This window comes from Corvus hawaiiensis, chromosome 1 (genome assembly GCF_020740725.1).
Source record: "Corvus hawaiiensis isolate bCorHaw1 chromosome 1, bCorHaw1.pri.cur, whole genome shotgun sequence".
Taxonomy (NCBI): domain Eukaryota; kingdom Metazoa; phylum Chordata; class Aves; order Passeriformes; family Corvidae; genus Corvus; species Corvus hawaiiensis.
The window spans coordinates 48,623,069-48,695,157 of record NC_063213.1 but is presented as its reverse complement, the minus strand read 5'-3'; the positions used below and the strand labels follow the sequence as shown (position 1 = coordinate 48,695,157).

The 72,089-nt window shown below is 39.4% G+C and overlaps 1 protein-coding gene across 1 annotated transcript; it reads left to right on the top strand.

The window, feature by feature from the left end:
* Positions 1-38,175: 38,175 nt before the first annotated feature.
* Positions 38,176-69,889, top strand: SP4 (Sp4 transcription factor). Its single transcript, XM_048303693.1, has 6 exons — positions 38,176-38,531; positions 39,206-39,306; positions 39,788-41,336; positions 59,926-60,154; positions 60,386-60,585; positions 61,655-69,889. Exons 1-6 carry the CDS (start codon positions 38,525-38,527, stop codon positions 61,900-61,902), a joined length of 2,334 nt encoding a protein of 777 aa, XP_048159650.1. The 5' UTR covers positions 38,176-38,524; the 3' UTR covers positions 61,903-69,889.
* The last annotated feature ends 2,200 nt before the right edge of the window (positions 69,890-72,089 follow it).

Genomic DNA, 72,089 nt, shown 5'->3' with positions numbered 1-72,089 from the left:
GGAAATAGTGATGTCTTCTGTAAGATGACTTTTTTTAACATGAATTACCAGTTTCACCACCATGAAGAACTTCAGGAGGTTTAGCTCATTACCTGCATTTCAAGGGTAGCAAAAGTCTTAGGAGGACATGTAAAAGAGAGGCTTCTGCTTTATAAGGAAGATGTGGAGGCTGTGAAGATGTGTGTTGCAGATGTGACTGTGCTCCCTTTGATACATAAATCAAAGGTAAGTCTTTTACTCAGATCTTTCAGAAAATCCCCTCTTTGCTTGCAGGCAAGGAAATACTGGTGGAAGAGAGAGCAGGGGAAGGAGGAATATGAGTAAAGGCTGGTAATGACCAGCCAAAGTCCCTCTTTTCTCATAGGCTCTGTATAGGGCACTTGGGTGTATCATTAGAGGAGAAGCAAAGCCCTACAAAGGGTTGTTTTCAGTGAAAGGAGGACAACCTTACCTTTCCATCACCACGTATGTAGCTGTATAAGCAGAGAATGATGATGGGAAACAGCTGACAATAGGGTTTATACTTCTTCAGATGGCTGCCTCCTGGATGTCACCTAGTGCCTCACTACCACTGCTGAGAAAGTACGTCTCAGTCAATATTTGAATTAATTTTATTTTTTTAAATTATTTTAATTCATCTTGCTTAAGACCTGTCTCATGGCAAGGTTAAGAAGAAACCTGCAGGGCTTGGTTTTTCAGCTGGAATTTATAGTCTACTTATAGCAACCCTCATTTGTCTTTGATATTATTTTTTTCACGGTATTAAAACCATATTTCTTGGAACTAGGTCGTGCTGAACTTTAAAATATCAGTAAGGTTATATCAAACTTTTATCAAATGCAAGACACAAACCCTCACTGATCAGTCTCTAAACTGACCCAAAATCAGATGACTGTGGTGAAGTAGTGTCAAATCAAAATGAATACAGCATGTTGCTCTGCTCCATGCAGGGGTACAATTGCAGGATGTTGCATTTGGACTCTGCATGTTGTGAATTAAGTCCCATAATCAGTCTCATTATTAAAAGTTATCTGAAGTTTATTAGTGGCAGTTGGATTAGATGATCATTGAAGGTCCCTCCCAACTGAAACATTCTATTCTATTCTATTCTATTCTATTCTATTCTATTCTATTCTATTCTTTGTCTCAGTAGATTACCAAGACATACAACACACAACATATTCCTCTCTAGATCAATCATTTCAAAGATAGGGAGCTTCTTCAGAAGAACTGTTAACTCTCCAACTATATAAAACCATGGAAAAGCATTACATTTCCAGAAACTGATGATGAAAATTCAAGTGCACAGTAGAACTAACAACTAAATGAACTGCAGTTCTTAATAAGGAAAATGCATTTCACTGAAATATCTGTCGACATTTTTTACATTATTTAAAACATATGTTCAGTACCTTGTATGAAAGGTTAAGCATGATGGATTCTTAGGTCTTCTAAGTTCTTGCTTTCTGGAGAGTAATAGATTCAAAATATCTGGAGGTGAGAAATACGCAGGAGGCAAAACGTGAACTAATGACAAAACCCGACACAGAGAAAAATTTGCCATCCAGATGTTGAAAACAAAAGATACATTATTTCTCATCCTGAAAATTGAAACATTAACTCATTAACCACTTATTCGAAATACAAATAAAGAGTTCTGAGTCTTTAACTGTCTAGCATCAACCTCTTCAGCTCATACTTTTCTCCCTTTAAGTTTAGCTCACATGTTTCAGCCTCAATAAACAGATTCATATAAAAGTCACTTACACGACCAGTATTGTTCATGATATTTGCTGTCAAGAATGTGAAAAACTCCTGCTTGAGCAACTGCTCTCCTTCTATGACAAGGAGATCCCCTTAGTGGATGAGGGGAAGGTTGTAGATGTGCCTACCTGGATTTTAGTAAGACCTTTGCCACTATTTCCCACGTTAGTCTGCTGGAGAAACTACTGCTCATGGCTTGGGCAGGTAAAAAAAATATGCTTCAGGTCCAGGGTGGTGGTGATTGGAGTTACATCCAGCTGGTGGCCGGCCACAAGCGGTGTTCACCAGGGCTCAGTATTGAGACCAGTCCTGTTTAACATCTTTATCAATGATGTGGACGAGGGGAACCAGTGCCCCCTCTGTCATTTTGCAAACAGCACTGGGTTGGGCAGGAGTGTTGAACTGATGGCGGGTAAGAATGGTCCGCAGAGGGATCTGGAGAGGCTGGATCAATGGCATGAGGTCAACTGTATGAGGCTCAAGAAGGCCAAGTGACAGGTCACAACAACCCTACAGGCTGAGGGCAGAGTGGCTGGGAATCTGCCTGGTGGAAAAAGACCTGGGGGTGCTGGTTGACAGCAGCTGAACATGAGCCAGGAGTGAGCCCAGGTGGCCAAGAAGGCCAGGGGTATTCTGTCTTGGATCAAGGATAGTGTGGCCAGCAGGACCAGGGCAGTGATTGTCCCTCTGTACTGGGCACTGGTGAGGTCACACCTCGAATCCTGTGTCCAGTTTTGGGCCTCTCACTGCAAGAAAGACCTTGAGGTGCTGGAGCGTGTCCAGGGAAGGGCACCAGAGCTGGGAAAGGGTCTGGAGCACATGGGGAACAACTTATGGGGAATGGCTGAGGGAGCTGGGGCTGTTTAACCTGAAGAAAAGGAGGTTCAGAAGGGCCCTTCTTGTAGGTGCGACCCTTAGGCTCACAGACTTGTCAGTGCTGGGTTAACAGTTGGACTCCATGGTCTTAGAGGTCTTCTTCAATCTTAAAAATTCATTGCAAAGTCAACAAAATTTCAACTTTTTCCCTTTCCTTTACAGAATGACTTTTTGGTAGACAGTGATATCAGATACTGTATGTACATAGACATTTATTTAAATTATCATATATCTAACACGGTAATTCTTATTCCTAATTTTCATATTTTTATCTCTTTACATAGTAAGGGGTGACATAATTTTTATATGGCTTGAACCAACTATGCTTGAATGAAAATTAGATTTCATTTTAAAATGACCCAAAACAGAACCTGAGATAGTTAAATGAAGGTATGTATATGCAAGAGGAGAGGAGCAAAAGCTTGGCACAACATACCATGTTGTTCTCTGATTTACCAAATCAAGCATCATGTAACTGAGAAGTCCCTTTTTCAATGTGTCCTTCAGGATTTCAATATTAGTACATTCTCTTCTTTTAACTTCTGTAGGTAGAAAGAGGAAAATGACATTATTACTGCTTGCTCTGTCAGATTTTCAGCTTTGCATGAACTAGTTATTAAATCAATCCAGTATAACATTCCCTCTGTTTCCCTGGGAGAGACTCTGTGGCTGTCTAAAGCCCCTTTGGTGTCTCAGCAAAGGTGCAGGTCCGTGTGCTCACCCAGGACCTCTGAGAGGAGATGTTGTCATAAAACTCCAGGCCCTTGCTGCCAGCTATGAAACAAATGACCTGAGAGACAAACAGAGCTGTCACATATGTGCTACACTTCCCCATTAGTAAAGATTTTCCAGGAGCACAAATGTACATTACCTTTCAGCTGCTTCTGCAATACTACCTCAAAGTGGCTTACAGCCAGATCTTCCCAGTAAATCCAAAAGGGATCCCAAAAATCAGTTTCAGGCCGGGAACAGACTAAATACAAAGAATTCCAGGGGACACAAATGAGATTTTACAATTTTAAAATCTCCCATAGCTTTATTTCTAGAGTCAAAGATTTGCATTGCAATCTGTACAAGACATAAAATACTTAATACATGCTCTGTTCTTTTTTTTATTATTTTTTTTAAGGCAGCTCGTAAATTTATTGCAGTCTTATGGCATACCATTCAGATTGATTTATGGGGCACAGCTCAGATTTCTTATAGCTGAATTACGAAGTACAAACCAGGTACACCATCCCATTAAAAATGAATTTACTACGGGAACTGCACACTGAAAGTTAAATAATGGCTTGATTTTCAAGCTGAAACTGAAATATTTGCTTTTCTGCCAACTACTCCAAAACAGCTTATGAATAATTGCATTACCTTTGCTTTCAAAATGTTGTTTATTTTCACTGAAGGTCATAGTCTTTGGGGAAAAATTTCAGAATAATGAGCATTACTTTACATACTCTGACCTGTACTGTCACCACTGTCACACCTTTGCACTGAAAGGTATGTTTATCTTGGCAAAGAACTTACTTATGCTTAGGGGTTTTTTTACAGATATGTTCATTTTATTTTAAGGGAAATTTTAAATATGTATACATACACATGAATAGCTGCAATTCATATGAACTGCAAAATCAGGAATGAGTTCCAGATCAACAAAATCTAGAAGAAAAAAAATTCTTAATCCTAGAAAGTATATTATTACAGGTTATGTTTAACTCACATTTCATAGGAAGTAATATATAAGCTAATGTCCTGAAGAGTAAGGAAAAAAAAGAAGTGTGAGATTCTCCTTTTTATATTCTTTCTTCCACCAGTCTGATCTTAACAGAATGTATGATGTTAGAAGAATGATCCAGTGTAGATATTTCTCAGTGTTTCCATTCTGCGGTCTATAAGGATAACAGTGAAAATACAGGGTCCCAGCCTGAGCTGCAGACACAGTTCTCATTTTAATTTCTAAAATGTTCTGAATGTTAACTTTATGATGTTCTCAGGACTGAAGAGAAGAGTCATTTTGGAAAGAAGTCTTCTGTAGAATCTTTCATCAGATAGTCTGGAAACATTGCCTAGCATATCAGAAGTGATGAAATAAGAAACCGTCAGATTTTGATGTATAATATGTCCTGAAATAAATTAAAATTAAAAAAAAATAAATAAAAAAGAAAAAAAGAAAAAGAGAGAGAGAGTAGAGGTAAATAATGTCCTCTCCTTGCCATTTGCAGTTTTATTTACTTGGGGTGCCATTTGAACTTGTAAGCAAGTTATGACAATAACTGAGCATTTGAACTGCTGTCCATACTGCTAGGTGAGGTGAGCAGTTTACTCAGGGTTAAATCTTGCCCAACATACTTATTCATAATTTCTGGTGAGCTGAAAAAGTCTTCCCAGTCTCCATCTAGAACCTCACTTTGTGGTCATGAAGGCTTGGGTGACCAGAGGAATTCATTATGTGGTTATACTTAAACCCACAGGTAGTCCACGTTTAATTTTGGGTTTCCCTGGTAGACTGCCTCATCTATTCCATTTCTTAAGCACAGAGGTTCATTTATCTGCATGTGACTGGTAGTCTTCTCCCTTATCCTCCTCCCTACACCATTGTCAAGCACGCAGGGTCCACTGGCAGTACACAAAGTGGAGCAGGTGCTGACTGAATGCAAAAAAAGAAGTTGCCTTCCCAGTTGGGTGCAATAGGGCTGAACTAAAACAGTGCAGCACCCATAACCAGGTGAGTGGCATCCTTACTCTTGCTGTGTACTGCTGGCCTTTGGAGGAAGTGCTTGTGTGTCACAGAAGTACTGGTTTGATCCCACTTCTTCCCTACCTGCCACACATCCATGCAAGATTTAAGTCAACCACTTGGTTAAAGAATACAGTAAGCAGCATGTTACATGCAGAAAGAACAATTAATTTATGTGGGGTTTGCCTCATTTGTACGAATCATAGCAAAAAAAAGAAGAATCAGCCTTGCCTGATCAAGATATGGCTCCTTATCCAGGTTTTCCTCGCTGTTGGTGTGGAGCGGTCCCTTTCAGCTGTGCATTTGGAAAGCATTCTGGTTTGCTCCATGTCTATGGCAAATGCTCTGCAGTCCCATTGCCAGGCACTGTATTGCCAGAAAGGAATTCACTCCAAACTTCCTAATGCAGGGCATGGAATGTAATTTGTGTTAGGCAACCTACATATTGTGTTGAAAGGACACCATGAGAACGAGGGCCAAAAGCTGAGAGATTTTTGTGATAAAAGACTAGGACCAGGGGAGCTACCAGAAAATGAACTGAATAAAGAGGCACATCTGTATTTATCTACAAATTTTACAGTGTACAAAAGAACATTTATAAAATGTGCAAGTGTGATGTGCATACAGAGTACTGAGTATTCCTAACACATTGATTTATTATACCATTTGACAATAGTTTCCCAGTAATGGATCCTAAGTGTTAGTGATGATTTTAGAATTCAATTGGAATGAAAACAGGACTTCTTCTCTTTATTCTCTTATGTGTTACATGCTGTGTTAGAAGAGATCACTTGTGTTGTGGTGTACTGGGATTGGCCAGTGGCACAGCACATTCTGTACAAAGAACGCACAGACCAAAGTTATTTCATACTTTCCAGCTTTCCAGCTATATTCGCAAGTCCTACATTTATATGCACATATTTTTTTTAGAGGTACAAATTGCTTGATTTTTTTTTTTCCTGGGTAATTAACGCCATGAGTTAAACACAAAAAACGCTTTATACAACACATTTATAATTAATGAGGCTTTAGGTAAATTTAAAAATATTGCCCCACATTTTCTCTAGCTAAAAACCACTTCACACAGACAGAAATTGCAAATGAGTCTTTCATAATGCTTAACAGGCATCTGAATCATTTACTCAGTGAACATGGTGCAGTTCCTAGGAAATTTGGGGCTCTCAGACTCAGGTGTACTGAAGAGACTGTCGGTCATTGGCCTCAAGCAAGTGATGTCAGATAATCAGAGACAAAGGTCAGGAACCAATCGCTGCACAAACAGAGGTTAGTTCTATTTCCTCAACATCTATTTCCAAGTCTTGCACGAATGCTGAGGAGGAAATCATAGAATCATAGACTCGTTAGGGTTGGAAAAGACCTTTAAAATCATTAAGTCTAGCCATTAACCCAGCACTGCCAAGCCTGACACTAAATTATACCCCATATACACATATACTAAATTATACCTCATATACACATTTTTTAAATACCTTCAGGGACAGTCACTTTACCACTTTCCTGGGCAGTCCATTCCACTGCTTGACAGCCCTTTCAGCGAAGAAATTTTTCCTGATACCCAGTCTAAACCTCCCCTGGTGCAACTCCTCTCAGCTGGTCTCTTGTTACATGGGAGAACACACCAACCCCCACCTGGCTACAACCTCCTCCCACGTAGATGTAGAGAGTGATAAGGTCTCCCCTGAGTGTCCTTTACTCCAGGTTAAAAACTCCCAGCTCCCTCAGCTGCTCCTCATAAGACTTTTTCTCCAGACACACCCCCCCCCCCCCCCCCCCCCCGAGCTCCATTGCCCTTCTCTGGACATGCTCCAGCACCTCAATGCCTTTTTTGAACTGAGGGGCCCAAAAGTGAACGCAGGATTCAAGGTGTGCCCTCACCAGTGCCCAGTACAGCGGAAGACAATCACTGTCCTGGTCCTGCTGGCCACACTATTGCTGATACAATGCCAGGCTGGCATTGGCCTTCTCAATCATAAATTCATATTCCTCAAAGAACCACTGGAGGGAGAAAAGAGAGGATAATGTTTTGGGGAAAACTAGCTCCCAAGTTCAAAGTTCCTTGGAATGGCTTTTTTTTTTTTTTTGTATTTCCAATGCTAGAAAGGGTTTTCAGGCATTTAATTTTGTCTTTCTACCATTGTTGTCACAAACACTAGCCTAGAAGAAGCTGGAGAATTCACATAGTATACTCAAAAAAGGTATTAAGGTCAAAAAAGGTAGTTATATAGGTAAATATTCACCCCAAAACTCAGTTTCAACTTCTACTTTCCATCCTCAACCTATAACATTCATACTTTTTAAATATTCCTCACCATGAAAACAAAGATCAACTTCAGCAAAGTTGATGGCAGCAGGGATCAACAGAAGAGGAGATAGGGCACAGTACACTGCACGCAGAATTTTTATTCAGAAAATGAGAAAAGATACTACCTTTGGGAACTAACATGACACACAACCAAACTGCAAAAGAAAGAGAGAATCTCATCCACTCATTTTTTTCTTTCCTGCTGTCATTTTGGTAGCTATTTTCTTAAATAAGTCCTACTCTTTTTCTGCAGGTTTCGGCTCATGTTCAGAGCAGAAGCTAATGATTTCTATGCAACTCAATTTTACATCCACACTCACCACTCACGTGAGAAAGAGCTCATCTGCCTTGGAATATGACAAGTATTAGTACTTCTGGTTATATTATTTTGTTGAATAAGGAAGAAATACAGTGACAGTCTCCCATATGGTGTGCAGGGGCGAACATCAGTACGTTACGCCCGAATCTCTGCTCACTTCCTCAATCAGAGAGGGTGACCTTCTTTTCTTTGTTAAATTGTCCAATTGTAGTTTGAACTCCCATTTCACACATTTGCAGAGCAGATCCACTGCTTTGTCTGTTCTCATTTGTTCCAGTCTCTTTGACTAGTTTTCCTTTTGTGCAATTCATATCTCATAAAGCATTTTTTTGGGGCAGAGAACCTGTTCCCAAGTGCTAATGTACAATTGATTAGAAATGAGCCATATGCTCCCCTAAATTACTAATTCTGCTTACTAATGAGAAAAGCAGAAACGGTATTGAGGACTCTGGGTGAAAGCCTCTTACTTTCTTCTAGCCTCTATTTCGAAGTTAGAGCAACGATCTTGTTCCAGGATCCTGAGCCCGTCAGCAGCGCGGCAGGAGCCCTCTGTCCAGGACCCTGGAGAGTGCCTCCCCCGCCCCGCGGGACCGACCGCTGCTCCCAGCGCTCGGGGAAGAGATTTCAAGAAAATCCGTCTTTTCAGAAGAGGGGAAAAGTGTATGGGTTCGGCTACCCATCCTGTTAAGCGGGAGACAAAGCAGATATGTCTGCTGGTGATTTATGGGAGAAATTTCCCTCAGGGATTGTTTTACTTTACATTCCACACTTCCTGCCCTGTTCTTTGGCTGCAATGGGAAAATAGTTTGTCTAACGAGATTTTTTTATAGACAGTCCTTGAATTTTATTTTTTTTTAAAGTTGTATCCTGAATTAGGACTTTTAAATCTTTTGATAGCATAGAAATATCTCTGAGTCCTTCCTTCCTCCCATTAAGAACTGCATAGAGACACTCTACCTGTGTCTGCATTGTTTACACCCCTCAGCCACAGTCACACAACTTTCTTGCGACAACAATAACAACTGCACACATGGGCAGAGTTTTACAGAAAGTACAATGTGTTTTTACCTGGCAGCTACGCTGGAGTATGCTCCTCTCCAAGGGTTGTTTGCAACACTCCACAGATCACAGGGTGAAAACTTGTACGTAACAGTGAGTACAATTGTCTCTGAAGATGGACTCTAGAGCCTATTCTGGTTTTGGAGATTCTTTCCTCAAACAATTTTCCTGATAGGGATTTTACCAAAAATCTCATCATTGGAATGACTTGATGGAATCCTAAAAATAGGTCAGTGAGTGGATGTTAGCATACATGTTTGGAAATGTGTATTCAGTTTTAAATTGAAAAGTATAATTCAGATCACTTTTCATCTCACAGTTTCATTGTGATGATCAGCTGGGAGAACTGAAGTGTCTCCTGATTTTTAATGACTTAAGAGAATAAACTACGCAGAGACAAGAATGCACAATGGGATTCCTTTTAATACTTAATCAGAAAACAAACCCACACTATTCCTTATCAGAGGTGTTATTTCTCACTAACACAAAGCACAGAAATTGCTTTAGGCATTCTCATAAAAGCAATTTCAGTTATAAAGAGAAACACAACGTTAGGAGGAAATGTTCAAGAGCTGATGTTTTCTCTTTTTTAACTGACAGGTTTCTTGAACACTTGGCAGGCTTTTTATTTCATATCTGTCAGACAATTTCTATTCCAGCAGGTAAGATTCCTGAAGAAAAAGAACTCTGAGCAGAATGTAATTGTTTATTAATTAGGTGCCAAACGGCTAACTACTTATTCTTGCATGTAGATAACATACACCAACACAGTGCATATGAAAACATACATATTATACATATCAATAAGCATGTGGGTGGAGGATCAGATGATGATTTTACATCAGTTCCAACATTCCTTTTTGGTGACTCTGTCTGTGAGAGTGCACACATCCATGCATAAAACTTCCTTGTCGATGAAGGATAGGACATGACAGGCATTTAGTTACAGGTTATTAGTGATTTGAAAGAGTAGGTGTAAAATGGGGCTCTAAGTGCAGCTGCAGAAAAGATTTTTTATTTTTGTAGAGAAAAAAGAGAATGCTTCATACTACTAGAAAACAACAGATTTGAAAAAGTTCCAAAAGAATATCTGAAATTCCAGATCCTTTTCTAAGACCTTGAGCAAAAACCTTTTTGTGGTTGCCGGCATTAAAGAAATGCTATACAGCTTGAGTAAACCTAATGCTTCTATTCAAGACTGTCTCAAAGGAATGAAGCCAACCAAAAGATTAGATGGAATCTGAGTTTTAGACCAGAGATTCATTTGTAACAGGATCCCCTTTAATAGCAAATGCTATTTAATATTATTGATGTGGGCGTTACGGTCCCCAGAAACATGTCATCTCCTTGAAGAGCTCTATAATTCCTTTGGTAAGATGACTGTACAGAAGTCCCCTTCCCTTTTGATAACTGACCCAGAGGGCATTTACTGAGTTCAAAAAGAAGGCATATTTTTTTTTCCCTTGCAAAGGCAATCTATATAGAAGAGAGAGCACAAAGAATCTCACTTTTTTCCCCTCCTATAGACACTTTATTTAATATGTATATTAATAAATGTTTCTTTTTCTAAACTGTTGACTCATCTTTACTGAGGTGCACATTATCATACAGCATTCTGAACAAATGATAGCACAACCTTATATGTTATATAGGCTTATCCCAAACCACATTCTTTTTGAGTCCCTTGCCAAAAAGAACAAAAATAATTACCTAATAAAAGATGCAGAAGATATTGGTGCTGACTTGCAGGGGTAAAAATAACTGTACAAGTTAATAAAGCAATGCATGGAACTCAGTACAGCCATTTTTTGTGATTCTGTGATTTTAGCCCCAAGAAAAACACAGGACTAAACCCTTGAAAAATCAGAATGAATCTGATTTTTTTTTCTTTTCTTGATTCCTGAATATTGGTTAAGTCTGTGACATGTTCAGATATCCTGCTTTCCACAGAAATAAAGTTTATTTTCTTCCTAATACAGTGCTATGTTTAGGATTTAGCACAAGAATGTTGATAACACACTGATATTTAGCTGTTTCTCAGCAGTGCTCATGCTTTTTCAAGGACTTTTCAGTTTCCAGTTCTCTGTCTGAGAGGAGGTGCAAAAGAAGGTGGGAGGGAACATAGCCAGGACAGCTGGTCCAAACTGGCCAAAGGGATATTCCACACCATGCCCAGGATATAAACTGGGTGAGCTGGGCTGGGGGGTCTAATGAATGCTTAGGGCTGGGTTGGGCATCAGTCAGAAAGTGGTGAGCAATTGTATTGTGCACCACTTCACTTCCTTGAGTTTTATTCCTGCCTCTCTTTTTGTTGTCTTTTTTTTGTTATAATAATTATTAGTATTATATTTTACTTTATTTCAAATATTACACTGTTTATTTAAATTTATTTAATTCGAAATTTAAATTTAAAATTAAATAAAAGTATATTGTGAATATTTATTTTTAAAGGGAAATCTAAACTTTATCCCTTAGTTAGAATCCCCCTATATCTAAAGTTTTACAGCAAAACTAACATTGTGTGGCAAGAACTGCAGCATGTGTTAATCCGTTTATTTTTTCTTAATTATGTCCTGTGGCACATTCATAATTTTTTCAAGCAGAATTTGAATGAAATCAATTATATTTGAAGATACAAAATTTCTACTTACAATTCAAGAGCAGTACTCAATTTCAGGTTATTAATCTTATATTTCAGGCTTTCATGTTGAAATTCCCATAGATCTCATTCCAGATTTATGCCAGAGATTAATTGCAAAAAGGCAGCATAAGGAATTTTCAGTTATTTATTAAGGTCTCTTGTTTCTTATCCCCATCATAAATACTATATTCAACATATGTAACTCATGAAGGTACACAGCCAGTAAATTTTCCTGTGACAAAGTGCATTAAAACTCTTTCTGTACACCTTTCTTTTACAGACAAATTAATAAGACTTTTTACTACTAGACTGTCAAATAGTGCCACAAGGGCTACAGCCACTTCAGGAAAGAAGGCGTTATTTCAAAAGGTCATATTGCCATTTTGCTAAATAGTACAGATTTTATGAACATTATGTTACAACTTACCAGTTATCTACTTTAAGAGGGACAATTCTCAACTGAGTGATCTCAACTGCCACTGTGGTTGTGTCGGATTCAGTGGGGACTGGTGGTGTTCATCACCATCCTGGGGCAAGATTTGAAGAGAACAAAACACAAGTCACTGCTTTCCACCATAAACTCTTGTAACCTGCCTGGGTTTTGAATCAGATCCCACATAATTTAAGGCACAAAAATCTCTCAATTACCTTTACAAAGTAGATTCTAAAGAAACAAGCGAGCGAAAAGGCCACAGTAGTCTCAGTTGCTAAAAGGACTCTGATGCCCCGTTCCTGTTATGTGCTTAAGCACCTCTAGAAATGAATCCAGCACGTTCCTAGTGTAGAATTTCCTGGAGTAGAATAATCACTTTCTAGAGGTGTTAAATTAGTCTGTGCAGGTCTATAGCTGCACTTCCCCTAGTGCATGCAGAGACATCAAGCACCAGAGTGTTGAAGACCAGATAGCTATACAGTTAACACAGTTACTTATCACCTGTCTATCCGTAGGTGGAGACATAGATCTTCCAGGCATCTCTGTGACTTTGGTGCTCTGACTTGTTTTTTCTAAAGCAGAGGTAACATATACACTCAGTAAAGCTCATCTTCTCCCCTGCTGCTCCTTTCCCTGTAGCAATGACAGATCAGGTAAAACGGGTAGCATTGACCAACTCCCTGCTTCTTCACAGAATTCACTGCACAGACTGCTAAGGAAAGTGCCAGTGCTCAGACATGTCTATCACTATCCTGGTCCTGTTTCCCATCCACTCTGAATTTTCTAGAAAAGTAAAAGGTAATAGATTTTTATCATACCCATTTCATATCTTCTTCATCTTTGCAATCCTTTCTATGGTTTTCCCAGCCTTAATTCATGCTCCTACCCCTTTTCTGCTGTCCCACAGAGTCAGGGGTTCACAGGTCACCTTGATATCAGTGGACTATTTTCAGCAAGATGATGATATTTACATCAATATTGGAAGGAAATGCTTTAATAACAAATAAAGCAGTAAGAGCAAAGTTAAAGATGCATGCTGAAGACCCAGGAAAATTCAGATGACTAAACTGAAGCTAATGCATGTGGGCTATTAATCAGTGATATCATACTCTAAGACTATGAGGGACAGTTGCTGGAAAGAGCTCTCATTCTGTCCTGCTACAGCCTGAAGGAAGCCAGTTCATTCATTTGCCTTCAGAGCTTGATAATGACTGATAGGTTGCAGAAAAAGCAAAGAGTTTGGGATCCAATGAGGAAACCAATAGTATATATTTGCTTTCTACAGCCTGGAATGCTTAATTCAATATCCATGTACTAACATCCCGCTATTACCAATCCTTCATGCACAGTTGAACTGCTTCATGATCTCACTACATTAATTCTCACTAACTGATTACTTTGCTTAACACAGTATCCGAAAAGTATCACCAAAATTTGAGAAGGTAAATGGTTAAAAAGTATTCACACCCTCACCACAGATCCAACAATAATTGCACATACTTGTAGCTCCTAAACTACAATAGTAATTCAAACACAGAGAACCAGAGAATAAGCAAATGTAAACGACAATTGAGGAATTTTGTCTATGACTAAGAAGTATCCTTCTGCTACTTTTGCTGGAATGGTGGTCTGCTGTGACTACCTTGGTGGAATGTCAGCTGGTGGGTATATGTCAGAGCAAGCAAAATCTATTTCTAGAGTCAGGGTTAGGAGATAAATAGAGAGGCCATAAATTATGGTTACTGCTCATTCTCTTCTACAGAGTCATTGCTGCAGATGTGCTAGAAAAGGATTTCTAGACACTGCAATATCATCTTTTTGCAGAACTGCCTTCCTTTCTCCCTACATTTCCCTCTCCAGACTGACTCACTTTCCTCTCTTAGTGTCTGTACACAGAAGATATTTTCACTCTAGCTTTGGCTGGTCTCCATTTTTGCAATTTTTTGCCAGGAGCTATTTTTGCCAGAAGTCACGTGTATGTGGGGTTCTGCCACAAAACCAACCTATTTAAAACCACTAGTACTAATAATAAACACCAAAATTAAAATGAGGAGGAGGACTGGGTCTAAAAATGTGGTCTATTTTAGGCAATGGATCGATTTTTCTCTTTTGAAGCAAATTATCTTCCAAATGAGATTCTGTTTGTCAGCAAAAGAACATAATTGAACATTGCTAGATTATTTTACAGCAAAGGAAAGGATACACATGTGAGTTTTGGTGATTGCCTTTCCCCAATTTCACAGTCAAATGTAGACTCTTTGATCTAGGCTACTAGAAGATAGTAACTCTTTGAAGAAGACATTAGAAATTTATAAGTATCTCAGAGATTTGATGTCGAATAACAGATAACATTTATGCAGCAACTTTAAAACAAATAATCCTTCATTTTCTCACAAGCTTCCTATAGAAATTAACCCCATTGATACTAAGTTTTTAAAGCACATTTGAGTAGCTTGCGCACCTCCTTTTATATCTATCTTTTCACATGTAAGTCAAATGAAATATTTAGGATAAATATTTATCACATAGTAAATGCTAGCAAAAAAAAGGCCCAAGTAACCTTTTTGTTTTATATATCTTGTTTCTTATCCTTATCATAAATACTATATGCAACCTTTTAGTTCTATATAGAGTTGTGCTGTTCTAAGGTTAGCACAGACATGAGGCTTATAAAAACCACCATCTTTATAATTAATTTTAGCCAAGTTTGCTCTATTAGGATGAATATAATGATGGTAACTGTTAAAAAAGAAAACTGTTAAAAGAAAAACCATTATTTCTCTAACTTGAATAAATGGAAATATTTTTTTGCATAGAAGGGTAAAAATTGAGATAAAACCTAGTGGAATTTATGCAGAAGCATCTGTGGCAGACTGTCAGGTGTAAGACAGTATGCAAAACAAGGCATTTAATAATTCTAATAATTTTAGAATAAAATTCTTGCAATGTTTATGTTGCTAACACACATGAAAAATACAGAAAATGACAAGATTGTCCCTGCAGAAGCAACAAATATTTGCAGTAATGTTATTCATCATCTTTCATATACACATCACCTCTTCGTGACACATAGTTTTCCAGGTTGCACCCATGTTAAAATATACATTTATGAAGACCAAATGTTTTGTGTTTTGCTATGAGTTCTTTACCTCCTTTTTCAGCTGAGACAATGTTGTTGCAAAATTTGATTGGAAAGCAGTCGTTTTCATCATGGCCTCATAGTGCCTGTGACCATGGAAATTCCAAGGAGTTTCTGATATTCTATGCTACCAAATGGTTAAAGAAGAATAATGTATTGTTTATCTGTGTTCAATACCTTTTCTTCATCTGCCTGGAATTTCCTGCAGAAGACATCTGCAGAGTTTCCTCTCTGAAATGGATGGGAATGTTAGGGCACATCCTTCCAAGGGGATGCTGTCCTGGTTCTAGGTAGTTAAAGTGGTAGGTTTTCTTTCACAGAAACACAGAATCACATAATGGGAAAGGTTGGAAGAGTCATCCTAGAGCACACTGCACAGAACTGCATCCAGACAGCTCTTGAATGTCTCCAGTGAGGGAGACTCCACAACCTCTCTGAGCAACCTGTACCAGTGTGGGGTCAGTCACACAGTAAAGAAGTTCTTCCTCATGTTCAGGTGGAATTTCCTGTGCAGCAGTTTCTGCCCATTGCCTCTTGTCCTGTTGCTTGGCACCAGTGAGAACAGCCTGGCTCCATCCTCTTGGCTCCCTCCCTTCAGATACTGATAGGCACTGATGAGGTCCCCTCTCAGTCTCTCAAGGCTGAACAGGCCCAGCTCCCTCAGCCTTTCCTTGTAAGAGAGATGCTCCAGTCCCTTAATCATCTTTGTAGCCCTCTGCTGGACTTGCTCCACAAGCTCCGTGTGCCTCTTGTGCTGAGGAGCCCAGAACTGGACACAGCACTGCAGATGCAGCCTCGCCAGGGCTGAGAAGAAGGGCAGAATCACCTCCCTTGACCTGCTGGCAATCCTCTTCCTAATGCACCCCAGGATTCCTTTGGCCTTTTGGGCCACAAGGGCACACTGCTGTCCTTACAGTGGCAACAAATGCAGAGCTGTGGCTAAGGAAAGGCTGGACAGACCACCTTCTGGGGGAAAGCTGAAGAGCCCAAGGGCAGGCTGTGGTTACTAAGAGTCCTATGATGCATTTGCATCAATGGGAGTTTTGCAGGGCCATATCACTACATGCCTCATTCTCTCCTGACCACTTCCTCGTCTTTCAGCTTCTGCCACCTCCATCTCCTCACTCAAGACTACAATTACAACAAATGACTACAACTTCTGTTGCTGCTTTGCATTTGGCCTGACCAGTATAAACATGTTACAAAAGGAAGCTACAAGAAAGCTGTACACGCCTACTGTCTCTGAACAGGTTTTTACTTATGCAGCAAACCAGAGCCTATCCCAAAATCCAGGTTGTGATCAGAGCTAGTTTAAGCCCAGGCTACTCTGGAGAGTATGTCCTAGCTTGAATAAAGCAGGTGTAAGAGACAGTCCGAAGATCCCTCATCTGCCTCACGATCATTGCCAAGGACAGAGACTGAACACAGGAGTCCTGGCCTGGCTGAGGTGGGATGTCTGCCAAGTGTTGCCTGCAGGTGTGCCCACTGGGAACTGGTACGCATTCCTGAGGAAAATTAGCGCAGGTCACAATGGACTGCGCCGTTCTTGTTGCCAAAGCAGGAAGGACTGCGCTGAAGCAAAAAGGAATGACCTGTCCTGTACGACCTGTCCTGTACCTGTTTCCCAAAGCAATGGGCCCCATAACAATGGCTGTAGATTTCCCCCACCTCTTGGCCAGTTGCCCCTCGCTTCTGAAAAGGACTATAAAGGGACTTTCTGAAATAACTGAGATTGAGATCTTCCCATGGAAAGAAGACGAATCTATTGGCAGAAGACCACGAGGACTTCGTCTCATTCGTTGGTAGCTATTCCCCCCTCTTTCTTCCTCTCTACTCTTTTACTTTGTTTTTCTTTATCTCTCTCTCTCTTTCTCTCGCATTATTGTGTTGTGGGCACTTAATAAAGGTGCACTGTTCCAATTAAAACTGAAATCCCTTGTGTCATTTTACACTCTGAGATTGATAAACGAACCATCACAACCCCCACTTGTATTAACGGATCGTGACAGCAGGGAAGCACTAAAAAATTAAGAATTATTCTATGTCAAGCAAAAATTCTTCATATTTGCCTTATGCAAATAGTACAATCTGAAACTAAACACAGCTAAGGAATTGGGGCTTGTGGTTTTTTAACATGGTTAGCTTAACCTCTCTGTGATTAGGTGTTGCTTTTATAGCCACTGAAGAAGTAACTGAAAGTGTTTTTGATATTCTCTGGAAGCATCTGCCACATAAAATTAAAACATAATATTTCCAGAAAACATTGGTATATTGGCTTTGCTATCTGTCATTAGAGAATAATCTTTTGTGTTATTTGTAATCTGATATACTTGTAACTTACCTCTTCTTCATAATAGTTGTTCTTTTTTCCACCTGAGTAAGCTAATAGAAGGATCTCAGGTTTGAGCTTGTCATTCTCTCTTCATTCACTCTTCCTTTCAACCAGGCACACAGAAAAATAGCTCTTGTTCAATGCCAAAGTATTGGATCCTATCTTTTCAGTGCTGAAAAGAAAAACCACTGACTTTTTTCTTTTAAAAAGCCACACTTGTCATTCTTCCCGTTCGAGCCTAATCAGAGATCTTTAAGGTGTCTGACAGCCACAAGTGACATTGCTTACAGTCTCTTGAAACATGCACTTCTTGTTAGCTTTAATATCCTTTCACATAACTGTTACTTGTTACTTTAATTTAAAAGAGAAAACTGCTCATTCTTCAACAGTATTTCATTAATGCAAAATAATCTTTTTGGATCTGGACAAGATATCTATTTATAAACCTAGCCCCTTCTTGTGCCTTCTGTGCAGTTGGCAGGGAAGCTAGCTGGAAGGGGCCAAGGGGCTGACCAGAGCAGGTCACCTTTACACAGCCTATAGTGCAAGGACCCAGACAGATGAGACTCAGATGATCAGCTGTTCTAAACTGGTGCTTTGTTTCATTTTTTTCTCCTTCGGTTGGAACGGACCTACAATGATCATTCAGTCCAACTGCCTGATCACTTCAGGGCTGGCCAAAACTTAGAGTATATCATTAAGGGCATTACTGAAATGCCTCCTAAACACTGACAGGGATGGGTGATATGGGTGATCTACCACCTCCCTGGGAGGGAATAGAATAGAATAGAATAGAATAGAATAGAATAGAATAGAATAGGTTTGTGTTGGAAAAGACCTAAAAGATCATCTAATTCCAACCACCCTGCCATAGGCAGAACACCTTTCACCAGACCAGATTGCTCAGAGTTCCATCCAACCTGGCCTTAAACACTTCCAAAGACAGGGCCTCCTCAACTTTTCTGGGCAACATGTTCCTGTGTCTTATTGCCCTTGCAGGAAACAATTTTTTTTTTCATATCTAATCTAAACCTACTCTCTTTCAGTTTGAATCCATTCCCCCTTGTCCTGTCACTACAGTTCTTGTAAATAGTCCCTTTCCATCTCTCTTGTAAGTTCCCTTCAGGTACTAGGAGGCCAAAATTAGGTCACTGCGAAACCTTCTCTTTTCCAGTCTGAACGAAGCAGAACTTTGGCCCTGTTTTAGCTTGTTTTCATGCCTTCACTGATGTATACCTGACATTTATCACTGCCTGAAGTTATGAACACCTTCATCCTGAGCAGTGATGAGAGGCTAGTTTGGAAGGAGATGAAGGAGCTGCAGTTTCCAGCACATGGGGTGGAAGGAGTAAGCCATGTCATTCTATGTGGAATGGAAGCTAAAGCCACTGAAAAATATCTCTGCCTCCTTGCAATTTCAATTTCCCAGTTGCTCTGAACACCAGCTATGTAATTAGCTCAGTATTATCCAGGGACTAGGGATACAGCCTGGTAGGTTCTCACTATGTTTTGAACCATACTCTAAGTGAGACTGCTGGGAGAAGACTTGCTTAGTCTTCAACACTTTGTTAGGCTGCTGTGAAAAGCTGATGCTGTTAGTATGTACATTGACAGAATCTCAGCTAAAAATCACTTCTGTTAGGAAATGTTGAACAGCCTCATTAAAAAAAAAAGAAAAAAAGACATTGCTTGTTGTAAAACATTCTTCATTAAAATATCTCCAGCTAGATAATTTCAGGATAAAGCTAATCAAACAGTTCCTGAAATTTCTTATTGGCTAATTCAGTACCATATTAAATGCCATATCAACATAGTAGCTTTGTGATTGTTTAATCATGGTTGTTATTCTGCTGGGAGTCACTCAGAGGCTACAGTCCCTCTAGGGGTTTCCCTATCTGTCTTCACAGTAATTGACCTAGCAGAAAAAAACCCTTTCCTTTTTCACTAAATGAAGTTACATTAAGCAGAGTGAGCTGATGAAACCATTCCTGACCACGGAAAAGGGAAAACACTCCCTGTGTCTCCCCTCCTCTCTGTCCCCTAGCACCTGCTCCCACCATGTAGGTAGCACTGGGGACCTCTGTGTGACCTGTTCAGCTCAGTGACACAGCACACAAGCACAGGAAAAGAGAACATTCTCTGTTTGAGCAGTGAGCTCAGCTGGCTTGGGGAGGGGGCTGATGAGTATTAGAGCAAGGAGAGAAGGAGAAAGGACTCTGTGGGAGCCAACAGGGCTTGCAATGAGGCCCTGTGGGCACAGGAGGAGGAAGACTTCCCCTTCTCAAGGGACAGCAAGATGTTAGAAAAGCGGATTATGGAAATACATCCCAGAAAAATTTACCCTCTGTTTCTTTTTCAAATGTGTCAGTGTTTACCTGTGCAAGTCTTATCAGGAATACTGCTCAGGGAAAGGAAGAGAGATGAAATGCAGTGTAAACAGATCGTTTTTTGTAAAATCACTGAAACAGTATTAACCAGGACAATATAAGAATAAAAACCCACTGTATAAGTACAACATGTTTTCTTTTTAAAAAATATATTGCTGCTTTCTGACGATTTTCATGTATTTAATATTTTTGTTGTTTCAATATTACCCATTAATATCTGTCTTCAATTCTGGCATTTAAAAATAGTTTCCAGATATTAAATCAAATATTCTGAACATCCTGAAAATAATAATTTATTATTATAGCACATATAAACAGTACATTTATATAGACTATAGAGGAAAATATTGTGAACAGAAAATACATTACCCATAGAACTGGTAAAATAACAACACTTGAATACTCATTTTTCTATATACAATGCATTGCATAACATCAGTTCTGTTAATAAAATGTCACAATAAAAATTAAAACAAAATTAAAAGTCAAATATTACATTATGAAAATATAAACAGTTATTTGAGTGAAACTATATTCTGGAAAGTAAGACTAGTAAGACTATTTTGTTCATCTATAACAACCTTTGCACTTAGATAAAAATAATAACAAAAGATTTACAGGACCTTGAAGATCCACAGAGCAGCCACTTACAAACCAGTCTGAAAGTGGCTTCCTAGAGGCTTCGAGTATGGTGTTCTTCACCTCTTTGTACCTTGCTGGGCATGGAGCTGCTTCGTGCAAAGCCTGGTGACTTCTGTAGGCTACCAATGGACAGCACTTCTGAGCATCCTGAGATGGACCCTGAGGCCAACTTCGGACTACTCTCTAGAAACAATGTCAGCATTTCCATGTGAGTATCTGCGTGCCAGGCGCAGGCCCGGGGCAGGTCATGCACAGATCTAAAGTCCTGTTCTGTTACCAATGATACTTAAAACTCCCAGAACAGGGCATATCAGAACAAAGCATATTCTGTCTATGCCACCTGTTAGGAATTCACCTTTTTTATTCCTTTAGGCTGGTCTCCTACAGCAAGCATAGGAGATTAGAGGTCCCACCAAGAATTTCTTTCATGTGAGGGCAAATTCCTTTGGAAAATGTTTGTTCCTCATTTTATGCACTTCAATTTAAAATTTGCTTTCTTAGCCATAAAAATTGCATGCAGGTCCACTATAAATATCTCAACCAAACTGACTTCATATAAAATAGAAGTACAAAATTTAGAGCCATTATTATATTCATAAATGATCTGAAACACTGAGAAATACACCATCAATACACCAAAGCAAGCCCGCAACAAATATAACAGCATCCTATTTCTTCACATTTTAGACATAACCTTAAAACAGATTCTTTTATAATTTTTTTCCATGTTACACATTCTGAATAGGTGCACAGACTGTCAGCACACTGGCTTTCTAAGTAACAACAACTTGCTCTAGAGCAATCCCAAGTTAATCTGTGGAGTACCTCTATTTTTCCAGTGGAATGACTATTCTTTACTCTCTTCAGTCCCTTAGGGCTTCAGTATAACCCAGTGTTCCTTAATTTAAGCTTGTTTTTCATGTCATGGATAATACTTTTTTTCCAAAACATTACAGCTTTCATTTTCCTTGCCCACAAAAGCCATCATGTACATCAGCAGCTATTCTGTGTCCTTTCTGCCCTCCTGTGACCTATATTCAAAACTTCCCTTACATGAAAATCTTTCTTCCCACTCAACAAAGTACTCTAAACCCAGCTTTAAAAGAACTCTCTATTGCAATCTTAGTGAGACAGCAAAGTCCAGTAGTAAGGAAGATCCTCTTGGATTTGGCAGATGAAAGTTCAGTGCTCATTCCACAAAAGCTTTTCTTAGCACTCTAAGCATGTCAGCTAGTGGGATCCATGATCTTAAATAACCTTTTTGAATACAGACTTTAACATCTCTGTGCTTTGATATCCCAGCTGAAGCAGGAGAAACAAAATTCCCTGGTTTTACCTGAGTGTTGTAAACATAAGAATGTAAAAATTAGAGGGCTCTCACACATCCTGGAATAAACATTTAATGATAAGGTCCTCTTTATGAGTCTTGCAGGGATCTCATATATTACAGACTCCAGCAAGTTTTCAGAATGTATGTATGCAGGAATGTACTAATTTTTTACAAGCAACAGGAAGATCTTTATTAAATTCTTGTGCAAAATGGGAACTACACAAAAAAAAAGTGCTACACAAAAATATACTCTTGCATTATTAATTAAGAAATAGAAGTAATAATTAAATTAAATAGAAAAATGAATACTACTACAATCAGTGCACTTTGTACTATAAAATTATTAAATACTATAAATAGCTCAAGCTTTCCTTAGTGCTCTAATTAAGTTTCAACTGCGTATAACTCTATTATCAGTGGTATACCTGCAGCAGAGGCAGGCTTCAAGAGCATTACCTTCCAGTTTTTGCCTTCATTAGTAATTGTAGCAACACTGTTAACCAGAGTTTATAGAACCTTATTGATCAGTATTTTCACTGTCATTGGTTGCCAGACAGACTTTTCATCTTCGAGGGATGGTTCTGCAGCTCTTGGCAGCTGACTCAACACCCCTCCACAGCTGATACACACACTGCTCCCTGCCCTTCCCACCCTTCCTTTCTGCCTCAGCACTGACCACTCACTCCTGATGCTTGCACCACACCAGCTCCACAGCTAAGGAGGTATTTTTGGGAACCAGTTTTAGTCAGCAGTGGGTCATGTCAATTTACAACAAAGCCTGTTATAACTGGAACAAGGAAGGATGGGTGCTTGAGGAGACAAGAACATGTGGATGATGAAGAAAGGGAGGAAGAGCATGGGGAGCAAGGCTTTCTTGGCCACTGAGATAATTTACAGTCACTGCTGACTCTTGCCTTTGATGTGTTCCTTCACTAACAGTAAGTATAGGCTAAAAAGACCAGTACACAGTGTAGGTTCATTCATACTAAAGTGAAAGTTTAAGTGCTTCTTTTCTGGAGTGCATTTGGTATCTGCTGAAGAGTCACATCCCAGGCACATTCTTCAGATTTCTGGGTCTTCTTCTGATGAATTAGAAGATCAGATGCTTGGGCTAACACCAACAGATTCTTCCCAAACTATTGCACAGCAACACAGCTATTGGCATAAGCATCCTCTCCCCAGAAGCCAAATAACAGAATTGGAAACAGTTGTTAACTTGTGTGTGTGACTGGGAGATATGAGACCGGTCAAGAACCATTTTTGGTTTTTTGAAAACAAGTAAAAAATGCCTGCAATAAAGAATGATTTAAAAAAAAAAAAAAAAAAGAAAGAAAAAAAAAAAAGCTGACGTGCTTTAGACCTGAAATTCTTTAGCAATATGAAATGTCCAGCCAAGGAGTTTCTCCAAATTATAGAGTATTGTGAGATTTGTAAACCCAGTGAAATGGTAGTGCCTGATCACTCAGTTCAGCTTTTGGCATAAGAGAAATGGCTAGGAGCAAGGCCAAAGAGGATACTACACCAACATGTCTCACATGCCACAGTAGCTCTCCAGGGAGAGGTACTGTACTGCACCAGTTAAAGCAGCATTAGCCTCTCTTTGTAAATATCTGCATCGGCAGCATGATAGACAGGGGATCAACTTTCACAAATGCTTTGAGAACAGTAACTGTTTCATCCTTCCTGCTTATTTTTAGGCTCATCCACGTGTTCTATGAAACTTTGATTATATGCTTTAAAATCACTATGAGGCCACCACATGTCCTGATGCTGCTTGTATACAATGTCTCATGCTGAGTCCTTGTGAGACATTCCTCATTCTGGGCTTATTTGTTCACGAGGTATAACTTAAACTAATTCCGCCCCATTTGTCCTAAGGTCAAACTAATTTCTCCTGTTTGCATTTCCTGCTTAGGTTTTCCCTCCTAGTACATCAGTCAACTCTCTGTACACAGGTTGAAGCTGAAAACCAGTGTGGATGATTGTGGAGTCTGGGCTTGAAACCTGAGCTGAAGCAACAGCTATAAGGTACTCATGTGGGTCATGCTGCCAGCAAAGGCAGCTCAGGAATCCAAACACTTTCTTTCCAGCTATGATATAAGCACAGTCTCACAGCGTGCCTGAGCCTCTTACAAAGGAGAGAAGGAAGAGGCATCATGAAAGCAAAGAGAATAGGTGTAGAGGTGTTCTGCTAACCCCACAGTGAAGGAATGGTGTCACACCTCTTGTAGCTGATCTCCACTGCTGAAAGTTGCAATTCTAATCTGTGCCTGGCCACATCTTCTCACCTTCTCTTTGTGCTGGGGCTGTGCTGCTTCATTACCCCAGGCAGCTGAGACAGCTTAGCTGAGAAAACACCTTTTGTGTGACTGTTTTTTCCAGTTGGGTTAAGTGAGTTTCTGAGTTGCTGCATGGCCACACTGGTACAACCACAAGGGAGTCAATGGTGATGCACACCTGGGCAAGAAGAATCACTGTTTTTGGAAGAGTACCTTCTCAAATTTGCTAAAGACAGTTGTGAAGCCACACAGCTGCATATGAACCTGGCACAGGTAAGTACTTTGCTGTGAATCAGCACATAAAACTAAACGCCAAACCCAGAAGGCTTTAATTAGTAGTGTAGCACTGAATTTGCTAATGACTAGTGCTGCAATGACCAGTGAGATCAGTATAGACTACTGTGATCTGAAAGATCATGGCTTTTCTGAGACGAGCATTGTCAAGAACAAGCAAACTGAGAGAAAGTTTAGATGTTAAACGTTTCTGAAGTCTTTCTGTTACTAAAAATGGGAGATTACAAATTCTGTCAAAACAAGAATAACTTTTAAAGTAGAAAATAAGGAATCCACATTATGTCCTCTGATACAGAATGGCAGAAGGGATCAAACTGGCATAAGATCCAGTGTGCCAGTTCTCTGCTTCTAGAGCTGGTACCTGCTTTGCTGTGCCAGCTATCTCAGCTTTACACAGAGACTGCAGGAACTTTGCACAAAGTATATGCTGATCACATGAAACAGAAGGTGTCAGGTTTGACTTTGGTCGTCCCTGTTGTTCCCCTTCTCACCCTCTGTTTGAACTAGGAAAAACAGCTAGTGTCAGCATAGGGATGTGGACTAGGGAATCCTACTTAGAATAAAATCTGTTCCTAAACTGACAAAATAGTTTAGCTGCTCATAGGCAAATATTTCACCTGCATCACTGTGTGGTTTCAGCAGCCTCTGTCTGGCAGTTTTCTGCTCCTTCCTCTCCCTAGCGATTGAATCTATACATACCCAAAGAGGGAGACTTAATGGTACCCAAAGAGTTTGGCACTCCATTCATGCTCTTTAGTCATCTCAGCTAAGCAGCAGAGCAGAGCTTACTCCAGAGCTGTGAGGTGCCCTTGTGAAGCTTCAGGACAGATGTCACTTCAGTGAGAATATCTTCAATTTTTTAATATGTAAAATATACACATTAAACCAGAAATCTTCCCTCTCTCTCTCTTAATAATGTTTTAATTATTATTTTTTCAGGTAGGTAAAGAGAGAAACAATTTCTATATTATATTTTATGTTGACCTTAGTCATTTGTTTGGCAAGTTTAATGTTTCATTGTAGGAAAAAAAAAACCAAAACCCAAAAGATATCTTTCACTATCTAGCAGCTGAATTTAGCACTGCTTATACATTTGTCATTGCAAGTATGTATTTCATCAGGAAACCACAAGAGATGAATTAGATTTCCTGTTCAGCTTAGAGAGCAGCAGAAGGCATCTAGCCAGTGCAGTTACCCACTGTTACAAGAGACACAACTCTGACATTAAAACTCTTTAGTATTTCTTCATCTGAAGACTAACATGAATGGGCTGCATGATGTCAGATTGGTTTTGTCCACTTCTGTGAGCTGCTTATTGCAATGTACAATAAATTCAAGAGCAAAGTACAATAAATTTGCTGCCTAGGAAAGCTGCCTTTGATGCCAGGCAACTGTGTCTGTGCTCTAAAATATAAATTTAAACATACAGGTATAAATTAAGGTGTTTCTCTGAGGCAGATGGAGAGCTGTTCATGGCCATATCCTTCTGCTAAGAAGAAAAACTTGAACTTTGCAATTTCTTAGCAACAGTTTCTTTGAGCACGACGTAATTCCAATGAGTATGCAAAAGCAACTTCCTTTTTTTTTCTCACATAATAACTAAAACTTGATGAAAAGAGAAGAATTTTGTTATGATTTAGAATGTGACTTTTAAGTCTTTAGAGCTGTCTTGGCAATCTACATGAAGTTCTTTACAAAAAAGAAATCACTCCTTATATTTCCATCATAATTTAACTCAAAAACAAGGTATAAAGGAAACCACTAAAGAAACCATAAAAGTATGACCAATGTAAAATGGCATATTTTCTTCACTGTTTTTCTGATACTCTTTCCTTAAAAGAGAAGAAGGAACAGATTCCAGTAATCACCTCCCACAACCCATAGCATCAAACACCTGTATTTACAAAGCCAACAGCAAATGGGTGCTTTCCTCCAGGGAGGTTTAAATTTCACAAAAAAAAATCAGTTACAATTGAAAGGTTACAACTATTTGGTGGAGGAGGGGTGGTTTGGGTTTTTTTGCTTTTTTTTTTTGTTTTTTGGTTTGTTGGGGTTTTTTTGTTATTTTTATCTGGAGTGCCATCTGTGGCAGAAGAGCTATTCAGTTGTGTGATAAAGCTCACCTGCACACTCACAAAGATGCTCAGAGAGACAGTGGAAAGATGGGGAACCCAAATTTATACTCTGTCGGGCTACCCTCAGACCCATCACAGAAGCCATCAGCCCACTGAAGACCCATCTCCACAAGCCCAGAGGAGTACAGGGAAGGCAGAGTGGCAAGCAGGAACCTAGAATCATGCAATCAAAGAACCATTTCCATTGGAAAAGACCTGTAAAATCATTGAGTCCAACTGTTAACCCAGCACTGACAAGTCCACCACTAAACTATGACCTTAAGTGCCACATCTACACATCTTCTAAATCCCTCCACAGATAGTGATCCACCACTTCCTTGGGCAGCCTGTTTTAAGGCTTGTCAACCCTTTCAGCAACGAAATTTTTCTTCATATCCAATCTAAACCTCCCCTGGTGCAACTTGAAGCCTTTTCCTCATGTCCTATCCCATGTTAGCTGGGAAAAGAGGTGATTTGGGGAGGAGCAAGAGTGGGAAAATTGAGGGGCAAGGGGATAAAAAGGGCCAGTTGTGTGTAAATACTGTATATTTCAATATTTCTATATCTCACTACCTCTAGGGTTTTTTTTTTCATGTTTTAATTCTTTTTGCCACTGACTTCTTTCAAAGAAGCAATTTGGCAACCAGTAATGTATTATAATGTAGTTTGGATAGAGAAAATGAATAAGCATCTAACTAACTTCTTCTAATAAGCTTCAGCAATATTTAGAAGGAAAAGTCTCTTAAAGAATACTAATAAACTAGTTATACAACTTTCCTTCTGAAAAGTTATTTTACTTCATTATTTTCTGTCTTGCAAATTTTGTCTTTAAAAGTGTTTACCTAATTTTCCCCTTTTGAAGCAAGTGTCAAATATTAATATTGAGAACAGAGACACAATTTTATGTTCACAGAGTACCTAAATATTTACCTCAGATATTGTCTGTGGAGTGGTTCTAGAATTAAAACATTTATGACACTGCATTGCCATCACTGTTTTCAAGAATTCTTGAACAATGGGTAGTCTGAATAGAGGAGAATAAAATATCGTCTTCAGAAAAGAAAAATCGGCAGTCAACATTATTTCAACATCAAGAACAATACTCTAATAAATTACTAAATTGACACTTTTAAAGCACCTGGAGGATCAGTGAAAAAGAAACAGGCAGGAAAGATTTGTTGCAAAAAAAAATGTTTTATATACTGCTGTTTTCTTTCTTTAACAGATTATCTGGCTCATAGCAAAAAAGGTAGTAGAAGTGACGTGTATAGGCTTACAGGAATCTTTGGGCACTATCTTACTTGACATTCTCATTAACAGGGTACAGAAGCAATTTGTTCTGGGCTAACTTGCTGCACACAATAGCTGCATAATTGCTTGCAGAAAATACTCCTAGACTTATCTATATTTTGTTTTCAAACAAAAAGGATATGCAATATAGAATTCTGCTAGGGTCTGGCCAAAATCTGATCCAATGCAAAATTTTCACTTATCACTTGGTTGATGGAATGGAGAGCACACTCAAAAAGATGCCAAAGAAAAGGGGTGCAAGGAAGCTGAAGGATTAGAATTCAAAATTACTTTGATAAATGGGAGAAGTGGTCTGTAATCAATAAGATGAAATTCAATAAATACAAAGACCAAGTACTACACTGAGGCTAGAAGAAAATCAAATGCATAAATACAAAATCGAGAATACTAAGAGCACTGTAGAAAGAGACCTGGCTGTTAAAATAAAACACATATTGAAAATTAATCAATGACACCACGCTGATGGAAAAACAGAAAAACTCATCCTGGGACATTTTTATAGATATGTCATATGTAAGGCAGGATTAGTAATTGCTTTTCTTAACTCACCTTTCAGAAGTCTCAGTGTGGGGTAGTTTAATACAACAGTACATAAAGAAGAGTACTTTTAAAAAATGGTTTAAAATATGGAGAATGACTGAAAAAGGGAGAGGTAATATTTGCTCTAAAAAATAAAGGCTGATGGCAGGTGTGGAGGTGATACAACCTTCCAATATGTAGAAAATTCTGAAAAGCAGGGATCCTACTTCATGATTGTGCTTCATGGCACTGAGGGCATGACAAAACCTTGTTGGCTTTAATTGTGGCTGGAAAGGTTTAGGATGAAACAGGAAGACCTTCTGTCTCTAAGGATAGCTACAGATAGAAATAGGTCACCAAAATCTGAGGTATAATCTCCACCATTCAGGTTTCTAAGAAGAGGTTAGAAAAATACTCATCAGAGTTCCTTCACTCCTTTGAGGAAGAGGCAAACGGTGGATCCTGCTGGATTTTCATTCTTGCCACTTTTGTTACAGTCTCAAAGAAACAGAAAGTTGTAACTTAAATTAGCTAACTTTTTTTTAGTACTAAATATTTTTATGACAGTTTCTGACAGTGACTTGCCTTTCAGAAATTCATGCCCTGGTGATCTGCTCATTTTAAACAGTAACATCTGCAGAGGTTAGATCTCTTGCTGACTTTGATCCGCTCTCTCAAGACAGCTTAATGCATCTCTTGATGCCTGCAGGTCTTTGATTCCAAATATTTATCTTCTTTCAGATTTATTTCTGACCACTTGAATTTTACATTTCCTTGCGGACCCCCTCTGACACATTCATCAACTACAGAATTCAGATGACACTGTCCTTGATGCATCCCCCTGGCATCCTGGGGGCTGCTTTTAACTCTTTACAGGCTTACTTATTACTCAAATGAACTATCTAATGCAATATGTTTGTTATTTTAATCAATATACTATGGTGTGCTTAAATATTTACCAGGTTGATTTAGAGGATTTTCTTTTCTAAAATACTTTGCCTTTGATTTCATGGTTTTATGCCTCTGGACATCCATTCTGCAGTTAAGATCACTACACTAATCTTCACTATCTTGCAGCTACCGTGACAGAGAGTCAGCTGTAATTACATCTTAAAACAGATCTCATTTGTTACTTAGAACTAAATCTCTTGTGCACCAGCAAAGCCACCTACTGCTTAAAGCAGTCCCTTGTGGTAACAAGAATTTGCTACTCTTAGCTACATGCTTCAGTGGTATTTGAGCCATTAATACTGGGTACTTGAAATGATTTGTTACTACAAATTAATTTCTATCTGGACCCTTGTTTGTGCACTTCTTTTGCAAGGGTCATTCTACAATAAATGCACTGAAACTTGGAGCTAGACTATGGCTCAGATTCTTGGTCCCCTCTCCTCAGAAATTTCATGAAAGTAAAACTATCATACTGAAGAGTCAAGATTAGAAAATCTATTTGAGACTATGGAATGTGCTTGTTTCATCAGTTTTCTTTTCTATTAGAGTTCAAGGAGGAAAAAATCTACCTCCCATTCTCCCCTCCATCTGCTGTACCTGTAGACTTGGATTTCCAGGTACACTCGATTTTCTCAAACAAGAACCAACACTGTAATTGACATCTCCTTCATGCAGATTTCTCCTACATTTATTAATACAAGACCTGTGCAGAACCGAGTCACTGGCACAATGTACAAAATTTGGATCACAAATTGCAAGTAACACAGAGCATAGGGTATCCTTTTTATGCCTATATGTATTACAGGCATGTTAACTAGTATCCTAGTTGAACTTCATCCCGCTTAACCATTCTCTGGTACTTTGTAAACTGCAAGGAATAGGTGAGAGAGATCATGAGTCCACAAGTTGGACTCGATGACCCTGATGGGTCCTTTCTAACTCAGCATATTCTACGATTCTGTCTTTGAACCCTTTAAGTTGAAAAACTTCAAAAAAATCGTATAAAATGCCCTGGACCTATCACCACACCTCTCATCAGAGTGTCTCCATTTTTGCAAAATGAACTGAGCAAAAAGTATGTATGTGGGCAGGGCAGCAGTGCTTTCAGTAGCAGCACAGATGCAGACAGACTTCCTGAGCTAGAAGCGTTTCCTGCACACAATGGGCCACATAAAATGAGATTGCAAAGCTGGTTACATCAGACATGACTTTCTGTGTAGTCATATATTGTCAATGATGACAAAGACAGGATCCTTTTGAGCATCACGTCTGGCTCTGTGAGAAGAGTTCTGCAAATGCAGGTGGGGCAGTTCAGCAGCAAAAAGAGATTTCTAGAATGGGAAGTAAAATATTAATGGTAATAAGTTCAGCCCTTTTCTTGGTGAGAAGACTGGTGTGTAAGCATGTTGTTGAGTAGAGGAGAATAACTAGTCATGCAGAGACCGAAAGCATAATTCCCCTATGCAACATGCCCTGGCAGCATGTTGAGACTGGAAAATCAACAGTAACCAAGATTATTTAGGAAATTAAAAAAACAATTCCATTTTGATAGGAAGTGGTAGTAGACTTGGATACATCCTCAGCTGTATCAAGGTCACTGATGGGGAAAAAATTCTCTCCACTATCCTGGCTGCTGCTGAGATAATTTTTTTCCTAGTAGCTGGTACAGTACTGTGGGGTTTGAATTTAGTATGAGAATAATGTTGATAACACACTGATGTTTTAGTTGCTGCTGAGAAAATACTTACTTTAAATCAAGGACTTTACAGTTTCCCAAGCTTTGCTAATGAAGAGATACACAAGAAGCCAGAAGGGAGCATAGCCAGGACAGCTGACCCAAAATAGCCAAAGGGATATTCCATATCACAGCATGTCATGCCCAGTACATAAACTGGGTGGAGTTGACAGGAGGGGACAATTGCTGCTCAGGGTTGAACTGAATGCTACTCAACAGGTGTTGAGCAATTTTATTGTGTATCATTTGTCTTTCCTGGATTTTATTTTTTTTTCTCTCTCTCCTTGTTGCCAACCTTTTCATCATCATCATTATTATTATTACTATTATTGTTATTATTATTATTACTATTATTATTTTATGTTTAGTGTTTTATGTTTTATTTTAATTATTAAACTGTTCTTATGTAAACCCACAAGTTTCTCCTCCCCATCTCACCGGGGCTGGGGGACAGTGAGTGTGTTACTTAGTTGCTGGCTGGGGTTAAATCACTACATCCACGAATTCAGTTCTCCATGCTCTAGATCAAAAGCAAGGACTAATTTTGTTGCAAGATATTGTAACTAACCACAGAAGACAACGCTAGTGTTAGGTGATACAGCGAGGCACATGATGTCTGGGTGTCCCACAGCTCTCTGACAGCCATGCTGACACAAGCAAACTACGACCCCTCAAGTTCCCAGCACAGTGAGATCAACAGACTGACCCATCAAGAGCCACTGGGGACTGTGCCTGCACCCTTGCAGTCAAGCTCATGAGCTCATCCACTAAGACCTTTTCAGTTACTGCTTTAATTACTTTCAAGACGTGGCTAGATGCGTGTACTTGTCCACCTCAAAGAAAAATCTCTGATTTTCTGCCATACTTTATTCTACTCATAGCTTTCCTACGTTTTTTAAACATATTTAAGAGTATCTATCTCCTAATCACGAGGAACTACATCTCAAAGGTTTTCCTTCCCTACTTAATCTAGCACTGATGATGGTAGGGTATGTCACATACGTAGCAACGGGGGCTCTCTGGCTTGGGAGAAAGGAGAAGGCAAGATGTCTGCAAAGACTTACACCTGACAGAAGCTTGGGACAGGAGGAGAGAAGCCAAAAATACTTCATAACAATGACAAGTAGAATCTCAAGTAACTCCTTGAGTTCAAACATACTTCAGGCAAGACTTGATTTTAGTTTTCAAACTTGCGATAGATCAGGCATCAAAAAGTGTACAGAAGAGAACTGTCACTCCCTTAATGTATGCAGGTCACCTTTATGCTGGGTGACGTGATTCTGGGTGCTGGAAAAACACATTTTTGACCTAGCAGGGGAAGCTCATCAGTGAATGTCCTGAAGTCAATTTCCACACAGTGTCTTTGGATATGCTGAAGTCCTAGATTGCAGCTGTGACCTGTTACTATGACAAGGAATAAAGTCTGACATCTTGAGTAACGTCAGGTAGATGTCGCTTTCCCTTTCTAAGCTGAAAGCTCACTTTTACAATGTCTGATACAATGTTGTTCAATAGTCAGAGCTGAGATGGTAATGGGGTCCAGAATGCATAGGCCCTGTCTAGAGTCACATAAATTCTGTTCAGAATAAGTGTTTGATACAGTGCCTGAGACATCCCTGCTTTCTCATGGTAACTATAACACAGTAATGACATGCAAAAATCCTAGAACATCAGGTGAATGAGAAGTAGGTGCAATGCATATAGATGCAGTACAAGGAAAGGGAGCTTTGTGTTTCAAGCCTGGAGAAGTTAGGGCCATGGCAATCAGAATCAAAGCATTCATTTTCACCACTGATCTTCCTGAAGGCAGGATCCTTAATCCAGTGCTGTGCTGTCTGAGGTTCCCCAGGCTGATGCATTTGCAAAGAGAGGATACTACAGAAGAAATCATTGCTCAAGTTCCCATGGTGTTGTCAATAGATGTTTTCCACAGAACCCAAGTAGGTCAAATACCTCTTACTTGGTTCACTTAGGATCATGTGGAACAATGCCGAAAGGGCTTGCTTGCCAAGTACACGATTTCCACTGTGGCTCCGGTCCAGGCTCTGTCTGATCAGTAACGCTACGCCATCACCAAATTCTTCAAAGTTGCTGTTGATGGAGTTGAGACAGTTTACAACAAAACCACCAGGAGTATAAGAGTAAATATGCACCCAAACCTCCATCTATTTCTTGGGAAACATTTGAGTTCCATGGCAAAGTAGCACCAAGAGCACAAAGGGAGCATGAAAAAACTCGCAAATGAGCCTTTGGGCTGGCAAATAAGCTTCATTCAGAAATATGGTTATCTGATACTTAATTCTGACGGACAAAAATTACTCCTTCGTATGTTTATATAAATATTCTCACCACCACCCCCAGCTTCAGTCAAACAGTGTGGTCTTATAGTTCAGCACCTTGTGTCTAAGGGTTGGAGCATTTTTGATCTAATACAAGCTACCCCACAACTGGACTTACAGTTTTGTGATGCCACCATGTCATTACTGTCTCTGCTGTTTGCAGCTGCCGGCCTCTCGTCTCTCTCTGTCCAAACGCAACCTATGTAAGTGCTGGCAGAGAGCAGAGAGGGGAACCAATGAAACTGGAGCACGCAGACAGCTGTCTTTCCCTCCCCCTTCACGCCCCCTCTTTTTTTTTCCCTTTGTAAAGATATTTGGATGTTGCTCTGTTCAGCATTGCAAGCCCCACTGTGCTCTAGAGAGTCATGCCTAAACAGGTCCAAAAATATCAGTCAGTGTGTTAGGTGAAAAATCAATGAACACTAAGGACAGCTTACAGAGCAAGCCAGAAGTGATACAGAAGAAGATAGTTCGGGAGCTTGAAAAGGGGGAGAAAAAAGGAAAAAAAAAAAAAAGGAATGCAACATACAGGTGGGGATTTGGGGTAAAAGAATATTTTTGAGGCAGAGAAATGGGTGGCTATTAGAACAAGGAAAGAAAGTAGCAAAAAATAATGGGAAAAGCAAGACTCAGGGAATTAAATTCACACAGGAAAAAGCTGGAGAAAATAAAGAAAATTAAAAGATTAGGAAAACAGAAACAAAATGTAGAAGAACTGACAAACAAGAGAGAGAGAAAACTGCACATCTGGATAGAGAGAAAGGATAATTAAAGTATCAAAAACAAGGAGCTAAGCTCTTTGTAGTTAAAAAATATACACACTGTGAGAGACACAAAGCAGTAGAGATTCAGCACTAAATGGATTTTCTTAGTTTGAGCTGTTGTGCAAACGAGCCACCCTCATGCGATACTATGCCTGAGCTACATCTTGCCAGGAACCTCATATTTCAGTGGGTCTCTGCTCACCCACACATTTCCATGCTGTGCTCTTTTCCTGGGTGACAACACACTCCTAAAGTTCTGAGCCTGAAAAAAAGCAGTGACGAAAGCCTTTCACTTAATTTTTTCTTATTTCTGATATTATTCTTTCATAGATCCCCATAGCATGCCAACAGACATACATCCTCAGACCTGATCTTTCTTCCATATAACTCAACAGGTGACTACTGCTGACTTCAAAGCCCACGGAGAACAACCAGTGGCAGGGTGCAAAGGGAAGGTACTGGTCCATGAGGGAAGAATGTTGAAAGGGGCAGACTCAGAAAGCTTGAGCTGGCAGAAAGAATTTGAGCAAGAGTGACATTTGGAATTTGGGAAAGAGTAGGTGATATGGGAGTAACTATGGACAGCAAAAATAAAAATTAAAATCATGGTGCCTCTACTGAAACCACCGACAGAACCAGCATCTTTTATCTGTCACTTCAATCAGTTGCTGAGCTGAGACAAAGATTTTACTCTTTGCACCCTAGGGCAAATTTTTTAAAAGCACTGTATCTATAGCCCCAGATGGAAATCCAGTAAAAGTTTAAAAGCTTCCATAGGACTTAAAACCTCTGTCTCTCACTAAAAAAAAAAAAAGAGAGTGACCTTGATAGTACATTTGCCTGTTGTTCATGCAACCCCTCCTTCAGGAGGTGCTCCATACTCTGCTTCCCAGAGCTGAGCGCACGGGAAAGCTGTGATGCTCTGAACAGCCTTACCGCAGACTCCCACACACTGTCCAGGGGCTGGAGCTCTCATGGACCTCAGCCCTGGCCCTGTGGTGGAGGTGGCCCAGTCTCCTGCTCATCTGATGGCCACTGGATCACCAGAAGGTCCTGTCACTACCTCAGACCTGCTTGGATGTGAGGGATGGTGCCCTGACCAGGAGGGCACTGCCCTGCCTTGGCAGTGTACTCTCTAAGGGGGTAGCCCTACTCTTGCTGTTCCCTGGCACTGACTAGGACACACTGGGATTTGGCTGAGCTGTAAACTGTGAGTTACTACCACTTGCTTGTCTGAACACAAATAATTCAGCATTTGTAGGGTCATTATCCCTTCCCAACCGTTGTTGCTGTGAAACAAAAAAAAATGCCATGTAAATAGAACAGGAATTCAAGCAGTCTTGAGGAATTTATAGATGAAAGAAGGAAACTTTAATTACATTTTGTAAAAGCACAATAGTGGGATGTCCTTAGAATCCCAGTTAACAACAACTGGGATGGACAGTTTGGGGGAGAAGGAAGGGAAAATATGTTTACACTGTAGAAAACACAGAAGAAGCAATCTTAACTATGTTATGTGTGATACCTTTTCTATGTACTTTTCTTTGGTACGTTGCTAGGAAATGGGCCAATTGCAGGAACGTAGTTTTTAATTTTCACGACTACAGAGGGTAAACTGACAGCCTTTCAAAAGCATGGAGCAAAGCTCTGGGGATAAAACCACACCACACTTACTGACACACACAAAAAATTGTCTCTTCAGAAAACGTAAACCTTTAGAACTGCAGAACTGTTATGGATTTCAGAAAATCACTCTGTCTAGCCCTGCACTGAGGTGGGATCAAATAGCCCCAGACCACTCTGGCACATGCACATCCTAACTTCTCAAAAACTTCCTGTGAAGGAAGTTCCTTTGGCCCAACAGTTGGTCTGTTCTGGTGTCTCACCATTACAATACAACATAGTAAAGCAGAGATTCAGAGCATGGCTGTGTTATGTTCATAGTAGGAACAAACATCATTCACTGCTCTGACAACGTAAGACTTGAGTTGGACTCGACGATCCTTGTGGGTCCCTCCAACCCAGACTATTCTGTACTGTGATTTTCTACTTATGACCTGTGTTTTCTGCCTGTACAATACCTGTAAACAGCCTGTCCCACGTTTATGTCTATCACTTTCTTACTCTACAATGATATTTCTACACTTCCTCTCTTCCAGCGGGTTTGTTGGAGCCCCGGGGTAGAGACTGAGGGGAGGGTGGCCTGATCCCTTTGAAGGACGAAACCGTTGAACAGCTGGTAACTGCTTTGGCACTTTCATCTTCGACTCATCACAGAATCACAGAACAGCCTATATAGGGAAGGAACTTAAAGATCATGTAGTTCCAACCCTTCTGCCAAATGAGGCTCATTCCACTAGACCAGGTTGCTCAGAACTCCATCTGGCCTGGCCTTCAACACTTCCAGGGATGGAGCATCCACAACTCCTCTGGGCAACCTGTTCCAGTGCCTCACCCCCCTCACAGTAAAGATTTTTTTCCTAGTATTTAATCTAAACCTACTCTCAGACTGAACCTATTCTCCCATTGTCCTATCACTACAAATAGTTCTTGCAAATAGTCTCTCTCCATCTTTCTTGTAGGCTTCCTTCAGGTACTGGAAGGCTGCAAAAAAGTTAACCCTTAAGCCTTCTCTTTTCCAGGCTGAAAAACCCCAAATCTCTCAGCTTTCCCTTGTAGGAGAGGTGCTCCATGCCACTAATCATCAAGGAGGCTGGTGATTTTGCACTTGAAAAACAGCTTGGGCATGTAGTATAGAAAATTTAAACTGACGAGATTTGCACACGTGGACCAATTTTTTTTCCAAATCTGAGTAAGGTTAACAGGCTTTTCCATGGAGGTGCTTATTGCAGATCTACCATTTCTTGCACCGCACAGCTGCCACAACCAGCTCCGGCTTGCCCAGCCATCGCTCCAAAACAGGCTGAGCGGAGCCGCAGGGAACAGCGGCACGAGCATCGGGGAACAAACAACAGCACAAGCGTAATGCATCTGGTTTTAATCCAATGACGACCAGCGTGGACCAGCACAGCGCGCCGAGGACAGACTCCCGCTTGGCGAATTTGCAGCGAGGCCGAGGACTGAGCTCTCAGGGCTGACCCGCCCCGAACCGCGCGGGAGGCACCTGCCGGGCACCCCCGCCGCGCATGCGCGGTTGCCGCCACAGCCGGCCCAGAACTACATATCCCGGCCTGCCCGCTGCTGCGACCGAGCCAATGGGGAGGCGGGAAGCAGCTCCCGCCTCCTCGCAGCAGGTGTGGAAGCAATCCCCGAGCCGCCCTTCCCCCGCCCGCAGGCAGAGGGCTGGCGCGGGAGTCTCTTACAAAGGAGTAGAGCGGAGGGAGAGGGAATAGGCCCTGGCTTCCCTATGGAAGCCGTAGGGGTGTCTCCTCCCCGCTCCCGGGACAGCCGGGGAAGCGGGCGCGGGGGCCGCACCTCAAGGGAAGCGGCGGTTCGGGGGCTTCCCGCGCGCTGTCAGTTACGAGCGCGCGAGACGGGCGGGCACCACCGGGTTGGCCGGCGGCCGCGCGCGGCCCCGCCCGCCCCCTCGCCGGATTCGCTGGCGACCGGGGCGCGCGCGCCGTCAATCACCGGCCCGAGCCGCGGCGGGACCCGGGGCTGAGGGCTCGGCCTGGCCCCGCCCCGCCGCGGCCGAGGCTCCGCCCGCCGCCCGCCCCTCGCTCGGCGCTGTCAAGCCAGCGGCGCGAGCGCGGAAGCCCGGGCCGCCCGCACGCCCCCGCCCCCGCGGAGCGCGCGCCTCTGCGGCCACGCCCTCTCCCGCGCGGCGCGGACGGGCAGAGGACCGGGAGAAGGAGGAGGAGGCGGAGGAGGAGGCAGAGGGCCCTGGGCCGCGGCCCGCCCCCGGCCCGCCCCCTGTGCCTGCGGCGTGGGGAGCCGGGCTGAGGCGGAGCGGGGCGACCGAGGGGCCGGCGGCTGGGTTCGATTTCCTGCTCAGTGGGCGTCGTTTGGGGCCCCGGCGGGCCCCGCCCCCGCACCGCCCACCCCGGCCCCCGGCTGTCACTCAAGGCGGCGGGCTGAGGCCGGCGGCAGCGGCGGGCGGAGAGAAAGGCAGCTACGCCACAGCCCAGCGGCGGCCATTCGTGGAAAAATAGGCCGTCCCGCTCCTCCCAGCTCCGGCTGCGACCGGCCTTCTCCCCGCTACCCCCACCCCACCCTCCGCCTCCTCCTCCTCCTTCTCCTCCCCCCTAGAGCGGCGCCTCAGCGGGGCATTAATGCGGGATGAGCGGTATGTAACCCCCTCCCTCTCTCCCTCCTGTGCACACCCCTCCCTCCCTCCGCTCCTCCCTCCACCCTTCATCGCCCCTCTATCCCGCCCTCCCGGGTTCCCCCTTTTCTTCCCTCTGTTCTCCCCCTTCTTACCCCGTTCTTCTCTCGCTGCCCCTCCGCCCATCCGTGCTGCTTCCTCTTATGCCCCCTTTCTTCTCTTCCTCTCCTGCCTGCCCCTCCGGCTTGCCTCCTCCGTACCTCCCTCCTCCATTCCCCCTTTCTTCGCTAACCCTCCCTCCTGTGCACATCCCTCCCTCCTTCATTCCTCTTTTCCTCCCTCTTTCCCTCCCATGCACAACCCTCCTCCTGCCCCCTAAAGCATCGGCGGCCACTCAGTGGCCGTCGATGCTTTAGGGGGCAGGAGGAGGAGGAGGGTTGTGGGTGGTTTTTTCCTGCTGTCTCTGGGAGAGGAAACCAAACCTCCCCTTTCTGGGTGTTAACTCTCCAGCCCCCATGGGTTGGGTTTCAAACCACGTTTCTTAGGACTCGTTCTTTTGTAATAATGATTTGTACTGTTGTTTTTATGAAGAGGCAAAAGCAACAAGCTGGGAACCAAAAAGGATATGCTCGTAGATTTTGTTATTGTATAAATGAAGGTGAATAATTAACCTGTTACACTTGATATTTTTGCAGATCAAAAGAAGGAGGAAACTATGCCCACAGAGGGAGAGAAATCTCCCGAGGCAGAGAATAACAACAATAATAATAAAAAAGGGAAAACTGGAGGCTCACAGGTAAAGAACACACACCTGAATAGGGAAGTGCCCAAACTATTAGCATTTAAAATTAAATATTCAGCTAACAGCATTTCCTGCTCAGGGCATCTTTCTTTGGGTTGGATGAAACACGGTTGGGTGCAATGTTTTTACTGCCTGGACATGTTTGTTTGATTGGATTTTGCAGTGATCAGCTGCTTTCCATGTAATAGAAGCATTTAAAATTTTTTTTTCTTTATTTTAAGGGGGAAAAAGGACTGAAATAAGGATGCAGTTGAGGTGTTGGCGGTCACATAATCACTGATAATTAGGGACTTTTAAGGACATGTTTAAAGATTATTTACTGCAATTCATACTTCCTTATTCAGAGCTGTATCATATGCAGAAGCACCTTTTTTTTTTTTTTTTGGCTTCCTGTGCAAACCTTAATGCTGACTTCTGATGGTTCGTACTTGCACTCTTCTCCTGAATCCTGTCTGTTTTCTCTTTTTTTGGATAGGATTCTCAGCCTTCACCTCTTGCTTTGCTAGCAGCTACTTGCAGCAAAATAGGAACTCCTGGTGAGAATCAAGGAACTGGACAGCAGCAGATTATTATAGACCCAAATCAAGGTTTGGTGCAGCTTCAGAATCAGCCCCAGCAGTTGGAATTGGTAACAACTCAGCTTGCTGGAAATGCTTGGCAGCTCGTTGCCGCTGCTCCTTCTGCTTCAAAAGAAAATAATGTTGCTCAACAAGGATCTTCTGTTGCCTCAAGTGCAGCAAGTCCCTCCAGCAGTAACAATGGAAGTACATCTCCTTCAAAAACCAAATCGGGCAATTCTTCTACAACGACCCCGGGACAATTCCAAGTCATTCAAGTACAAAATCCAAGCGGTAGTGTCCAATACCAAGTGATTCCACAGATTCAGACAACGGAAGGTCAAATCAATCCATCTAATGCTACTGGTCTACAAGACATACAGGGTCAGATTCAGCTTATTCCTGCAGGGAATAATCAAGCTATCCTCACAACTGCAAACAGGACAGCTTCGGGAAATGTTATTGCTCAAAACCTAGCAAATCAGACAGTTCCAGTCCAAATTCGGCCTGGTGTTTCCATACCGCTGCAGCTGCAAACTATTCCTGGTACTCAGGCGCAAGTTGTAACAACGCTACCTATAAACATTGGTGGGGTAACCCTGGCGTTGCCTGTGATTAACAACGTTGCCACTGGAGGAAGTTCAGGGCAAGTTGGCCAGTCTACTGAGAGTGGAGTTTCCAATGGAAATCAGCTGGCGTCTACACCTGTCACTTCCGCCTCTGGTAGTACCATGCCAGAGTCTCCTTCCTCATCTTCCACCGCTACAACCACTGCCTCAACATCTCTGACTAGCAGTGACACACTGGTAAGCTCTGCAGAAACAGGCCAATACACAAGCACAGCAGGCAGCAATTCAGAGCAGGCGACTGAAGAACCTCAAACAACTGCTATGGACTCCGAAGCCCAGAGCTCCAGTCAGCTTCAGTCCAATGGACTACAGAATGTCCAGGATCAGTCAGGTTCCCTTCAGCAGGTCCAGATCGTAGGGCAGCCTATTCTGCAGCAGATACAGATCCAGCAGCCTCAACAGCAAATTATTCAGGCCATTCCTCCACAGTCATTTCAGCTCCAGTCAGGGCAGACTATACAGACCATCCAGCAGCAGCCTTTGCAGAATGTTCAGCTGCAGGCAGTGAGCCCAACTCAGGTGCTCATCAGGGCTCCAACTTTAACACCATCAGGACAGATCAGCTGGCAAACTGTGCAGGTTCAGAATCTGCAAAGCCTTTCAAATCTTCAAGTTCAAAATGCTGGGTTACCCCAACAACTAACCATTACCCCTGTGTCTTCAAGTGGTGGCACAACCATTGCCCAGATTGCTCCGGTGGCTGTTGCTGGTACCCCCATCACTCTGAATGCTGCCCAGCTTGCTTCAGTACCTAATCTTCAAACAGTAAGTGTTGCCAACCTGAGTGCTGCAGGTGTTCAAGTTCAAGGAGTTCCTGTTACCATTACCAGCGTTGCGGGTGAGTGGTCTGACATAGTTTTGGGTTTTTGCTTGTTTGTGGGCTTGTTTTGTTTTGTTATGTTTGAGGTGGTTGGTTGTGGCTTTGGTTTGGGTTTCTTTTTATTGTTACAAGAATACCAGATGGTTTTAGATTAATGCTTTTTTTTGAAAATTTTCTGTAATAAACATTAAACCCTTAACTGTGAGGAAATATCTTACACTTCACTTACCAGTAAAATTCAGATTTTAAAACAGCTGATATTTTTGCTAAACACTGAGTTAATATTACCAGTTATGTTAATTGAAATGGAACTGTTTGTATTTGATAAACTATGCTTAAATGATTCTGTCCTCCATCTTACTAAAGACCTGTAGGCTCCAGAAGTGAACATGAGACTTTACTGTTAGAGCTTTGATATGTTTGAAAAACAACACGAAAAAGCTTTTTCCAACCAGTCAGTATTGCTAATCTCTTTTTAAGGTATGTAGAATGAGAAGTGACAGTATGTAACCTGGGTTATCTTGTTTCCTGGCATGCATTCATATGGAACTACTCGTTGCATTCTGCACTAGTTCATAAAGTTTGAGTTCTGCAAAGAGATTGAGTGGAATAAGGTGTGCTTGCACATAGCATAGTTTCTGTGGCTTGCTTTAGAACAAATAATAAAACCAACTGGTGACTGTACTTCAGTACTTGCTGCTAAACTTTTGATATGGACTGTGAAATGCCTGTTTGATTATGCTGGTCTGTGCAAGGTCTCTGTAGTGTCTCACAAGGACAACTATGTAAAATTTGCCGACTTTTAATGTTTCAGATAAAACTTGATTTAGGTAGGAGTTCTTTTTGCCAGTTTGATAGCTACTTACCTAAGCTTGGGTTTATGTCATAGAAGTAAAAATCTTTTATTGTAGTAGTTACAATAAACTCTTCTTAACAACAGCCTAACTATCAGCACAGGTTTTTTAGTATAAAACTGTAAGAAAAAGCACACTGTGTTTAACTGCTGTCCAGTCTGCATAAGCAAACATTAGTATCATATTAATTCCTAAATGGTCTGGCTTTTTTATAATCATATACTAAGATGAGAAATGTTTCACTGGGCAGAAGATTGTTCTCTTTAATTGAAATGTTTTTGAGGAGACTAAACAGTTCAGTAGGAAGAAATTTGCTGTTGGGAGAATTTAGTCTGCTGTGGTACTTAGTGGCACTGGATGGCATGTTGGTATACTAAGAGCTGAGTTAGATGCACTAAACCTGGCTTGTTTAAGGAGTGTCACTCAAACTTTAATCTGGGTAATCAGAAGTAAAATCTTGACCTTGTGTTTAGCTGTAATGGTTCAAAGAGAAGTTTTGGTTAGCTATAGCTGTGCACCTTGCTATTTACCTTGGAACACTTTTTTTTCTTGATGGGAAGGTGCTGGTTGACCATTTTCTTAGATAGAAGTCTGTACTTTGGTAGGGGGCTCTTTGCAGGAAGCCTGCTTTGGGAACAGCCTAGATTTGGGGCTGCAGGAAGAACCTTTCTGCATTTAGGTTTTTTCTCTGCTTACTTATGGTGTACTACTGTTTAGTACACACTAGCAGGAATTAGAGCAAGAGATTCTGAATATATTCTTTGTTGGTTATATTGACCTTACCTGTGCTTGCATATGATGTGTTTTGGAAAATGAAGGGATTGAGATTGGTAACTTGAGGATGAAAGAAGGGGAATGAGTCACAAGAATGGTCCTGGACAAGCCAAGCCTTAGTCATACAGTGTTTGTATGTTAACTAGACTACATTTTGTGACCACTGAATTCCTCTTCACTGTGCCCACTCTCTCCCGCCCTGCTCCCAGGAGGCCTTATGGCTGTTTCTATAATTTTTTTGGCAGCAGTGAATCATAGAAACATAGAATAGTTTGGATTGAAGGGGACCTTTAAAGGTCATCTAGTTCAACCCCTCTGCAGTGGTCAGGGGCATCTTCAGCCAGACCAGGTTGCTCAGAGCCCCATCCAACCTGGCTTTGAATGTTTCCAGGGACGGGACATCCACCACCTCTATGGGCAATCTGTTCCAGTATTTGCCTCTTGGTAAAAAACCCTCTTTCTTATGTCTAACCTACACCTACCTGCTTTCTTCTTAAGGCCATTCCCCGTTGTCCCATCACTACATGCTCTTGTAGAAAGTTCCCCTCCAAGTCTCTTGTAACCCCTTTAGGTATTGGAGGGTGCTATAAGATCTCCCCAGAGTCTTCTTTTCTTTAGACTGAACAACCCCATTTCTGTCAGCCTTTCCTCATAGGAGAGTTGCTCCACCCCTCTAAGTATTCTGACATTTTTTTCCTTTCCCTAGTCAACAAGGTATTATTTTTTCCCCAAGACTTGATGTTACAGAGAAGCAACAAGCCGTGTGAATGCAAGAGACTGGTAGTAATTTCCTTCTCTTACTTATCTCTGCTTCTGTCCTGTGAAACTTCCTGATGCTACACTCTGGGAATGGGAGATGTGGTAGAATGGAAAGGAAAGTGAAGAACATGATGTGCAGTCCTTAATGCTGTATTAAGATTCCAAGGAAAGAATGGTTATGAAATAGAAAATTGCGAATATGCTAAGATATAAACTTTGCTTGCCACTTAAAAAGAATAAGCTGACTTGATCAGGGCTGTTAACTTCCTCAGGTTTGCTGGTTTTTATTTGAAATGTTTTTTGTTTGTTTTTTTTGTTGTTGTTGTTATTCCCAGGCATCATTGCAGGAAACCTTTTGAAAAAATAAACAGCTCAGCTACCTCAATATCTGCAGACTGGTATTTCTTTCCTGCAGTACCTGAGCTTGCCAGTGTGAAGTGTCTTGAAAATAAGCTGAACTCTCCACAAGTAGATCAATCACCACAAATGAGCAGTAGAAGTTAGGTGTTAGAAATGAGCTGTATGGAGGATGTCCAGAAGATATTAAGGAGAAGGCTGAGGGAGGAACTCATCCCATGCATTGATTCAGGTGCTCTAACTTTGTTAAGGAAAAGAAGTTACTTTGTCCTTCAATTAAACCCCTTCAATCAAGCCAGCTGAGTTTCTAGGAAAAAAACTTTAAAAATCACAATAAAAAATCACAATAAATAAATGTTTTTGTATTTGTGTCATATTTCTGTTCCATGAACAGTGGTTTTCCTAGTTATTTCCACAGGGAGATATTTAAACACTTTTTTTTTCTGTAGTTTTTCAGTAGTAAATGAACTAGTAAAGCAAAAAAATACTTAGCTTAAAATTATAATGGAATTGTTAATTTATAAAAATTTTTGAGAAATGGGGGGAGTTGTGTTTTTTGTGTTTTGGGGGGGGTTTTGTTGTTACTGTTTTGTCAAATGGATTCTAAACTCCAAAAGAGGAAAATTTCACATTGAGAAGAAAAACATTAAAATCTTCTGGTAAATACTATACTTTGGTTTACCTTTCATAACCTTTGTTACTGAAAGTCTACTGTAAACCTAGCAAGACGTATAAGTGTGTTTGTGGTTTTTTGTTGTGTTTTTCAGTTAAGAGTTCAAAAACTGATCCTGGTAAGTACCATACTTTGAGTTGTATGTTGCGTGTGGTCAAAACAGAGGACAAAGCAGAGAAGTTCTTGCATTGTTTTGCTTTCTGGCCTGAGGGAAAACTTCAGTGTCAATGATGAAAAGTATTATTTTACTCTGAGAGTGACTGAGTACTGACACAGGTTGCCCAGAGAAGTTGCAAATTCTCCATCTTTGGAGATATTCAGAAACTGTCTGGACATGGTCCTGGACAACTTTCTGTAGGTGGTCCTGCTTGAGCAGAGTGATGGGACCAGATGCCCTCCAGAGGTCTCTTAAAGTCTACACCAATCTGTGATTCTGTAAAATTTTATTGAGGTGTATAAAGCGTCAGTCAAAGGTATAATTAAATGTACAGAAGAAAGTTTTAATCTTCTCATCCAGTTAAGTTTCTGAGCATTAAAACCAGGTCTTTAAACAGTTGTTTAATTAAGAGGTAGTCAAACAACAGGCTACATAAAAACCACCATTTGCTCAAACATTCACAGGTCTACTAATACCTGCCTTGCTAAGGGATCAGGACCTGTCATAGCCTTTTACCAAGCTAGTTCTGTACAAAGTATTTCTTCTGTGCTCTGTCAGTTGTTCTGCACAAGGTTCCCCTTGGAAGGGGATAGCCTAGAATGTTACAGGTGGCAACATCCTGAATTTAGCCCCTGTGGTCTTGGGGACAAGCAGATACTGCAGAGTACCCTTGCCTTTTTTCAAGGCTTCTGCTGTGAGAGTTGCAGATGCAAGTTCAAAGGATTCCTGTCCCCAGCCCCTTTTTAAAATAAGGTATCTTTTGCCTTTTCAAAGCTTATTTTCAGGCTCTTTGTCTAGATGTGTTAGTTGACAATATAAGGGACTATGTGAAAGGAACTGATTTTAGTACTAGTTGATTCTAAGAAAAATAAACAGTTAATAAAATTGTTTCCTTTTGATAGGCTAAGTTGTTTTGTCTGTTTGGTTTGTTTTGGTGTTTTTCTTTTTTTCTTTTTCTTTTTTTTGGGTGTTTTTTTTTTGTTTTTTCCCTCAGAATAATTCCCTCTTTTTTATGAGGAAAAAAGTAATAGATCAAACTCATATCTACCTTAATTATACGTCTTAGAGTAATATTGTGACGTGATGATGGAGGTGTTTGCACCATACAAAAGTGAATGAGACGATTTTGTTCTAAAATAGTGAAAAATGTTATTTGTATTTTATGTATACTTGTTCCAAGCATTTTTTACTTGCTTTAAGCAAAAGTCATCAGATTCCATCACCTTGCAACACAAGTTCTGGGCATTTTCTTGAAGATGAGTGGTGACGTGGCCTGAATTATGGGGAATATGGAATTCATCCACCCAAAATAACCTGGAGCAATGACTTCTGTTCAGTGGAACAGTCTGTTGCTTGGAAATAGTACAGCTGGAGAGTTTTAAGTCTTTTGTAGGGGTGTGCTGTGGGCTCCAAACTAGTTCTTAATGACAGTGAAATCCAATGCCAAGTGTTCTTATTGGGGTACTTAAAAATATATAATGAGCCTTGCCCTTCTGTTTCATACTCTGTAATAATGTGAGCTACTAAGGCATTTCTCTCTTTGGCCAGATACTCTCATGTCACTGTGACTAGTAGTTATGTAATTTGTCAGTACCTTGAGGTCTCCTGGTTTCTTGTGCATTTTCCCAGTTGTCTGCATCCAGCTTCAGCCTGTCTTCAAGGCTTTCTCTTCCCTTTCCCTCTTTATTAACTCTTCTTGTGTGACAGTCACTAGTTTTAGGACTTGCGGTTCAAAGACTCAATATATTGTTTAGACATGACTGTCATTCTGGGTCAAAGTTTGATGAGGACTTTGAAGCATTCCATCAAATTCTTTAAACAGGAAAAAAAAGGATTAGATTAACTGTATGTCCCTCAGGAACAGTGACTGGAAAAAGGGAAACATCACACCAATTTTAAAAAGGTAGTAAGTAGGCCCCTGAGAATTACCAACCAGTCAGCCTCGTCTCTGTGTCTGGTACGATCATGAAAGACACATGCAAGCTATGTCCAGGCACGTGGGTACAGAGGTGATTAGCCACAGCCAACATGCTGTCCCAAATGTACACCACACATGGCTTCACAAAGCACAGATCGTGCCTGAATAATCCAGTGGCCTTCTGTCACAGAGGGACTGTATCGGTAGGTAAAGGAAGAGCTGCTGACAATAATCTACTTCATCTGCCATGACTTATGTTAGGGTTTTTGACATAGGCCCTCACAGTAGCCTTGGAGAGGTACAGATTTTTGTGGATGATAGAGAAGTAGCTGGATGGTCACATTCAGAGTTGCCCTCAATGATTCAATCTCCAAATGCAGATCAGTAATCAGTGATGTCCCTCAGGGGTCCATACTGGGACCAGTACTGTCAGTGTCTTTACTAATGGCGTTGTGTGTGCCCTTGGCAAGTTTGCAGATGGCTCCAAAATGAGTGGTGCAGTTGATGTGCTTGAGGGAAAGGATGCCATCCAAAGGGATCTTGGCAGGCTTGGGAAGTGGGCCAATGTGAACTTCATTGTACTTCAGCAAGGCTGAATGAAAGGTCCTGCTCCTGTGACGGGAGAGTCCCTAATCTCAGTGTAGATTGCATGATGAAGTAATTGATTGAGAGCAGCTCTGTGGAGAAAGATTTGGGGATATTAGTAGATGAAGAATGGGATATGTGCTGGCAATGTACACCTGCAGCCCAGAAAGTCTATTGTATCCTGGGCTACATAAAAACAAACAAAGCCAGTAGTTCATGGGATGTGATTCTCTCCCTCTTTGCCACTGTTGTGAGACCCCATCCATAGTAGTGTGTCCAGTGCTGGAATCCCCACTAAAAGACAGACATGGATCTGTTAGGTCCAGAAGAGGGCCATGAAAATGATCAGAGAGCTGAAACACATCTTGTATGAAGATGGGCTGAGAGAGCTGGGGTTGTTCAAACTGGTGAAGAGAAGGCTCTGGGAGACCTTACTGCAGCCCTTCAATATACAACAGGATCTTGTCAAAAACACTTTTTACCATGACCTGCCCACAGTAACAGCACAAGGGGCAGCAGTTTTAAGATGAAAAATTGTAGGTTTAGATTGGACATAAGGAAGAAATTCTTTACTCTGAGGGTGGTGAGACACTGGAACAGGTTTTCCAGAGAGGTTGTAGATGCCCCATCCCTCGAAGTGTTCAAGGTGAGGTTGGGTAGGTCGTTGAACAACATGATCTAGATGAAGATGTCCCTGCCCATGGCAGGGGGACCAGAGCTGCATGATCTTTAAAGGTGCCTTGTGACCCAAACCACTCTATGATTCTATGAATATAAGAATCAAAAGTGTTTCTGACCCTGTCTCATGCTGACTGCAGGTGATGCATACAACAGTGCTCCGATTCTCTTCCCACCGTTCAGTCATCTGCATCTTCCTGAGCCAAATATATAGATTTTTTTTAACAAGTTTAATAATTCTTGATGGATTTATTTTCTCTGCATTTGTCCATTCTGAGTCTGCCTAATTTTTTTTATGCATTCAGTATTTGTCTGCAATATATTGTGTTTTAATTGTTGCATAAGACACATTTTTATGAATGTTCTTAAGCTCCTCTATTAAGAAAACTTAAAATACCTGATTAATCTTCATACTACTCAGAGTCTTCTGTTATTCTCTATTACATATGGTGGATTTTGAGGGAGGGGAAGGTGTTTAGTCTAAAGTCCTAGAATATTACATTTACATTGTTGAATGAAAGAAAATGCCTTTTTGTGACAACATATATCCTGTGGGGCTCCTCTCGTGTTAATGTAATAGCGAGTATGTCAAGAAACAGAACTCAGTAAGTGGTGTAGCTAAGCAAAGGGATGCCTGTAGGTGGTAAAAAGGTGAAAAGGGTTTAAAATAGCCACATTACATACAAGCAAACTGGCAAATATAAACACCAAAGGTCGAAGTCAAAGAAGCTGAAAGACAGGGGTTGCATGATTTTTTTTTTTTTTTTTTTTTTTTAAATAACATGCAGTGTTTTCCTGGATGTTCACCGACAAGCAAGATACAGCAAACATCTTGAAAGAAACAAGGTGCAAGCTGTGGAATCTGTAGTAAAAAGATAAGTACAGAGTACTGAGCTGTATTAAAAGAAAACCAAAACAACAAGCAAAAAAAGGAGTCTGTCTTAGATTTTTTTTACTTCATAGTGTGTGACTTGGCATTCTGAGAGTGTAGATGGGAGGAGTATAGAAATGTAGCATACTTCTTCCAAAATCATGAAAGGTCACAACTGTTCTCAGGTTGCCTTGAGCTGAGAATTGTTGCAGAACCACAGTGTTCTGAATATTATAGTGCTGGCATCCTTTTCAAATGTTTCAAAGTAATTACAGGAGAAGCATTTAGTCTTCTAATGACAAAATTGCTTTGGTTATGGGATTTTCTTAAACTGAAATTCAATACAGTGGCAGAAACAGTTTAACAACAAACTGTGCCGGTGAAAACAAACATTTGCCATGGTGATGGTAGCATAAAAATAAGTGTCAATATACTGTTCCTGAACTTGATGCCTAAGGGATCTGCAGTCTACCTGTTCAGATAAATTGCCCATGGAGAATAACCTGGTAAATATGCCTCAGTAAAACAAGTCTTTTCTGACTGACCTGTGAGTAGCAAGGTGTGACTTCATCATTACTTCTAAAATAAAGTGGTAAGGGGAACCATTTCAAGTACCAACTTTGCTCATAATTGCCAGGTGAAATAGGTTTATAATGAGCTATTTCTATGCTATAAACTTCAAGAAGAAAATGTAAGCTTTAAAGTCTTCAAAGAACAATGTTACCAAAGCTGTGTTTCCATGTTAGATTATGTGTGTCATCAATACAGATGCACTCTCTTGAGAATATTGGGTTTTGCCATCCCCTCTCTCACTCCCTATTGTCAGAAATCGGAGTATATAGAACAGAAAATGAATTGGTTAAGCTTTCTTGTTCTTAAAATGCCAAGTAAGTGAATTGAGTGATATGGCACATCTTCAACAGCTTCATAGTATTTTTTTCTTTTTTAAACCATACTTAGATCTGCACTAAGCCAACCTCCTTGTTCTTTCACTACCACCTGTGAGGGAAAGACAGGAAGCATATTCAAAATTTCATTTCAACAGCTTCCTCACTGTAACTTAAATTTTGGAGTACTAAGCTTCATGTGGTTTTGGAGCTAGTAGATGAAATAAATCAATTCTTACTGGTTTTATATATTAAAAACCTTTTAATAGCAGTGATTTTTGAAAAAGCTAACTATATATGAAATGTGATGTTGTGTTCTAAGAGGAATATTAATTTCAAGGGAAACAGAGTTACTATTGGGGGTTGCCCTGTGGAGAGCCAGGAGTTGAACTTGATGATGCTTGTGGGTCCCTTCTAATTCAGCATGTTCTATGATTATTGAAAAACAACTCTTTTTTCAGTGGTCAATAATTTTTAATGGATAATTTAGTTAATAAAAGTTGCTTGATTTATATGCTATAGCATAGTAGCTTTGGAAGGAGTCAGGACTGCATAATAAAGTATAATTTTTATAATTAATATTTTGCTCTGGTTATGACCCTTTCACCAAAACAGTAGCTCTGGACATCTGTAGTCTCTTGAGAAATGTAGCATCAGAGCACATGCTTAGGTTAGTTTGGGGTATGGTTATACAGTTACATTGATTTCTGTATGCATCCTCTCCTAACAGTGGAGTTTCCACTGATGTTTAATGCTGCTGAGAGTTGATAGCAGTCATACACCTTGATCAGTTGGTCATCGGGAAAACTGTGTCACCCCAACAAGCATATTTAATCTTCATAGGTTGGCAGACTAGTACTGTTTTGTTGTAAAGAGAGAATTACCAGTTAAGATCTTCCTGCCGAAAAAGCCCTTGAGATATATGTTAAGTACAAGCCTGAGTTTCCTTAGTTATAGTTTCAAGTGATGATGTGACCACTTTTCCCTTGAGAAAAATACTGAAGTTTTAGAAATATGGGCCTTGATTTTCTTGTTTCTTTGGTCATCAGGAAGTAACTGACAAAAGCATGAAGCTTTTCAGTTTGTTCTGATCCAAAAAAACAAGACTAGGTAAACAGTTTTACAGGGTTAACAGTGTTACAGAAAATGTCAGAACTTTTATTGGTTTGGATCTTACAGATTTATGTGGCCCTTCTTTTGTGATTCTATGATATGTAGTTTTGTTGGTCCTTGCCTGATGAAGGCTATAACAAAGTTTCCATTTTTACATCTTTAATAAACAAATTTGTTTTAATATTGGTCAGCTTATTCACCTGTAGGCTGTTAATAAAACCAAAACTTGTGGCTCACAATAAGTTTAGTCTTACACAGTAAGATATTTAAAAATGGTTCATGAATATTGGTTTTTTCCTGATAATATCCTTTAAATTCCTTTTAATCACCTTGCCATTTTTTTTTTGCACATTTACTTTTATCTTGATCAACATATATTTCATATAGCCAAAATATTTACTTCAAGGACATTCATGAACCTTCTAGTCAAGTGTAAAATATGTAAGCTGGCTAAAGCATAGTCCAAATCCCATAACACCCAACCAGAAAAGCTCTCAGTCCTACTTCCCAAAATCCAAATAGCATAATGGAATCTTAGCTTATATTTTTTCATGTTAGCCTAATGCTGTCCTTTCAAATTCAGTTATTACTACTTCATGGCAATACTCAGAAATTGAATGGGGATGCAAAAAATGACACTTTGAGTGTATGGTTTTTTTCCATATGGCAGAAGTGTGTAAGACAGGTATTTGATCTTTGTTTTGTTTTGGGATTTTTGTTTTGTTTTGTTTCAGTTTGTCAGGTGTTGAGCTCTGCTAGTCAGACTGTGGAGACTGACAGTCCACAGGTTTCTTTCTAGTCCTATCCCTGTTTAAAAGTTAGGAGGAAGAGTTAAAGGAAAGAACTGGGCCACATTCTGTTGTGGCTATAAGCTGTAGAATAATCTGAGAATTGTGCAGGGGGATGGGGGAGAGGGAGATGTTCCATAAAAGTAGATCTAAGAATCTCAATTTCTTACATCTGCTACGAGTTTCCATGTAATGTGTCTGATACTTTGCAGCACAGCTGTTGCTTGAGTTTTCAATTGTTGCTCTAAGTTTCAGTGTGCAGGAAACTACTGGTGTTCATCTGAAGGGAAGTGTTCTTGGACACTCACCCTAAATATGATTTTCTTTTTGACTATTTATTCAATGATGATGAAAATCAAGAGTTTTTTGGAAGGGTCTCTTTTCTTTAGTACAACAAGTTATTTTTCTGATTCCATCTCCTTCTTTAGAATACTTAATAAATTAAACATATTTTCATTTGAAGTTACAGTATCCAAAACAACCAGAGACATTGCCATTTGGTTGTTCAAGACTAAATTTTGTGAAACTGTAGCTCTGTGTTTGATGTTTATGTTGGTTTTGTATGGGTCTTTCTGTGTTGTATTTGTGGTAGCTCCTTCCTATGTTTAGTAAAGTAATAAAAAATAAACTTTCTTTCAGTTTAATGAAAGGTGCTACCAGCCGGGAAAACTTATTTTCTGGCTCAAAGTACTGGAGTGCCCTCAGGTTGTCCTAAAGCACTTGAGTAAAGCCTTCCATTTTTAAAATTAAAGTAACTTGGTGAAACTTCTGGGGCCCTGGTTTTGTTTTGTGTTACCAATATGATTCTTGCACTAAAGGAAACAGACTTCATTTTTTTTAAGATGCTTAAACCCCTTAAACTTTATTGCCTTAAATTTCACTCTTGAAGTGGTACTTTCAACAGAAGTTAAACTTAGTTACTATGCTGTTCGGTAATTTTTTAACACACTGAGAGTTAGGAAGCTTTTGAAGAAGAGTATAACAAGTTCCTACAAATCTTGACAAAGTTAGCCATGGACAAAAGATACAAACTTGCTGCAGTGCCTCTGTAGGAGGTAGAAAAGACGGATGTCTGTTTGATGCTGCCGTTTGCACTGGAAACTTTCTGCTTGTAGTAGCATCTGGACACAACGTTGTGATTTGTGATGACCCAAATTTCCTGTAGTAGTTGGGTCAATCCAGTTCTCCTTATTCCAAAGTGATCTTCTCTACAGAATGTGTGGGTCCCTTGTATCAATGGTTGCTGTTTGTGTTCTGGGGAATTCTTCTTTTGTCACATATTGTTTCTTCATAAATCTTTATTAACCACTGCTTAGAAGAGAGAGCAGAATTGTCAGCATACTGCATCATCTTCTGTGTAAATATTTAAATTCAGTGTTGTCTTCGCATAGATGTAATTTTAAAATATGATTTGTGCTTCTTTCTTCAGCATGAAACCTCCTTTGTAGTAGATTTTTTTTTAAAAAAAAAAGAGGATCTCTAACTATATTGACACTGACTTTTAAAAAATGTTTAAATCTTGGCTGTATCTTAGTCAAAGCATTATATTTTATTATATTATATAGACATGTTATTATAAGTATATTGTATTATAAATCAATATATAAAGTATATAGATATTATCTTATTATAAATTACTGTATGTCTTTGTGGAAAAAGAATATTAAAGGATGTTTTCAAGCTTACCGTACCTGGTGTATGCAGGGCAAGGGAGGATGAGAAACTTCTTTTCCCCATTGCTTTGCATCAGTGAGTTGTCAATGGGTGAGTTGCTGCATCAGCTCTGATGCCTGTAGAGCTTTGGAACTCTGCAGGCTGTCTTGTAGTAATATGCATTGAATTATGGGTGCTAACTACAGCCTTCTCTTTGCTTTCTAGAATATGCAGTTGAACAAATTTTCTTTTTGGCAGCATTAGCCGCTGTGGCTCTAGGTACATTTTGCAAAGTGTTTCTCAGATTTTGCAGTAAGGTGCACCCTACTGAGATAACTCTCTCATTGATGCTCTCATCTTTTGGACTACTAAACATTGGTTGCACAACAGCAACCGGAAGTATATCAAATTTTTTTGGAGGAACTATGTACCAGAACTTTGAAGTGTCCTTTTCTTAGTCTTAAATTTCTTTTCTTTCCAAGATCCAATTTTCTAATGCTTTACTCTCATGATTTGTGTAGATCATTAAAGTCATTTTCTTTCCCTTCTGCCCTATTTGCCTCAGAGAGTAGTCTTTCTTGCTTGCTACTTCAGATGAACAAGAATAGGAAAGCAGGTATAGTGTGTGGTAAAAGGAAATTGGTTTGACTTATAATGGATAGCCAAGCCTAATAACCAGTGGTCAGTCACTCTGTAAAAAAGTACTTTTTAGGTACCATGCATTAGCTTTCTTAGATAATTCAAATGCTGTTACAGTTTTGCAAATTAATTTTTAGCCAAAAATGTGATTGATACATGTGTGTGTATTATTTGGCTTCATAGTAGTTACTTAAAGTTGTTGAATTTTCTTGCATGAATGTGTTACAAACTCGTGCAGGGGAAAATATATGTGAGTTTTAATTGCTAAGATGCAATTTTACTGCAAAATTGGAAAGCTGACCAAGTGATACTGAAGAGTAAAGGATGTGCAATCATAATCCTGTATCTTGTGTTAATAAGTAATGTGTTTACTTAATGGCTTAAATGGGAAAGATTAGTGACTAAGATCATGCAGGTTTTTCTATTTGAGAAGCTTAAAAATTTTCTATTCTGTCATAATCATATTTGTAATATTGCAATAAGTGAGACTCCTATTGCACTTGATTTGTAAAGTAAGTACTATATCAGGTTTCCTTGCTGTTTGCATTTTGTCCTGTGGTCAAATAAATGGTTACTATCCCAAAGCAAGAGAGAACTTAGGCCTGAGAGGAAATTAAGTGCAATTGAGTATCAGTGTTATTTTGTATCAACATTATTTTGTAACATTCAGTTGGAACTTAACTTTATATTCTGACAGTATGTACAATAAAGCTCAGTCATACACAAGTTCAGTGATGATTTTGTTAATCAAGATATTTCACAATTTCAGAAATCATTATTAAAGAAATCATGGGAACTTGAGAAAACTTTTTCTCTTCCAAAAGCAGGTGTCAGTGTGCAGTGACTGCTTTCACGACTTGTACAGAATAACATAGATGAACTGAAGTGTGACTTTGTTCCCTCACGTAGTGATTTGTTTAGACCTCTTTCTGAAACCTGTGCTGAAACATGAGAGCTCTTGTTACTGAAAGGTTTGATTATGAATGGCAAAGTGTAATGATATCAGGTCTTGTGGTTTGGAGTATGTCAGGAAGAAGCAATGTCAAGTGATCTCATGATTGTAGCAACATTTCTGGAAGGCTTTAAATAGCATTTAATGCCTCTAGTAAGACAATGAAAGGAATATTTTTAATAAGCCTTTTTTTCTCCATCTAGAAAGTGTCAAGAGATCATTCTGTTCCTGTATGGATAACATTATCTCAACCACCTCTTTTTAGAGCAAGCAGGTTTGTTGGGTTTGGGTTGCTTTTTTTTTTCAAATAAGAAGCCAGTTTATACCTAGATCCTCTCAACTGAAAAATCCTCACTATTTCAAGCTTCTAGAAGTTGCCCTCATTTAATTTAGTAGGCTGCTGACAAACTCATATCAACATTTAAGTTTTCTCAGTATCTTTTCTTTGGTAGATATGATGTAAGAAATAATTAAATTCTCTTATCTTCCCTTTATATTCCCTTTATTTTTCTTCCTCTTTAATACTTACTAAAGTGTTTCGTGTGTAATACAAGTGATGTAAAAGTTAAAGCCCCTAGGGATCCATAGAATTCTAGTATATAGTTTAAAAAAATCCCATACAACTCAAGACTATAACAAAATCACTTTGAGATTTTGGGCATGTTCTGTCAGTTGTTTTGTGAAATTTTTTTGATTTTTCTTCAGGAGAAAAGATATGTCAACTGGTCTAAAATACACTCCTATTATTCTCAAAGAACAAATACTTTTATGTTTAACAGCTTTAAAATGAGAATAGATACATTTCTACCCTGTGTACTACTTGTGTGCTAGCTTGTTAGGATGCTCTCTCAGGAGTTCAAAACAAAAATTTAGTCCAGTAATTATGTTATTGAACTTCCCAGTGCTTTCTGATAGCTATGTAAATCTCTGACAAAGAATATTTATCTTATATGTGTGCTTTCTTCAGTTATTCTTTTACCTCAAAAAATTAGATTTGCTTATTGAATGGTGTGGCCTGGTGCTTCAAATAAGGCAGTATTTATGATATTTTGAGAGCTTCAGAATCATCTGTTCTGAATTTAGTAAGTGGAATTCAAGGGAAGGGAGTTTAAAATAGTGGCTCCATGAGACTAATTTAAGGAAGAAAAATCAACATTCATATTAGAAAATGTTACTACTAGTTAATGCTATCTAAAGAGCAGTCATCTAATTACTGTTTAACTGAAACCATGTGGGGAATGTAATTGTCTGCCTCAGCAACCTTATTTGGCATTGTCTCCTTTGTATTTTTATTGTCATTTTTACAATTATTGTGAAGAATTTCTACTCAAATGTGTCACTGTATTATGTTTAATAAATAGGTTAGGGTGGTAGCTCAGTAGTGTGTATCCTGTATTCCAGGATATGCCCTGTCCTCACATGGGAGAAGGAGAGTTCAGAACAGGTGAAGTGTGTGTCAGCAGTGGTACTTGATATTCTGAAAAAGTATCAGAAGACCCTTGTGTGGTTGGTCATCTCATGATGACCAATCTCATGTCACTTGGACAAAGAAAGTTGGTTCATATTGAATCAGCAAAATAGATTGGATTTTTAGAAATGCTGAACGGGCTTCTCTATGAATGTGGATTGGGCATATCCTAGATCTATGTCCTGGATATTGGCCAGTAGTCATGGGGTGAGAAAAGTAGTCATCCTCCTCAGGGTTCAGATGCCTCAACTCACATCTTACTTCAAAAGCCTTGGTTTGGCAGCCCAGGGAAAGGTTGCATTGAAACTTGAGTAACAATTCAATAAAATCAGAGAGAAAGAGATAATTATCCTCTTCAGCTGAGTTCTGACCACAGGCTGATTAGGTCTCAGGACTTCTTTGCTCCAGTAGGACTTTTTGACATAGATGGAGTCATCCCTTCTAACAGACTGTAATAAAAAAGTATAATTCTTAATAATGTACTCAAAAATGTGACTGATAATGAAAATAGAATAGGAGGCTGCAGTAGGCCACAATATCTGTTGTATCTTTAACTTTTGTAGTGATAATTTACAGGCTCTTCATTTATGTTGCTGCTCTGTGAATTAGAGGAGTTTGCACCTTGGGTATGTTTAACAGATGGAGAGTGGATTGTGCTCAGCAGAAGACTACACATTGAGCAAGTTCTTCCTTTTCATTTACTTTTGACTCACCAGAAAGTGCAACTGGTTTTCAACACAAGCAATCACATTATCATATTAATATTATCATATTAGGATAAGCATTAGATATAAAAAAAATTATTAGTCTTTTTTTGACTTTGGCTATTTATAGCTCTTAGTCAGTGTTTCAACAGCTTAACAGCCTAACAAGGCGTTGCCCCATTACTAGCATTTTCTTTGGAAGCTCTAGTATCATCTTCAGCCATTGATAGACCAAAGTACTTGATCCTACTCTTTGCATTTTTATCATGATGTTCTTCTTACCCTGTCATATTCTCCCTCAAGGATTATCATGAGTGCTTTTCTTTCCCATTAAAGTATGGGAAATAAATATATTTCCAGTACATTGCTATTCTGAAAAGAAAGACTTGGTTCTCCCCTAAACATGTGGGGACTGCACTCAAGGTTAAGCCTGTAATTATTTTTCCTTTGCTGCAGATAGCAGAATTCTTTTAGAGTTTTTTTGTTTGTTTTACTATCTGTCCAACAGCAAGTAGGGTTCAAACACTATCCCTTATGGGCTTGTCCTTGCTCTTTTCAGAGAACTGAAAACTCTCAGCATCTGTCAGTATTTATGGCCTTCTTAAGAGGACAAGGAATTCATGTTTTTTCATATCTAGACATATCAGATGCAACTTCCTGTCATAAGCCGAGGAAGATAACTGGAAAGATTTGGTCAGTGCTTCAGATGAAAATAACCTGGTAGTGACCTAGGCAGAAAACAGATTTATTCTATTTCATGTAGCCAGCAGTGGCCTTTAGGTGACAAGTCAAGTCACTTTGGGAGGTTCTCTGTATATTGTGTTCTTCAGTACTAACCTATCTGCCTGTGTGTGTTGGTGTTAGGTGGTGTGTATTAGGTTTCATCTCTGGCTGGTAGCATGGTGTTACACGAGATGGACTGTCCAAGCATCTATTGCCCCTCAGCAATCATGGGAACAAAGTAGTCATTGTCCCATGCTGGGTTGTGTGTCAGCTCACTCAGTAGCTGGGCAGTTTAGGCTTCAGAGAGAGCGTTCTTCCCAGTCTTATCCCCATTGGTGGTGTCTGTTATGGATGCTGCAGAAGTCACTAAAACACTTTAAAATCTCTCTGATTCATGTTATCCCCGAGGAATTTCTATGTTTTAAATGAATGCTTCAATACTGAGGACTTTCAAGTCTTAAAAGATTGTGTTCTGCTCTGAAGAATTCTGGTTGCCTGTTACTATTTTCTTATTGAGAGAGTGTATTTCCTTTAGTTTCACAGTTGTATGAAGGCACTGAATTTTTGAAAATGGCAGTATCTAATTATATTTTGTCCTGTTACTGGCAGGGCTGGCATTCAGTGTTGTCATGTTGTGACTGGAAGTCATATCTCTGTGTCAGATTAGGTTTATTAGTGTATTTTCTAGGACTGCATAATACCAACTTTTAAAATAAACAGAGTAATATTACTCTGCTGTTCAAGAAACTACATTTCTTACATATATTGGAATAGTTTCTTTTGCTTTAGTATCAAGACAGTAATCCAGATTTCCTTAGATCAAGAAGATCAATGAGATCAATGGACTTATGCAATGAAGCTGAATTCTTCATTCATCAAGTCAGTCTTAGATTTTCATTTGATCCCTTCCCTGGGGAGGCTGTTCCAGTGATCAGCTACCCTCTCAGTGAAGAGCCTTTTCTTACTGTCCAACCTGAACTTCCCCTGGTGCAGATTCATGCCATTCCCTCATGTCCTATCACTGGTCACCAGAAAGAGGAGAGAGGTGAGCAGCACCTCCCGCTCCACTGCCCCCCTTGAGGAAGGTGTAGACTGTGTGGAGGTCACTCCTCAGCCTTCTCCCAGCTGAACAAACCAAGTGACCTCAGCCGCTCCTTGTAAGTCTTGCCCTCGAGCCTTTCATCATCTTGGTCCCCTCCTCAGGGCACACTCTGATAGTTTGATGTCCTTCCTACATTAAGGCACCCAAGCAGCACAGAGTGCTCGAGGTGGGGCTGCAGCGTGCAGAGCAGGGTGGGACTCTGCCCTCGAGTCACTGCCCTCGCTTGGCTCACTGCACTGTGCTGGGTGCACCCCGGCACACAGCGGGCCCTTTCAGCTGCCACGGCACACTATTGACTCATGTACAGCTTGCCATCAACCCAAACACCACATCTCTTTCCCCAGGGCTGCTCTTGCTACTTGTTCCCCTGTTTGTACATCTAACCAGTATTACCTCATCCTGGGTAAAAATCCTGCAAAACACCAATCCCAAGAAAATTTTGGTATGTTATCTTGCTCAAGTCTAGTCCTAAGTTTCTTTTTCACTGCAAAAGTTCCTTTCTGGCTCAATGTTGATTCAAGGCAGATTGTAAGAGAAGTGACAATTCTCTAAGTGCCATAAAGCACATTTTTAATTAGCTAATTGTAGTTTTCTGAATGCAGATACAGTTCAAAGGTTATTAGAGAGACATTAATTGGCAATTGACTGAACAATATTTCTGTGTAAAATTTTATCTATTTCAGCTTTTAAGAAAAAGAATACATTTGTTAAACTAGTTAATTTTTCTTAGTATCAGTCAGTAATTTGCAGTCTTGTGCTATTTTAATAACAAATTACATTAAACAGGGCTAGCAGGTAGGTAGTGCTTCAGGAAAAGGCTGGATTTAATATTTTGTTTGTGGCTTCCCTTAACATTAGGTGGATTTTTGTCTTATAAAATGTATCAAATTTATTTGGGCATTTCACTTCTTGAAATGACTAATAAAAGGTACAAACAATTTTTATTTTACAGGTCAACAGCAAGGACAGGATGGAGTAAAAGTACAGCAAGCCACAATAGCTCCTGTAACCGTAGCAGTAGGTGGCATTGCTAATGCAGCAATTGGTGCTGTTAGTCCCGATCAGATAACACAAGTTCAGCTGCAACAAGCTCAACAAGCTTCTGACCAGGAAGTGCAGCCTGGCAAGAGACTGAGAAGAGTTGCCTGCTCATGTCCTAATTGCAGAGAGGGAGAAGGAAGGTAAATGTAACTTTTATCAGTATATATTTAAGCATCTTATCACAGCTTGCCTCATTTGGGAGTGATATTGTCCTATATTGCCTTGGTTTTTAATGCTTTCTATTAGAAAGTACATTTGTGTGGACTTCTTTAGATGGGGATTAGAAAATCTATTAGCATGAAATGTTTCTCCTAATAGCTGGTAACGTTTTAGAATATAACTACTTAGCTGTTTAAATATGCTATTTTTAGAGGCAGCAATGAGCCAGGAAAAAAGAAACAGCATATCTGCCATATTGAAGGATGTGGAAAAGTTTATGGCAAGACGTCTCATCTTCGAGCACATCTGCGCTGGCATACCGGTGAAAGACCATTTGTATGCAACTGGATTTTTTGTGGCAAGCGATTCACAAGGAGTGATGAGTTACAAAGGCATAGAAGAACCCACACAGGTTGGTTATCCCTCTCTGTAGCCATAGTACAGCAAGTCTGAATCACAGTGGCCATAGTTAAACAGTGGTGTCAAGGTTCTCACTAAGTTACCTGACAATTACCTGTAAATGCAAATAAAGTAACTTTAAAACAAGGAAGTGGTAGATTGCAGTTTTCATTAATTTAAGCTGGCTGTGAAATCATATAAATAAAAAGGGATCTGTTCCAACTGTTCTTTTGTATGTGGGCTAGAAAAAGATGACCATTTCATCACAGATAGCTGGTGTACATTAGCTCGTGCTTGATCTAAATGTAACAAATTAGGTCAGGCATATAGGATTGGCCATGGACCACGGTTATTGTTTCCTCACTTGGATTAGCTCAGTCCTTAAGAAATTTACTAACCTAGTCCGTACATTAGATTTGGTCTTCCTGGGAAGTTTCCTGGAGTTTCAAGTGGGAACTGATAAAGCAAATTCTCTTAACAGTTCAGAATGGAAAAGTCAACCTTTCAAAAGCTGAAGATTTTATCAGCCTTTTAGCTGATAAAATTTTTTTAGCTCCTCCTCCCCCAGCTTATAGCACCTGGTGTCTAAGCACTAATTACATTTGAACAATAACAGGACCTTTTATGTATTGAATTTATCTCTCTTGCTGTAGATTTCATACATCTTCATGGAGCATTGGAATTCATGTTTTCAAATTCACTTCCCATCACTGTAATCTAAATAACAAAAGTATTCTTGAAAAATGCTACCAAGTTGTTCTGTGAGGGCTTTTGCCTCCCTCCCTCTGGTAGGTTTGTGGAAGTTTATGAAAATTCTCAGGTGTCCTGAAATTCCAACTTTTCACCAGATAATCACAGCATAGCAAATATTTGTTGAGAACATTTCAGTAGTGAAGAGTAGATTGCCAAAAGCCTGTGACCGAACAGAACGCACCTGGAAATGAGTCAGATAGAAAAGAAAACATTGTGTCCTTTTAAAGACACTTTGGATGTTGAACAGAATAGGGTGAGATTCAAGTAATCAAGCAGTGTTCAGTGCTCTCTTTCAGTAACATTTTGGTTTTGTTCTTATTTTTAAAAAGGTGAAAAGAGATTTGAGTGCCCAGAATGCTCTAAAAGGTTTATGCGAAGTGACCATCTCTCAAAACATGTCAAAACTCATCAGAACAAGAAGGGTGGTGGAACAGCCCTTGCTATTGTTACCTCAGGAGAACTGGACTCTTCAGTTACTGAGGTTCTTGGTTCTCCAAGAATTGTCACTGTTGCTGCCATTTCTCAAGATTCAAACCCAGCAACCCCTAACGTTTCAACAAACATGGAAGAATTCTGAAAGGATCATTTATATGGACACCTAGTGCTGCACTTAAGTTTACATACCTTTCAGGATATGGAAGTGGGCTGGTAAAGTGGATTACAGAGCAGGAAATCTTTTTTTCAGTCATGACTTCTGTAAGTGTTCCAGGTTGGAGGGTCAGCATGGGAAGTGTACACCGGTGCAACAAGACAAAAATTTCAAAAATACAAACAGCGCAAATTGATGACTGGATAAACAGATGGAGGAATAATATTTCCATACTGTACTTTTTTAGTTATATGTCTGTATATTCTGTAATGATTTTAAGTGAACTTTACCCCCCCTATTTTAGCACTGTATGTTAATGTGTTTATAAAATCAGATAGTATCAGTGTAAAACTGGGTGGACCTTGACTAGGATTAATACCATTTGATGAAGGCACTTTGTTTTTAAGATAAATTTATAATATTTTCATGAGAGCATCCTTTTCCCATAAGGCACAGCAAAATGGAATACAGGATGAACAACAGTGGATATATTTTGGGTTTTTGCTCAGTCCATACAACACATCAGTTAATTTTGGCCATCTTTTCTCAAGTTTTGGAATTATTCCAATAGCAGCTGGGTGATGCATGCTGCAAAGTGATTCTGAGGTGGGCCTCAGATTAATTCTGACTACTACATTATAGTAGTGTGTATAAACGACAATCAGTGAGTTCTAATTCCTCTCTTCGTGTGGAGAGCTAGGGTTACGTAGAATTAGTGTAAACAGTAGGAAAGATAAAACCACAGAAGGATATTAACATAAGATTTACAAAAGTAATGGTATCTTTATGTAGAACGAAAAAAAATTGTGTCAATTTTTGGTAATTCATTTCATTTTGTATTTCCCTGCCCATGGCAAGGACGATCTTTAAGGTCCCTTCCAACCCAAACCATTCTGTGGTTCGATGATTCTGTATTTTAAAACATCGGTGGCCCATTTTTTAACTCATAGATAACTTGAATCTTAAAAACTCGACCTTAGGTGTTTGAATGTTTTAATTTTGTTAGAATTCATGGAAATTAATCAGACAATTGAGTGTTGTAGCTCATTCTCCAGTATCTCCTCTCTGTAAATACTAGTTTATTATGTTGTGGTTAATGTACTGAGTTCTTTGTGCTTTGACTTAATAGCCAAAGAAAAAAACTAATTTTTTAATAAAAAAAGAAGCAAGTAAACATTTTCTCTTTTCCCCTAAATATTACTGTCTCTTTTTTCTCTTCAAGGATAATATGAGGGCTGGTAATAAATATCTGTTAGCTATCAAGTCTTATATTGAGCCTCCAACCATAAAACAAACTGGGAAAAGAGAAATATTGTTATCTTTTTGGGACATGACTTCTGGTTTCAAAGCTTTGGTTACATTTTCAGATGTGACGGTGAATACAGAGAAAATGTAAAATAAAAAAAAAGAAAAAGGAAGAAACAACAAAAATTGCATTTTCTATGTGAAAATTCCAGTAGGTACAAGGAGGAAAGATGGCCAAATATTTCATACTCAGGATTTTTAATTACTTCCCCTAGGCATAAATGTAACCTTTTACATCTACAGTCATTTGTTAATAAATTCTCATGACCAATTTTTAAGGAGATTTATACACCAAAATATTTTTAATGTAACTAAAGGAAGTACAGTGCAAGAAGAATAAGACATTTTTCTTTCCCCTGCAAATTATGAAAGGAAGAATCTGTGTGGTAGCTGTTGGTTTGCGAGACATAACAGGTACCCTGTGCATTCCCTAAAGAGCATATACTTCTCATCTGAACAATTTATCAATCTTGTGGTGTTTTCTGTATTTTTGAAGCAAAAGAAATACCATTGTTTACACTGTGTACACTTTAGGCCAGCCCTTTGTAGCAAAATACTAAGCTGAGGGTATTTTATACTTTCAGTTTACATAAAAAGCTTTGAGATTAAAGAAAAACAATTTTACACTGTGGTTATAAATTTCAAGTTTCTTAAAGCTTTTTTAGACTTGTAACAGAGTCTTTAAATTTTAGTTGGGTTTTGTACATTATTTTGTATATTTTATTTAAAGTACTCTTAACTGATGTATCTGGATTTAAAACATCAGAATCAATTAGGTGTTACATTTAATACAGATGAACATTAGGTAGTATTAACTGTTAATTTTATTATATAGGAAATGAAACGTCAAATATATATTTTATCATTATGCTTCACAATCAGTGCTCTACATTACTTTATGCAAAGAGGAACTTTCCTAATGTTAATATCATATTTCCTAAAAGTTAACCGTTTTGTAAACTGAATTTACAAGCATTCTGCACAACCATTTCATATGTAATTTTTTCATGCATACTTATGTATGCAGATAGGAAACTGAAGTAATTTTTAATCTGCAATGAATCCCTATTATAGATGTATCCAAATCTAAATCTGGTTGGCTTCATAGCATCTCAAGTACATTAACTTGTGTTAGCAGGTGCACATTTTACCGCTGGAATTAGAAACATTCTGCCAGTCTGTTCTGCATCCCATTCGGAATCCACTTTTCTGTCTTAAAAGGATCGTAAATTTCAATGTCCTTTATTTGACTCAGTGGGATATAGCTGTTGTAAGTAATAGGGCACAGATGTGCAGTAGTATCTTGTTTAATGGCATTTCACTGTTCATTCCCTTTGCCACCATTAACAATTTTGCTTTATTGTAATTATCAGTGCAAAGTGTATTTACCATGGTAGAACTCCAGTGTTAGAATAGTTTTTTTCTTACAATATACTTTCTTTGATTAGGTTTGTGTATGTGTTGCCGATTACATTAGCAATTGGTGTTAAGTCATTATTTATCACATTCTTTCACGAGAGCAGTAATAAAAGTGTGTAATCTAGGAGAAAAAGTTAATTTGTCAAAGTTAAGTAAGCATGATGTTTAGGTCCTATTTTTCAATTTTATAACTGTTTTATTGCAACAATATTTGTATTTAAGTCTTCATTTTAATGCCTTGTGGTGTTTTTTTATGCATGTCACTGAATTGTCATCCCGCAAGAATTGATGTGCAGCATAGGGTATTAAATCTACATAATGATTTTGAAACAGAAAAATAGTTGATGGTAAAAATGTAAATGTTTTGCAAAAATTCCTTATAAAAAAAAGTTTTGTAGTAATATTTCACTTGTAAATTTTTCTAAAAAAAAATGGAAAAGGAAAAAAATGAGAGTAACGTTTCCCCACATCTAGAATTTAGAAATTAATTCTGCCAGCAAAGCCTGTAAGGCGTTAATCTGACACTTTTACAATGCTGATTTGTATAATTTTTTGGTGGGTTTGGAACTAAAATCATGTACAAGTTGTTGCCTGCAATAACATTTTGCAAGTAACCTATTAAAATTCCCTTGAGTTTAAAAGGTTTCTTCATTTAATTGCTTACAATATAAAGCTGCAATAAATTATGTTTGTGTGATAATCTGTTCATCAAGGAGAACACTAGAAAACAAATGCTTCTCAATGGGGAAAGGTTGGCAGCAGCTTCTGGATTTATGTAATTAAGACCTGTACTTGCTGGTCAGTGTTTCCCAACTGGCAGACTCCCAGCAGGGAATTAAACCAGCAGATTCTAGCTCAGCATGAATTCTGTGGGGTTTGTTCAGCTCTTGCAAATGGAAGCTACGATTATTCCTGAACACACCAAAGGAATAACCAAAGGGAAAAATTTCCTAAGGTAAGGAATATGTTCATACACACACACACACACACACAGATAAAATACAAATTTAGAAAACTGAAGGTAATTCAGTTTGACAGAGATGAATAATAGAAGTGTCATTGTATTGCACATATGGAGTGAATATAACAAGAAATGGAAACCTGAAAGTATTGACTTCAGCTCATAGAAAATATATTGAGCTTTTCTTAGTGAAATGTCAACAGGCTCCTGCATTGTGTTATACTGAAATAACTTTCATGGTATGCGAAATTGCTAATAACAATGTTATACTAATTTTTTTTAATTTTTTTTTTTTAATGCTAAAAGGATTTTTATGGTAGACTTTACCATACTTTTGCAGTGAATAAGTAATACTGTTTCACAAAGGATGAAATACATAGAGAATCACAGGATCATTTAGGTTGGAAAAGACCTTTAACATCATTGAACTCGACTGAAAAGCTAACACTGCAAATCCCACCACTAAAACCCATCCCTAACCACTACATATACACATAAGAAGGCCACTTTCCTCCATTTTCCAAAAGATGAATTTAAAATTTGGGACTTCTAACCTTGTACTGCAAAACAGAATCATCTTTCCTAAATGAGATATAAAATACATAATCTTTATTATATGTTTGATTAAATACCTGTTAAAGTCTCCTAAAGTAACCTCTGTTTGAATGTCAGACAAACTTACTAACTGAAGTCAATCTATGTCGTAATTCAAAGTAAATGCATCTGACCAACTAATATGTCTTTACTGGCCAAGTTTTTAGTATTGTGGCACTGGTGTGTTTTGAAGCAAATTCTACGTTACTGATAAGAGACTAGTCCTCTGCCTATACCATTTTAAATATAAAGTATCAGAAAATCTAACAAATCTTGACACAAGGAGAAATGTTCATGTTGCGTTTTACCCTTTTAGTCCTTCAAATGTGATCATTCTAGTCTAAGAAGCAAGAAGCGTGATACCAAATTGAGTATTTCTATCTGCAAATGTAGATTCACTACCTTTGCTAAAATTATCTAAAATTACATTTTATATTTATTCCATTAGTTTTGTTCTCTGTCTGTCTAGGTAGCAAATTTCAGGATGGGTTTTTATCTATAAGCACTATTAACATTTAATTCATATTGAACTTCCTAATGCCTTCCATGCCCCTGCCTCCCATTCATTTTCCTTTCCCCAAAGCTACTTGCATGATTTCCTGATACCCTGAGATTTGTCAATGAAAATGGAAGTGCTGTGGGGACCTAGAGCTGGCACGTGCTATCTTTGTTTGCTAGAATACCTTCCATAGAGAGAGGACAGCAAGATACATTTTCTAGAGCAGCCTCACTGAAAATGATTGGAGGTTATCATGGGTGGGTGGATTGACACTGTGCCCAACTGCTGTGGATGTCATGATGGGCACTTTTCTGTTCAGTTTATTATGGTTTGTTTAGTGGTTTTCGTAGCAAGTACCAAAAATTACGTACTTCTAAATTGCCAGGTCAAAGAACATAGGCATTTCTCTGACTTACATGAACAGCAGTGTGGAATGTAAGATTCATAATATACAAGTTCAAAGCTATATCTATCATTTCTACTTTTGTGTATGGAAAATGCCTAGCCTTGAGCATTTAATAATTTCTTTACAATAATATTTTAGCACAACCTTTTAAAATAGAATGTTTCAACCTTTATAGTTTGTCCTAGGAAGGAGAAACTGTTCTTAACTGAAGTGTATTGGAGACCATAAGTATTCAGAGATTTCTTTGCCAGATACACATTTGACAGCATTTCTGGAACTTATCACTTTCTCTCTTGCCTCTGTCCCCTCTTGCATCTGTGCTGTATTCTAGCCTAGGTTGCCATTAAGACCTCTCTTACTGCACTTTCAAATGCTATAGCTTCTTATTTGAATAATCTCTTGCTTCTTGCTAAACACATTGCAGAAACACATAGACCAGACAAAAGAAGTACTCTTGCTTAAATATTTATATTGGAAAACTCCTTCGGGAAGTATTTCAGTTGAATGAGGTCTCTGTTGCATCCCCACATATTATGGAAGCTTAGTCCAAGCTAGAGTTTAAAATAAAAGTTTGCAGGGCAGAGAGTGTTTCTCAAAATATGTTTGTGCTGCTAGTCTACAATTCTGTTAAACATTAATTTTATGCTCTTTTAAGTTCAATGCATAGCTTTGTGTCACTTGTATGTGTTTTAAAGGAAAGTCTTGGGCCAAATTCCAGGAAGAACCCAATCTCAAAGTTGGCTGACTTTTTGGTGTTGACACATTTGTCAAAGTTTTGAAAGATTTTTAAAACTACTGAAAGCAAGCAGTAAGAGAAGCAAACTCTGTATAGATGTACATATACTATGTATAGGCACATTCAGATTTTTTTTTAAAAGTAATTGAATTAATGAGGTATTGATTTACTTTCATAGCTCAACTTACTAACTTGAACTGATGCTGATAGGTAATATGTGTGTCTGCTAAGTGATGCATATACATCTTTCAGGACTTAAAGATTCTTGAGTTTGTACGTCAACAATTAAAACACGATCCTCTTGCTCCTTTTAGTCAGTTCTACTTCAGTCTTACAAATATAGATTCTCTGCTTACAGTTTTAAAAATCTAAGGGATTAATATACAAAATTACACAGCTGGGTGGAAAAAAGCCAAGAAAGTGAAAGTCAAACCAAGTGAAGTAATTTTTTCTAGTCACGCATTTTACTTTTGTATTACTGTAATTTTTGCTTAGGCATGCCAGATTTTTCATCCTCTTATGTCGGTTCCTAACAGGAAGCTTTCATAACTAGATGTGGAAGAAGTGTTTCTTTAGAGAAAGAAAGGTAGCTAGAGCATAAACAGTATTCTGGTTGGTATACCTTTTCCCCCTAAAGTCTTCAGTTTCTGACAGCAGTCACTAAAGCCTACTGCTGTTCGTAAAGAGAAAATAAGTCAAGATAATTGAGGGAGTCAAGAATTACCTAAGAATGGGATGAGAGGGGTGATAAAATACTTAATTAGCAAAAAAAAAAAAAAAAAAAAAAAAAAAGAGTAAAAAATAGGAGACTGAGGAACTAAAAGAAACCTGAATGGAATCTAAAATGATACTGCAGGAGCACAAAAAGCAGTAGTTACCATGTTGAGCTAGAAGGAGGTGGAGAATAGGTAATATTTTTCCTTTGCAAATATACATTTTTTGTGCTTTTGACACAGCACTGGTCTTGCTTGTGGTGCTGGCAGCTTCTTTCTCTTTTGAACAGAAGTCATAGAGTACTCAGTATACTGATTCACTATTGAAAGGTCTTTGAAAGTGGAAATCCTTGTTAGTGTTTATTTTTCTAAACTGCTGGACTTGCAGACCGAGTAGAATATGGTTAGAGTCCCCTGGGAGCTGTGCATGGGCATAGTAAATGCCAATCATCCTGGATGTTACCATCTGTTTACATTAAGACAAGCAATCAATTTTTAGATTGTCATAAACCAGAGAGAATTTTCTACTTACATAGAAAAATTCAATTTCCCTCAGTTTTTTTCCTCTTCCTCTTTTATAGCAGCATGAAACTACACAAAAATAAAGTTGGTAGCCTTGATGGAATAAAAATACTCTGGTTTAAACAATAAGAGCTTAAGATATGAAATAGTCATACATTTAAACTCCTGCTCTTAAATATGAGCAGAACTGATTTCACTGGCATCCAACATCAACTTACTGAAAACATTCAAATGGTGCAATTCAGATGTATTGTAGTCAATATGACTTTTGCATTAAAAACAATCCACACTTCTACACTGGCATCTGTAAGTCTCACTGTTGCTGAAATAAATGACTGAAGCCTCTTCTGAATCTAAGATTGAAACTTTTGGGTAGCCTTCTGTTTTTACACTTGCAGCTTTCAAAAGTAGTTTGGCATTGAGGATCACCTAGAAGCTGCTATAATTGCTACTTATTATTGCTATTTAGCCAGTAATAATGAGTGATCACACTCTTGTTCTTCCTTTAGTTGTGACTGTTCAATAGCCTCTATCTTCTGCTTGTTTTAGCACAGTAGTCTGTTAGAATAACACTGTGTTAGAATAACATACTGTTAGAATAAAGTTTCTCAGTCTTTTAAGAACTCTAGTCTGTATTAGATTGTTATCTAATTAATTGGTGGTAGCTGACTGATCACGTGGCGATATGCATGTAAAGAGTAGAGAGCTAGAGAACAATGGAGTATATAAAGAGGCATTACCTGCAAAAATGCTAAATTTAATCTTGTCTCTATTTGATCTCTTCCATTCTTTCAAGTTCTGCTTGTGCCCTCCAGGAAAATAAAAGAAATCATCATCTGTGGTCTTGGGGAGATGTCTAGCAAATTCACAGGTACAAATGCAGTGAAAAGAAGTTGACTGAGACAAATATTTGTTGCAACAAACCCCTACCAGCTGGACAGCAATGATACACGGAGGAAAATCAAAAGTGAAAGTTATTGTGGAAGGTGCTAACAGATTTCAAATGTGTCACAGGTTCAGAGAAAGAATTTGAGGATTACCTTTTTGTCATATTGAAGAAATAAAAATACATGTACCACAATAATCTGAATCCCTTCATTTGAATGACTTGACAGAATGTACCATGTGATCCCTCAGCTGAACTAATTAAACAAAGCTTTCCACAAAGATTCTACAAGCAGTTTTTAATAAGGATCAGAAAATTACTTGTTGAAGGTGCCAACGTTTTTCATTTCAGAGAACAAAAATTTCTATTATACTACTTTGCTGAGATCTTAGAGATCAGTATCTTTTTCTCATGTATCTAGTCAAAGGTCACCTTATATCCTTCAAAATTTATTATTATGATTTCAAATTACTGTTAAATATGTCTGTTAACCATCTGTTCATTGTCCTTCTGACTGGCCAACTAAGAGATTCAAATATCCACTCTATATATTGTGTTGAATGTGTCTATTCATTGTGCCACAGCTGCGGCAGCTAACTGCAAAAATACATTGAAGCTTTTACCCATATTCTTGCTGAAGTGCACTCCTAGAAGAACTTCTGCTGAATATTTGAGATAAGATTTAAAGAAACAAAAGGATTGTCAGAAAAGAATAAGCCAAATAAAGCTTGAGGATAAATTATGTCAGTCACTGAGGTTACAAAAGTCAGAAGAGGCTTTGGGTCAACTTCTAGGATTTTTCATCCTCGTTTAATTATAGATCTTTTTAGTTTTCTTTAAAGCATGTTGTATTTTATTTCACCACAAGGAGATAGGGAAATTACTTGCCTTCAATAGACAAACAGATAGGGAGATAGACGAAATTTTTTCATCAGTGCCTACTTAACTTTGTGGACTCCTCTGGCAGTGACCCAAGAGGCAGGTTCATCTCTGGGGAAGCCTGGAAAACCCCCTGCACTTACACCAAGACAGGTGTTTTCTCTGCCACTCTGTGATTCCAGAAAAGAGGTGTAGTTCAAGCTTGGCAGTGAGGAGCTGTATTTCTCAGATCAATGTCTCCAAAGAGCAAGAGAAGTCAAAAAAAAAAAATATATATTTCTCTTGCTGTTTCCTTGAGAAAGGTGGAAAGTGCTCTGAAAGTTGGTTACATGCTAAATGCTGACCAAGTGAAGTATGAAAAGCAGACGGGTGGCACCGACAAGAGAGCTAAACTCCAAGCCCTAGCAACACTGCTGAATTCTGGCTGACCCCTGCAGATGGGAAAATAATCGCCTTCTCTTAGAATATAAGAACAAAGGTGCTCTCAGAAAAGAAATCAGGGGAAGAAATGTAATGTTCCCTGTGCTGCAAAATAAGGAGAGTAAAATTCATCAAGGAGCACTACAGATTTTGCACAATGTAAGAGAGTAAGCCGGCTCCAAAGGTCTGTGGGGCAACAGCGTGGCACACAGTGGATTGCTGGGCATTGCCTCACTGTTTGTGCTCAGCTCCTGAGAGAGCTGTACATGCAGCAGAGCAGGGTTCTGTGCAGTCAGAGGTACTGGTTTATTAGGTACATTGGTAGTAGAACTCAACTTGTAGGTTTATCCTAGATGTTTTCTTGAAAACAACTCCAGACAGAAGTCTCCAGATGCCCATGCCAAGAGCAGACACATATTTTATAGGGGTGTTTTTGCATTAGTCACATGGCAGAAATCAACTTTTCCTGGCTGTCTACAGAGATGCTCTACAGTTTGGCAGACCACCATGGGCTGGTACAGACATGAGCAGCCTGTAAGTGCCAAACTGAGGAAACCTCAGAGAGAAACCTGTCACACACCAAGTGAAGCTGGCTTTCCTTGGGTGTTTTTCTCAGACATTCACAGACACATTGTTTTCACTGGGTTGAAAACATATATTCTGAAAATATCTGTGTTTTCATTTGGGCTTAATCAGATACAGCGGCTTTAGCAGCTGTAAAGTTGGGAAGGCGAACACTAGTTACCTGTTCTTTTTTTTTTTCTTCAAAAGGCAAGCCGAGGAGCAGTTTCAAACCCCGGTAGGAAGTGTTTGTGCACAGTTAGCGTAACTGCAG

Coding starts and splice junctions, on each gene's coding strand:
- SP4 (XM_048303693.1), top strand. Junction 60,155..60,385: donor TGCAGAGAGGGAGAAGGAAG/GTAAATGTAACT, acceptor TGCTATTTTTAG/AGGCAGCAATGAGCCAGGAA. Junction 60,586..61,654: donor GCATAGAAGAACCCACACAG/GTTGGTTATCCC, acceptor ATTTTTAAAAAG/GTGAAAAGAGATTTGAGTGC.